The sequence below is a fragment of the Myotis daubentonii genome, chromosome 9, assembly GCF_963259705.1.
Source record: "Myotis daubentonii chromosome 9, mMyoDau2.1, whole genome shotgun sequence".
Taxonomy (NCBI): domain Eukaryota; kingdom Metazoa; phylum Chordata; class Mammalia; order Chiroptera; family Vespertilionidae; genus Myotis; species Myotis daubentonii.
Window position 1 is genome coordinate 44,450,480 of NC_081848.1, and position 63,851 is coordinate 44,514,330.

Consider the following 63,851-nt stretch of genomic DNA (forward strand, 5'->3'; position numbering starts at 1 on the left):
ATATTCAACTGATTCATTTATTATGTTAACTTAAAAATAATTGCTGCAATGTTTAAAAGTTTTTACAAATATAGAATATAGTCAAGAGCTCATATTCATTCATTCCACAGTTTTTAAAAAATTGAGTTCTTTTAAAATAAGGACTGGTAGAAAACATGGCATTTGGAGTCAGAAAGGAGAAAATTCAGTTCCTAAATCTGCTATTGACTCGGGTGAATGTGAGCACATGATTCCTTTGAGCCTCAGTTTTCTAATCTTAGCCTTAGTTCTTCCACCTTAAAAAAGAACTGAGATCCAATGCATGTTGTTGTGATAGCCACGGTTATGAGACTTAATACTGGGAGCTGTCTATTTATATGTTCCTGGTGATCTGGTTACAGAAAAGAATTCCCAGAGGGAGGAAAGAGGCATTTAAATAAATATATCTTTCCAAAAATAGTTATTTACATTGGCTCAGGAGTTTCGTGCAAGAAGTTCCAGGGTGGTTTAAGAGTCAGAATTTAAGAAAAGGGATCTCTTAGGTGACCTGTGGTCTTTGGGTGATAATGATGTGTCCATATAGGTTAATTAGTTGTAACAAATGTACCATCTAGTTGGGGGATGGTTCTATTGGGGAAAGCTATGTATGTGTGGGGGCAAGGTGTATTTGGGCATTCCTTGTATTTTCTTTTAAATTTTGCTGTGAACTTAAAACTGCTCTAAAAAATAGTCTTAAACAACAATAAAAATTAAGTAGGGGGATATTTACACATTTTCATTATGATTATTTCTGTATCTAAACTTGATACTGCCTATTAGTTTTAATGTACTTTAAAGTTTTTCAATTTTTTAAAAATAATTCTCTACATGAAGATTTTTTGCCAATCAAAAAAGAAAATCTTAAGCAGCATTCTCAGGCAATATGTGAAGATGTACATACACATACAAACACACACACACACACACACACACGCGGCAAAAGAAAGAGAATGGGATACTGTGAACAGGAAAAGAAAAACATAAAAGGAAAGCTACCCTTGCTCCCAAGCTTTGCTAATAGAGATCCCTGCATTAGAATAGTTCTACTATTTCCCAGGAGTTTTCTGATTAAGAGATTTCAGGCAGCCTGGGTCACGGTGCTTATATATACCACCCATCCCTGAAGAAAACACTTCGCCAGCTCCTGAGGCACTTCTTGGCAAACAGGGCAGGAGCTGTTTTGGTCAGTTCAAATTAATGTGGACTTGATAAATGAACCAATGGAGCAAATAATGAGTCTTGGATTTAAACTGTATCAAAAAGTATCTATTATCTTCTCACACTGCATAATACAGTGCAAAGGCACTGGGAATAAATGATAAATAAGCAATTATCTACTTGCCAGTACTTTATGTTAGTGTAAGAGGAATATTTTAAAAAAACTATGATCATACAATGGAACAATTTCTATTCCAGATGAATAAATAAAAAAGAATGTGACTCCAGTGGAAGGAGCATTTCCTTCTGACTTGACATAGAGAAGGTGATGTCACAAAGTGCTTCCAGAAGTAAATAAATTAATGCTGAATCGATAAATGGACCAAAGGAGAAAATAATTAATCTTTAGAATTTAGGCTCATTCAAAGAAGAGTGGGAAATACCTGAATAAAGCAAATGACAGCATTGTGAAAGAACTTGCTACATTTGGTAGCTTGCTGAAGTAGGAAAAAAATCCCAGGTTGACTTTATGGGTTTGGGAAGAGGTTAGGTAGCAGTAATAGTAGGTTTTGGTGAGATTGGAAAGATCCTTGGCTGCTGTAGTGAAGCGATAAAGAATTTTAACCTTTTGCTGAAGGTAGTGAAGAGCTCTGTATAAGGAGTGATGTGAAGATTATTTTCATGCAATATGGAAAATTTGGAAACACTTGCAATTTATGACAGAGAAATTATTTGTGAGAATATTGCTGTAGTTCCTGCAAAAACTAATGAGAGTTTTATATAAAATGGAGGTGATGGAACTGGAGGATAAGGATGGTCAATCAAAGGCTATGTAAGATCTGAATCTATAGAAGGTTGGAGATTGAATGACCTAGAGAGTTGTGTAGGCAGAATTCTAAGAGGGCCCTCAAGCTTCCTGCCCGCTATGTCCTTTCTAGTATAAAACCCACAACTTGACTGTGAGTGAACCTTTAAATGTGATGGGGTATCACGTCTGTGATTATGTTATATTGTATAGCAAGGGGAGTTTACAGATGTAAATAAGGTCCCTGATTATTTGACTTAGTGCAAATCAAAAAGGAGATTATACTGGATTAGACTGACCTAATCATTTGAGCCTTTTAAAGAGTCAAGAAACAGCAGAGAGATTCCTCTACTGGAGTAGAAGATGCAAATATCATGTTGTGACAGAACAACATGGCTGGGAGCTAAGAGCTACCCCCAGCCCACAGCAGCAAGAAAACGGAGACCCCAGTCCTACACCACAAGGAGCTCAATGTGAGATCCTGAGCAGAGATCCTAGTCATGTTGTGTCAGATGTCTGACTTACTGAAATGTGAGATAAGGGAGGTGTCTTATTTTAAGTCATGCATTTGTGCTAGTTTTCATGCAGCAACAGAGAACTAATGCGACAGAGTATGTTTCAGTCTAAAAAGAAGCCAGATTTCAACTATAGGTGTGAACCATCAGGGAAATGAGGATAAACAAATGTTCAATAAACTGTTGGTTAAACAAAGGATATCAGTCCATGCTACAGGGAAGCAGGGTTAATAAGAGAGGATTTTTTTTTTAATTGTGTGTTTGTGTTTGTTTTTTGTTTTACATTGTGTTTAGCTTGAAAATGAAGTTGGCATACTTACAAACTATGCTAATGTTACACATGAAAAGGAATATAAATCAAAGAAAAAACAAAAAATGTTGGAGTTACTTCCTGGAGCAGAAAGAGATCTTATATTCATTCTTTTTTCAGTGTTTAAATAATTTCCACATTCCTTACTATCTTAAAGATAATTCCATATTAGATCCTGGTTACCTTCAAACACAACCTTTCAACACGCTGTATCTCATGCTATAGTGGCATTGTAGAATACCGAAATCCACTTACCTTGACGTGCTTAGAATTTCTTCATGGTGATTTTTATCTATCATCTTCTGCACAAGTTGTCTTCATGTCTTCAAGACCGCCTTTCTTGACCTTTCCCCACACAAGTTTTTCATATATACAACCTCTGTATTTTAAACACAAACACTTTAGTGTGTATATCATACTGCATTTTACTTGTTTGTTTACACATTCATTTTCTTCACTATCTACTAATATCCTTGAGGGCAGGTGCCATGTCTAATTTGCTTCTGTATCCCTATTGTATGGATTATAACATGTACCCAATAATTTAATGTTAAACTAAAATTCCAAAAGTGATTGAGAAGCTGGGTGGTAGTGTTGTCTTTGAAAAGAAGCATAGAGTTATTCTCATTAAAGAAGGAATTAAGAAAGGTTGAGAAAGTCATAGATGTGGAGGAAGAAGGGACCACATAAAGAAAATATTAATCAGGGGACATTGTCTAAGTCAGATGGATAATATATCTATATTTTCTCTCTGCTATCAGATCATAAGGCATGTGGATAAGTATAAGGGACATGCAAATAAAAGTGGAAAATGAAGTGAAAGAAATTATGGTACAATGTTAGCTTTAATTTTTAAAAGTGACAATACCTAATATTTGGTGATTTTTTACATTACAGTGAGATAGTCAAGTTTTTCACACACATTAAGTAATTTAATCCTCACAATAATTCTATGCAGTATATATATTATCATTACTTAGAAATAGAGAATTCCATCGCTTCTCGGCCTTTTGGCTACGATCAAGTGTAGAAATAGAGAATTCCAGACACACACTGTTTAGTAACACATCCTGTGGGTTGTTCAGTTGATATGTATATCAGTCCATGCTTGAATCCATCAGTTTAGAATATGCAATCCTAAAAAATTAATTTGGGATGCCAATTAAAAGTTCATAACATCAAAATATTTATAATACTGACCTTGGAGACTCTCTATACTCAAATAGTCCTGATTATCATTGTCTTGATTTGTTTATACTTGTTATGTGGTATGAAAATTAATTAGGTACAGTTCAAGTTATGAGATTGCAAATAGGGTGTATGTTCATAAAGGATATTATCACAACATCTAACAGATAGTAGGGGCTCAACAAATGTTAGCTCTTCATTATGATTAGATATTATCAACCTGATTGACAGAAAGTACTCAGGTGATAAAGAGAAGATTTCTCTTTGGGTCACTGGAAGTTAACTTACTTTATTGACTAAATTGAATCACTGCATATATTGTTTGCTGTTCATCTAAAATTTTGTACAACTCTATAGACATATTTCAACAAATACTTATTGACTGTTGACCAAGTGAAATCAGGAAGTGAATGGGTATAAACCTCCCTGAACAGACATGTGAATTCAAATAAAGTAGGCCTCTATTAGATTTGTTTGTGTACAAGGTCTGTATCCTCACATAATTGTTTGTTTCCTATTTTATGCTTCTTGATTAGATGTAATCTTAGTTTTCTTTTTTGAAACCAATCTTTTGAGCTTTTAATATAATATAGAGATTATCTTTTATAAATGTTTATGTGGTGAAGTAATTAATTTCAAGTTGACTGCATTTTAGAGAAATATGATTTATCATTGCAGGATACTCAGATTAAGATTCTGCAGTTTGAGTTCAACATGTCAATGTTCTAGAATGCCACATCCTCCTCCATCATTTTCCTGCTAACTGGTGTTCCTGGGCTGGAAGCCTTCCACATCTGGATCTCCATTCCCTTCTGCCTTCTCTATATAACTGCCCTCTCGGGAAACAGCCTGATTCTCTTTGCCGTTGTCACTCAGCCCGGCCTCCACGAACCCATGTATTATTCCCTCTCCCTGCTGTCCACCACTGACCTCGGCCTGTCCATATCCACCCTAGTCACCATGTTGGGTATATTGTGGTTCAGTGCCCGGAAGATCAGCTTGATGCTTGCTTGTCACAGATGTTCTTTATTAAACTCTTCACTGTTATGGAATCTTCAGTGTTGTTGGCCACGGCTTTTGATCGTTTTGTGGCCATTTCTAATCCTCTTAGATATGCCTCTATCTTAACTGATCTTAAAATAGCACAGATTGGAGTAGCAATCATCACCAGAGGGACACTAATACAGACTCCTTTGGTGTTGCTTCTGAAAAGACTATCCTACTGTTGCAACCATGTGCTCCACCACTCCTATTGTTTCCACCCCGATGTGATGAAGCTCTCATGCACAGACACCAGGATTAATAGTGCAGTTGGATTGACTGCCCTGATCACCACTGCTGGAGTAGACTCGGTCTTTATCATCCTTTCTTATGTTTTGATCATTAAAACTGTCCTCAGCATTGCATCCTCAGAAGAAAGGAAGAAAGCCTTCAACACATGCATCTCCCATATTGGGGCCGTTACTGTATTCTATATCCCATTGATCAGTTTGTCCTTTGTTCACAGATTTGGGAAACAGGCCCCACCATATGTACATACTATGATCGCCAATGCCTATCTGCTGATCCCCCCTGTGATGAACCCCATTATCTACAGTGTGAAGACCAAACAGATACGCAGGGCTGTGCTGAAAGTTCTCCATCCCAGTGCAGCAAAGAACTAGCTGGGTTTTTTAATTTCCTATTTCTGGTCATTAAATAGATGAGTAAAATGCCACTTACAGGAGTTAAAATGTTGAGTCTTATGCTTGGATTAAAGCATCCCTAAAGATCTCTCTAACTTTAAGTAAGAAGGCTAAGGGCTAGAAATAAATTTAAGATCAAAATTCTCTATCACTATTTTTTTTTCCAGATAGGCATGTTTCTCTGTGACCTAAAATATGGCACAAATAGAGCTAAGTTAGGTTTGAGGAAGAGAAGTAAAATGACTTGAGATTTCGCTAGAATTCTCTAACCCAACACTCAGAATTTAGAGCATGTCTTCGAGTAGCCTCCTCTTCCCCTTCAATATTCTCCTGTACTTATTTGGGCTACAGTTTCATCTGTCAATGTTATTTTATCTTTGTTCTACATTTCACAGATTCCCAAAATTTATAGATTGGTGGTGATTATATTTTTATTTATATTCTTATGTTACTACTAATTTATCTTTCTCCCAAACATATTTTCTTTTTAAAAAATATATATTTTATTGATTTTTTTACAGAGAGGAAGGGAGAGGGATAGAGAGTTAAAAACATCAATGAGAGAGAAACATCGATCAGCTGCCTCCTGCACACTCCCCACTGGGGATGTGCCCGCAAAAAAGGTACATGCCCTTGACCGGAATCGAACCTGGGACCCTTGAGTCCGCAGGCCGACGCTCTATCCGCTGAGCCAAACCGGTTAGGGCTCCCAAACATATTTTCTTCTTTTTTTTTTTAAAAAAATTGGGCACATGTGCTCACCCCACCTTCCTTATGTAATGTCCAGTCATTTTTTTTTTAATGTGACAGTTTTATTATTATTTAATTCCCAGATAGTATAATTTACCCATTTAATATGTAAAAGTTTAATGTTTTTACTATTTACAGAGTTGTGCAACTACTGCTACAATAAATTTTAGATTATTTAAAAAATATTTTTATTGATTTCAGAGAGAAGGTAGAGGGAGAGAGATAGAAACATCAATGATAAGAGAGATGATTGATAGACTGCCTCCTGCACGGCCCCTATTGAGGATTGAGCCTGCAACCATGGCATGTGTCCTTACTGGGAATCAAACAGATTCATGGTTCCTCTCTTAAATAAATAAAATTTTTTAAAAAAAAACTCAACAAGAAATGTGAAAGTTTATTTTTGTATTCTCAATTCTATTGCATTGGTCTCTATATCTATCCTATGCAGAACCATACTGTCTGGATCACTGTAGCTTTGTAGTAAAATTTGAAATCGTTAAATGTGAATCCTCCAACTTTGCACTCTCCCCGCCCTCTCCCCAAGATGATTTTGGCTATTCTGGGTTGCGGGGAAGCATGGGAGTTGGTTGGAAAGTCTGCATGAAGGATTCTTCGAAAGGTTGAGGGCCTGGACTTTTCCAAAGAAGTCTGAACCCCCGGGTGTTTATTTCTATGTTTAGTCTTTAGACATGCCCTTGTTTAAAGAACACTGCAGATGCGTATGTTTTCTCAAGGATACTCTACCCTAATGATAGTATCTAGAGGTTAATTTAGTTCAAGCTGTTGCTACAATAAAAGCCTTAGGAGGCAGGCAAAGAGGGTTGTCTGGTTTCTTTAGCCAGGCAGTCCTTTAGCCCTCTCATTCACAGGAACATGTGTCAGAGTAATTATTCATCCGTCACTCAGGGTCTGCTGGTCAGTCCCAGCACTAGGTGTCTTAAAATTCAATATGTATTTTAAAACCAGCTGTCAATTTATCCAAGGAAACAAACTTTTGGTTTTCTTGATCATATTTATTGTTTTTTTTCTCAATTCTCTATTTCATTAATTTCCACCAATATAATCATTATTATTTTTTTCTTTTTCTTGATTTTAGTTTTTCCCCTCCCCTCAGAATATTAAAGTGGAGGTTTAGGTAATTAATTTTAGATATTTCTTTATTCAATATAGGCATTTAGCTATAAATTTTCCTATAAGCACTCTTTCATTTCACCTCACATTTTCATTCATCTATCTCAAAAATTTTTCTGATTTCCTTTGTGATTTCTTTTTTGGACTATTGATTATGAGTGTATTGTTTAATTTTCAAATTTCTAATTTTTTGTTATTAATTTATAATTTAATTTCACCATGGCTTACTTCTCTTGGAGCTAAACCCCTGCTTTATGTGCATGGCACTAGACAAGAGAGCATACAGTCTTTTCAACTTTTCAGCTTGCAGCTCTGCCTTATGATAGAAGCTGGGAGGATGGTGATTGGGGTCCCCAGTATTCTCTGACTGTCATGCCTGGAATTGAGTCTCTGCCATATGATTAGGGCTGGAGATTAGCCACTGATTTCTTGACTGCACTCACCTGAATTTAACTCCCACAATTAGAGCTGGGGTATGGGGAATGAGAAATACTATAGTCTGACCTTCCTGGGAGATACTATAGCCTAACACTAAGGAGCTGGTGGGAATGGAGGTGGGGTGAAGACATGGGGAAGGAAGCCCTGTGTCCTTGACTACACCTACTAGGAGTGGAGCTATCAGTGTGCTGAGCTGGGGTGGGGCAGGGCGGGGGGTGGGGGGAGAGTGAGGGTGAAAGCTGGCTGCAATTCAAGTGAACAATGACTGTTCTTACAGTGATTTAACAGATTTTCTTAAATAAATGGTTTTTCATTTGCTATATAACTTTAGGGCAATTTCCAGAGGATTTAAATGTATATACCTGTATCTACATATGATTTTTGCTATTATAGTACTTTCCCTGGGGAGCATGTTCACAGATCTCCTCTTGCTGCCATTTTGAAATTGAGCTCTTCACTTCTTAATTTTGTAGTTCAAACAACACATTGCAATTGTTTCCTGATCATTCCAGGTTGGATTATACATTCTTCTTATATGTTCTTATTACTCCTTCTGCTTATATCGTATACTAGGGGCCCAGTGCATGAAATTCGTGCATGGGGGGTGGGTCCCTCAGCCCGACCTGTACCCTCTCCAATCTGGGAGCCCTCCGAGGAGACTGCTCCAATCTGGGAGTTTCTGTCTGTCTTTGCAATCATATGATTTGCAAGCAAATTGTCTGAGACCCCAACCCAGTTTGGTTTGGTGCTCACAGAATAATAGAGGTCTTTTTTGTCTTTGCTCCATTGGTGGAGATTCCTAGAAGTTGCTGGATATCTTCCTTTTAATTTTTTTTGACACTCTGACTTTACTTATGTCTCTAACATTTGCTTTCCCTCCATCCCCCACCCGCAACAGTAATTTGCTCCAGGCTCACTTTGCTCTACTGTCCAGGACAGTGGTTCTCAACCTTCCTAATGCCGCGACCCTTTAATACAGTTCCTCATGTTGTGGCAACCCACAATTTCATTTTTAAAAATTGAACATAATTAAAGCATAGTGATTAATCACAAAAACAATATACGATTATATATGTGTTTTCTGATGGTTTTAGGAGACCTCTGTGAAAGGGTCATTCAACCCCGAAAGGGGTCGCGACTCACAGGTTGAGAATCTCTGGTCTAGGAGATCCCACAATGTGTCTGCCACCAGAACTATGATTCCCATTATTCCTGGTGCTCCCCGTGCTCTTGGTTTCTGCTTCCAGTCCAGGGGCTACAGAAACCAAAAGGACCAGGAACTTCAGCTGCCCCCAGGCTGGGCTGACAGGACTGGAACTCCAGTGGTGTCCTTGGGACCCAAGCCACTCTGCTAAGACCCCCAAGCCACCCGTTCTCTGCCCGCTCTCCTCCTCTGCTCTCCATCCTGCCCCGCCCCCAGCCACTCAGCGCCTGTGTGTGTGCATGCTGCCTACAGGCCCGCCATCTTTGTTGGGTTAATTTGCATACTCACTCCTGATTGCCTGTGGGCGTATCAGAAAGATGGTCAATTTACATATTTGTCTATTATTAGTATAGATATTGTAATACATCACACAAATACTTCAGATTTTGATTGCTTACTCTCTTATCTACATATTTTATTTCACTAATCATGACAATATCCTATTTGTCTCTGCCACACTACCATATTGTGCAATGTCCGGCGAAAATAGACACTCAATAAATGAAAGAATGAATCAGTGGTAATTAAATTATCCTATATAATAAGAGTGTAGTATGCAACTTGTCCCCTCTACCGGGAGTTCGTCCATGAGTTTAACCAGGGGCAGGGCCAGCCGGGGTAAGGGAGGGAGGCCTTGGCTGGTGGTGGTGGCTGGCGACTGGGAGAAGGGCGGGAGTACCCAGCTGGCAGCTGGCAGCTGGCAGCTGCTAGGGACCCAGTGCACGGATTTCATGTATTGAGCCTCTAGTATGTAAGAATCCTAGATAACAACATCTAATTTATTCTAAGACTAAACAAAACTTAATTTTTTATTATGTATACTTTAAGAAAACAAATCAGGACAGAGAGATACCAGTTCTTGGAAGTATATATTTGGAAGCTTGGTCTAATGGGCAAAGTGTTCATTTTAGCCATTGTCATTCATGCTTTCAAAATGTTACTAACATTTCCATAATATTAGGATATTTCATTGGGCAGAGTAGATTAGTAAATTAGTGAGTATTTATAATTCAAAATTTTCAATGTATGTGTCCTTTATTGAGTTTTCTTGAAAGAGGGCATATCTATACTAAAAATTTTAATGACATTACATTTTTTCAAGTTATATTCCTCATTAAGCTAACTTAAAGCAAGAAGCTAATCTTGTTGATTCTTATGGTCTTAATATCTGTCCTAATAATACCTGGCTTATCATAGATGCCCAATATGTGTTGTATTGGAAGATGAATAAGAATATAATTTGGGAGTATGTGCTTGGTTTTATTAGTTCTACTTTAATGGCCACAAAACTCTGAGCTGGTGATGCCTCATGTGGTAAAGTGTTACACAGTCTTATCATTCTTTGTAAAGAAGTGAGTGAGATATGTAGGAGTTTTGAGTAATGAGCAAGTTTCTCTTGTTGGTTTTAATGTTGTTTTTGAAATAATAGGCAAAGTATCCCTAAGGAATTTTGTTACTGTCTGAAATACTATTGATAAATTTTGCTTTAAATTTTATATTTCCCATTCCTATTGATATAAATGCATAAAAAGGTGAGATAAATGTCAAACTTATGAAGTGATTTGCTATGGAGAAATTAGAAAGATTGGACTTGAGGGAATATATCAAGGAAGACTTTGGTCTTTTCTATAAAATCTCTCAATGATGAAAATATATTTATTATTTCTCATATAACTAAAAGTAAAATTGAAAACCTTTTTTTTCCTGATTGTTTTTATGAAAAAATGGGAGGAAAAGGAACGAGATTGGAGACCAAGAAACCTATAAGAAAACTGATTTAGTTGAAAGATTTTAGTGTCCTAGCTTAGGTGTAAGAATGGAGAGGAGGAGGTATTTTGTTCTTATAATAGAAAGAAAATACAGATTTATAGGATGCAGGAGCAAAGAGTGAGTAAGCATTAGTTTTTATCTTTGGTACCTGAAAATATTTTAAAAGTTACTTAATAGTTCTGAAAAACATTTATTCATGAAAAGAATGAGTTGAATTATTCCTAGTCATATTGGGCTTTATGCAAACAGGGGTAAGTTCCTGAGATTGAGATCTCAGGCCCCAAAATTGGACTTTGCCTATATGGTTTGGGAAGTCAGAGCTATGACCAATTGCTAGATAATATAGACAGAAAAGCTGAAATCAGTTATAAGAAAAATTTCTTATGTTACACATGCCAAACATTGAATTGAATGACTTATCACTGAAATTATTCAGATGGCTGACTATTTGATAGTCTCTTATGTTTCGTTCAATTTAACAGCTATCATTGACTATCTGCTATGTGGAAGATATACTTCAGGTATTGTAGCAGCATCAGAGGAAACACAGACATTTTTTAATTTAGGGAATTTATTGCTTTATGGAAGTAATACCAGAACTACTACTAGTATGTATACACAACATATGGTCAAAAACACAAAAAGGAAAAAGAAATAGATACAGAGAAATCACCATAACAGGCAAATTATGAGAAGGAAAGAACAGATATACTTGAACCAGTCATGAAAATTTAATGGAGAAGATATTTAAAAGATGAGCCTTGGCACGTGTAGTATTTCAAGGTGAAGGAGTGGGTGTCAAGGTTGAGGTCAAGAGTAAAGCCCACTATTAGGAAAGCTGCATGATGAAGCAGTTAGCATACTGGTTTTCTTAGACTGCAGAGTAGGTGAAAAAAGAAAGAGGTAGATCAAACTTTAAAGGAAAGTTGAACTTAAATTGTGGAGGACTTTATCACAAACAAGAGTTAATGCTTTATTTAGTTGTAGGATGAGAAATAAACATGGAAGAGATGCTTATTGGCTTGTTTTTAAATTTTATTTGAGCTGGATATTTGGAAAGTTAATTCAAAATGAATGACAGGCAGTTTTTGGCAGAAACAGCATAGAGATGGGAGGTCAGTTAGTCATTTATGGGAATAGGGCAACTGAGAGGCAGTGAGAATCTAAATTAGTATTTTGGTCTAGAAAATGATTACTTTAACTAGGATTAGCTACACTGTAGATATGTTTAATTTGGATAATTTCTAGTTCCATACAACTCTAAAATTGCATAGGTTTATAACTCTGATTTGTGATAAATTTTCATTGACTTTGAGATGGGTTTTTAAGGGAGCAATGACTGTTAAATATGTGTTCTCTTGGAACAGAGAAGTTTGAGCATAACTTTTTGAATCTGCTTTGTTTTCACACTATAGATGATGGGATTCATCACAGGGGGAATAAGCAAGTACAAATTAGCAATGAGTGTGGGCACAAAGGGTGGAGCATGTTTTCCAAATCTGTGAACAAAAGATAGGCTGATCAAAGGGATGTAGAATATGGCCACAGCAGTGATATGAGAAATGCAGGTGCTGAAGGCCTTTTCCTCTCCTCTGGGGATGCAATGTTGAGAACTGAGCAAATGATCAAGACATAGGAAAGCAGAATAAAGATAGAGTCCACTCCAGCAGTAGAGATAATTGCAAATAGTTCAAGTGCACTATTGATTTTTGTATCTGAACACGAGAGCTTCATCACATCAGGGTGGAAGCAGTAGGAGTGATGGAGCACGTGGCTGTGACAGAATGATAGACGCTTAAGAAGTAAGACTAGTGGTGTCAGAATGACAGTCCCCTGGTAATGACTGCCATGCCAGTTTGTGCAATGCTTGCATGAGTTAGAATGGTAGCATATCTCAGGGGGTTAGAAATGGCCAGAAAACGATCAAAGGCCATAGCCAGGAGCACTGAGGATTCCATTTAGTTCACAGAACTTTAGAGTACAGCTCAATGAAGTTTGACATCTGTATACACTCCTGTAACCCCTTCCAAGATCAACTGATAAAATATTACCACCAACCCAGGAGACTTCATAACACTTCATCCTCATCAATGTCCTCTTCTATAGTAACCATTCTTCTGACTTCTATTAGCATAAATACCTTCCTCTGTACCTCATCTGGAAATATATATATATATATATATATATATATATATATATATATATATATATATATATATATATTTATATATGTCTACACTAATAAAAGACAAAGATGCTAATTGACCATACCTTCACTTCACCCAAGCCACGCCCACCAGCCAATCAGAGCGACTATATGCAGATTAACCCAACCAAGATGGTGGCTGCCCGCCATGGAGCAGGAGTAAGCAGGAGGCTTGCTTGTCCCGGCAATGGAGGAAGCCAAGCTTCCCCCTGCCCTGGCTGGCTGTGGCCTCCGCAAAAGGCAACAAAGTTTCAATTATAGAAGCTAAATAAATCCCAGATACCTGCTTCTAGCCAGCCTCCACTGGGAGCTTGGGTGGCTGGGGGCCATGGCCAGCCTGCAAACAGCCATCAGCCCCTCACTCGTTCTGGCCAGGCACCCCAGGGGGGACCCCCACACTGAAAGGGCTGTGGTCAACCTGCAAACAGCCATCAGCCCCTCACCCAGGCTGGCCAGGCACCCCAGCGGGGACTCCCACCCTGAAGGGGCTGTGGCCAGCCTGCAAACAGCCATCAGCCCCTCACATAGGATGGCCACACCCTCATGGGTTGAGGGTCCCCACTGGGGGCCTTGGCCAGCCTCCAAATAGCCATCAGCCCTTCACCCAGGCTGGCCAGGCACCCCAGCAGGGACCCCCACCCTGAAGGGGCTGTGGCCAGACTTCAAATGTCCCTCAGCCCCTCACCCAGGCTGGCCAGGCACCCCAGCGGGACCCCCACCCTGATCCAGGATACCTTTCAGGGCAAACCAGCTGGCCCCCACCCATGCACCAGGATTCTATCCTATATAATAAAATGGTAATATGCAAATTGACCCTAACAGCAGAGCAACTGGGAATCACTGGTCACTATGACACACACTGACCACCAGGGGGCAGACGCTCAATGAAGGAGCTACCCCCTGGTGGTCAGTGTGCTCCCATAGTGGGAGCTCTGCTCAGCCAGATGCCAGGGTGCCGGCTTCCTGTACAGCGGTGGTGGTGGGATCCTCTCCTGCCTCCTCAGCAGGGCTAAGGATGTCAGACTGCAGCTAGGCCTGCTCCCCGCTGGCAAGTGGACATCACCTGAGGGCTCATGGGCTGCCAGAGGGATGTCTGACTGCCAGCTTAGGCCCAATACCCTGGGGAGCGGGCCTAAGCCAGCAGGTGGTCATCCCCCGAGGTGTCCCAGACTGCGAGAGGGCACAGGCCAGGCTGAGGGACTCCCCCGAGTGCACAAATTTTTGTGCACCGGGCCTCTACTATATATATAATTTGTATCTGCTTCTTTCATTCAATATTATATCTGTGAGATTCATCACTGAAATAAGATATTTAATTAAGTTCAAATTACTTAGCTACATTTATTTGGTGCTTGCCACTTAATATCTTGTATTCATCAATATTTTGTTATATTTTTATACCTCAACTGGATTATAAGTTTGTACTTATTAATATGGTCTCATGAGAAGAAGAGGTTATTTTTAGCTAATTCCTTACTAGAACTTTTTGCTTTTCATAGATATTGAATATGTTCTTGCTAATTGACTTACATTTTATTTGCTTTTCCTGAAATATTCTATTTAACCAGGAGAGTATGACTTGGTCTAAACAAATAATTCACTAATTTTGCCTTGGATTTTAGAACAATTAAGCTCAGATTTGAAGTGGAAATTCATTTTAACGTAGCAGGGAACCATCTATTCTCAGAGACTACATACATAAGAATTCACTCCCAATAGAATTACAAGAATTTAGTACCTCTTTGGAAACAAATGCAACCCCGGGACAGAGTTAAAAGCACAGGGAGAGGCCTACATGAACACGTAGTGAAATGTGAAGGAAGCTCCACAAACCAGCAGTAATAGAATAAGTTATTGAGTAAATGGAGTTGGGTAAATTCCATTTGGAAAAATATGATAAAGCATACACCACAATATATATTTATATTATTTCCTGATGGTTAAATATTTACTCATGTATAGACCACACGTAATTTAAATTAAAATCAGGTAAATTGTGGCTGGGTAGCTCAGTAGCTTGAAGCATTGTCCCTATACCAAAAGGTTTGATTCCAGCCAGGGCACATACCTAGGTTGTGGATTTGATTCCTGGTCGCACACATATGGGAGGCAAGCAATAGGTTTCTCTCTCACATCGATGTTTGTTTTTCTCTCTCCCTTCCTTCCTCTCTAAAATCAGTGAAGACATATCCTTCAGGTGAGAAGTTTTTAAAAATCAGGAAAATATTTATAAAATCCTTGAGTGAGAAAGAATTTTCTAATGATAACATGAAAGATATAAATCATAGAGGCACAGATTGATATATTTGATTCGATAAAATACAAGGAATTATTTTATTGTTTAAAATAACCCTTTAATTCCACAGAATAAAAAGGATAATTATGAACTGGGAGACACAGTTAAAACACATACAACACTCATTTGAATAAAGTCTTACTGTAAAATCGAAAAAAAAGATAATAAAACATGTGTAAAATGCATTAAAATGGAATTCCCCAAAGAAGAACTGCTAGTAATACAGGAAGAATATTTGATTTTACCATCAGCAAAGGAATATTAATTAAAACAACTGTTTTTAATCAATTAAATAACAAAGATTAGTAAGGATTGTTGAACTAAAAGAAAACTGCACTCTTACATGGTGGAGAGTGATTAGGTAAAAGGTTCATTTGCCATTATTTATTCAAACACAAAATACTTCCTTTCCTTTAAATTAAATTAAATTGACAATTTAATTTCTCAGAAATTACTAATAGTGATAGCCACTACTGCTAGTGTGCATATGATATATATATATATCTCATTAATTCCTTCAATAATTTCTTATTTCAATAGTTAGGTAATAAGTGTTAATTTTATGTACATAACCCTCAAAATAACATTTTATTTTCAAGGTAATAGACATTTATAGACAGATTAATATAGTACATATGAGATATTGTGCAAAATTCCTTAAATTTAAAATTGACCTTATTTCTTATTGAACTAAAAAATCCCTAGAGCATATTGCTATATGCTGTATATTGTTTTTTTTATTTTGCATCTCCCTAATGACATATAATGTGGAGCATGTTTTTATATGCTTGCCATTTCCTATGCCTGTGCAGAAGTTAGTAACAACCCCCAAGATATTCATAATGCACAGAAAAGGTCTTGGACTCTGAAACACATAGTATTGCACTTGTGTCAGTGAATATGAGTTACTCAGCAACTCCTTGCTACACAGGTTGTCTTATGATTGCTGTGCCCTGGCAAATGAATGGGGAGTGAACTCATGGGAGATTAATTAACAACATTTATCTCTTACTTTTACACTATGCAAAGCTTTGATTTATAGCTGTTCAGATGGCACTATGCAAAGCTTTGATTTATAGCTGCTCTTGAATGAGAACTGAAATCATAGTGCATCTCCAGGAGTCTCCTTTGGGGAAATACGAGTGAAGCTAGACTGAAAAGAAGTTGCCCTTTATAGTCTGTTGTTCTGGGCACAAAGAATTATCAGGGCACAGTGGTATAGAGAACTCTCCTAGGAATTTGTGTTTCTGCTGGGTAAAGGCCTCTCACCAGACAGCTCTGGGCTCTTTATAAAGGCTCTCTTTCTCAAATCCGATCGCTCTCCTTTCCTGAGAAGTCCCTGGGTTCTTCTGCAGAAGAGATATATTTGGAGATGGGGCAGGGCTGATGAGAGACTGTTTCCCAGACTTAGCCCCTTTCTATCTGGCTTTAAAAAGATGCTCTGTTACTGTCTGAGGTGACTCTTCAAAGAGCAGGGGGTAGGACCAAGTGAACTCCCTTTCCAGACCCAAGAATTCTTCTTAGCATGAGGTCAGTATTTTAGTTTATCCGAGTCTTTTCTGAATACATCAGGTACTGTATTATTTTTGGATAGTTTATAAAACCAACAGTTTAGAGGAAATTGGTAACCTCAGTAGAATATATTCAACACATTTACATATTATATGTATTCATGTATTATAGCATTTAAAATACAATTTCTATATTGTTCAAAATAGAAATTAAAATATAGATAGCAGTTTTGAAGTTGTGAACATATATTCATTCCATTTTTTTTTTTTTAAAGTTGAAGTTCTTTTAAAATAAAGAGTGGCAAAACATGTGGTTTGAAGTCAGAGAGAAGAAAGTAACATGAGTCTTCTGAGCCTTGGTTTTCTAATCTGAGCCTCAGTTTTCTCATCTGTAAAAAGTAGCCAACAATACCCAATGCATGTTGCTGTGATAGTGATTGATATGGAGCTTTGTAGTTGGGGCAATCTGTTTATACATTCTTGGTGATCTGGCTGTAAGGATGTTTAAGTCACAGCCCTGGAAGAATTCTCCTCAGGAGAGAACAAAGCATTAAAATATATCTTTCCAAGAAGAGTTATTTAATATTTGCTCATTAGTTTTAATGAAAAAACATACTCAAGGGTGGTTTCAAAATCATAGAATTAAAAATAAACAAATAAAAAACAAACAAAAAACAGAAGTTTTTCCTGCCCAGAAGCCTAGCTAATAGAGTTTCCTGCATTGGAATAGTCCTTCTATGTTGCTTTGATTATATAAGTGGAACTGAAAAGAGATTCCAGGAGGATCCCGCAGAGTTGTGGAAAGGATTCTGAGAAAGAGATATAATAAAGAAAATTGTTGTGTACTTAGGGAGTATTTAATGCATTATTAGGATTTTTTTCCAAAAGAAGGCTAGATATGCCCTAGCTTTTTTGGCTCAATGGATAGAGCGTCGAACTGTGGACTAGAAGGTCCTGGGTTGGATTCCAGTGAAGGACACATGGGTTGCGGGCCAGCAGGGGTGCGCAGGAGGAAGGTGATCAATGTTTCTCTCTCATCATTGATGTTTCTATCTCTCTCTCCCTTCTTCTCGGAAAAAAATAAAATAAAATTAAGGCTAACTTGGACACTTAGCTAATCCACTGGGGTCTATAAGTTTATTTGCTATAATAAAAAGAGCCTTAACTTGAAAACCTGCTTCCTCATCTTTAAAATAAAGAAGATAGGTTTTAAAGGTCCTTAATACTTTATCTAGAAAAAAACTGTTTTTATCACCATGTCTAAGCAAAGTCCTAGCATCAAGGATAAATACCAGATTAATAAGAATACTGTTAGTTTGTTGTCTCCTCTTTTAATATATGTCAATTTGTTTACATGACTTTTACACCTAATTTGAGAAAGCCACATATCAGGAATCACAATATGTGCCTGATAGTAAGTGTCTGGGGTCTATAACTATGATTAGATGCAATTCCTTTTTTTATTCAGCCCATACTCTTAGATGCTATTGTGCTAGGTGTTTTTTTCTGGCTCTGAAGTCACAGGTCTGGGAGAAACTAATGAAGTCCTTGTGTGTTGCTGGGGGTCATTTTCACCTTAGAGGCTATGCCTCTGCAAACTTTTTTAAAAGTTATTATTTTGATTTTTATTAATTTCAGAGAGGACGGGAGAGGGAGAGAGAGATAGAAACATCAGTGATGAGAGAGAATCATAGATGGGCTGCTTCCTGCATGCCCCTTACTGGGGATCAAGTCTGAAATCTGGGCATATGCCCTTGAGTGGAATCGAACCCTGGACCCATCAGTCCACAGACTGATGCTCTATCCACTGAGCCAAACAGGCTAGGGCATATGCCTCTGCAGCCTTAACAGTAGATACTTATTTTGTCTTTTCCTTAAATACTGCTATTGCCCAGGGATGTTTCCTCAGACCTCCTTTCCCTTAGATTTTATTACTCCCAGGTATTTTTGCCACTCCTGTGACTTCAATCCAGACACCACTTTGACAACTCTCAAGACGTTATCAGGGGGCCATCAGTGAGGTTCTTGCATGTATGTCGCAGGTGAAAAAGGGAGGCTTGTCTTACAACTGATGTCCAAGTGCTCACCCTAAACCTGTGAATTATATATACTTTTTGCATTGTCTCAGGCCAAGCTTTCCAGCCATTAAATTTTTAGTGAGTTCTCAAGAGGCTTTCTATATTGAACATTTCTTCAGATACCCAGAGAAATACCTTCTTGGTCACATCTCCTGTAACCAGTTATTTTCACTCAAGTTGAAGCCACTGCCTGCTCATTGAGGGGGAGGAGGGGTTGAAATGAGACTCTCCAAGTTAACTTACACTCAGATATTTTCTTTTCAGAGTCATGTATGAACCTTCTTGAAGTATCATGTCAAATTCTAGTTCTGTCCATTGTACACAGTACCACTTGGTAGATATATACATATTTGTTGAGAGACAGCATGCATCAGTGATTGGAAGAGGAACACAGGCTTTAAAAACTAAGCATTCTTTCTGTAGATAAAAATAGGGTGGCTGAAAAGCTAGTACAAGAATGAATATAAGGAACTTCTTTCATCCTATCAATTTCTTGATCTGGCTGAATACATGCTCCTATCCTCAAGCAGTGATGGCTTCTTAGGGAACTCCCTGCCCCAATATATTTTCAATGCCCTTTGGCAAAAATGGAACAAAAAGAAACCTTTGAGATATCTTCTCCAATTGATATTTGAGAGCTTCCAATGAGTTTCATTGTTCTTGTTGAGCTTACCTTTAGGCCATCTGTCTTCAGTGAGAATTTTCCTTAAATAATACCAGGTTCACAGCTTAAACATTAAACACTTTAATATCATATCTATCACTCACTGTGGTCTATTTGAATAATTTAAAAAATATATCCTTATTGACTTCAGAGGGGAAGGGAGAGGGAAAGAAAGATAACAATATCAACGATGAGAGAGAATCATTGATTCTGCCTCCTGCACATCCCCATGTGCCCTTGGCTGGAATTGAACTGGGGACCCTTCATTTGGCAGGCTGATGCTCTATCCATTGAGCCAAACCAGCTAGGGCTATTTGAATAATTTTAATTCTTTCTTTCCCAATATTTACCAGTAGTTTTTTTTAAACCAATAGTTGTTTTGTATTTGTTCAATTAGAAGTATTTTTCTGATTGAATTTTCTGATGAATATTGAATATTATCTTTATTATCTTATTTTCATTGGGTTCCGAAGGACTTATACATCTTAATATCCTCTTAAGAGTTTTTGTCTTGGAAACTGATAAGTAAACAAAAGCAGGATGAATTGCCTTTTGTGTTGTTGTATGATTGCCCAGAACTAGCCTATTTGCCCATGAACATAGACGGTAAAACTAGAAAATGTTACCATCATCTATGTAGCCCCCTGTTTCATACATAGATGGAAATATGTTGAAGCCTAGATATAACATGTGGGAATCTTCTAAAGCCCAGGTGTTGTCATACAGTTTAGTGGTCTGTCTCTTTCCCTAGATTAACTCTAAATCTAAGAAAAAAATATCTGGGTATGCATTTCACTTCCGCTGAAGAACAGGACAAGGTTCATAGTGAACGTACTTTATGCAATATATAGAAGAGAATGAAAATGATTTTCTTCCCTATTTTTACAGGATATGCGTTTCTTTCCCTAGGGAAAGCTACTTCCTTCACTCATCATGCCATCCTCCAATCAGAGCATCTCCCACCCTGCAGTTTTCCTCCTTACGGGCATCCCTGGTTTTGAAACTTACCATGCCTGGATCTCTATCCCATTCTGTTGTCTCTATGCCGTTGCCATCTCTGGGAATGGAATGATCTTGTTTGTCATCATCACTGAGTCCAGCCTTCATGAACCCATGTACTATTTCCTCTCTATGCTATCCTGCACGGACCTAGGACTGTGCCTTTCCACACTGGTCACCATACTGGGTATTTTCTGGTTTAATGCTCGAGAAATCAGCTTTGACGCCTGCGTTGGCCAAATGTTCTTTATCCACGGTTTCACCTTCATGGAGTCCTCAGTACTCCTGGCGATGGCCTTTGACCGCTTCATCGCCATCTGTAACCCGCTGAGATACGCCACGATCTTAACCAATGCACGGATCATCAAAGTGGGCTTTGCAGTAGTTATTAGGGGAACAACAGCTCTAGTGCCTTTACTTCTGCTCCTTAAACGTCTGTCCTTCTGCCGTAGTCATGTTCTGCACCATTCCTATTGTTTCTACCCAGATGTGATGAAGCTTTCATGCACGGACACCAAGATCAACAGCGCATTTGGCCTGTCCATTGTTATCTCTAATGCTGGCGTGGACTCTGTCTTGATCCTCCTCTCGTATGTTCTGATCATCCACTCTGTGCTCAGCATTGCCTCCCCAGAGGAAAGGAAAAAGGCCTTTGGAACCTGTGTCTCACACATAAGTGCTGTTGCCATTTTCTACATCCCCATGATCAGCTTGTCACTGGTGCATAGATTTGGGAAGCACACCCCTCCCCTTGTGCACACTCTCATTGCCAATGTCTATCTACTTATCCCTCCTGTAATGAATCCCATAATCTACAGTGTAAAGACCAAGCAAATTCGTAAGGCTGTGCTCAAAACATTTCTTTCTAAGCTAATTTAGGTAATTTTTAGATTACCATATCTTTACAAAGTCCTCTCTAACTTATATTTTATCATCTACCAATATGAGTTACAACCATACCTTGAAAAAGCATGTTTCTATATGCTTCCAGTCTATTGTGAGGAACTGGTAATTTACTAATGACTTTACCTTCTTTCATCCAGCCACTCAACCCACCTCTGACAGCTCTCAGTCTGTTCCATGTATCCATGCCTCTGTTTCTACTTTGTTCATTAGTTTATTTTGTTCATTAAATTAGATTCCTCATATTTTGTTCATTGTATTCCACATATTTTCAAATGGAGTTCTATTTCAACACTTGGAATATCCCTTTCAATACCTTCCACTTTCCCTTCAGTATGTTCCTGTATAAAATTTCAGCTGTAGTTTCATCTATCAATGTTATTTCATCATTTGTTCTATTTTTAATGAATTTTCCAAAATTTATAGATGACTAATTATGCTGTTATCCAGTGATACTACTAATTTAATCTTTATTTCAACTCAAATTCTCCCCATTCTTGGGTGAAAGTAGTTTGGGCATGTGTGCTCTCTCCACTTGCCTTATAATCTTGAATTCATCTTTGTTTTTGTTGTAACAGTATTGTTATTGTGATAGAATTCACACACAACACAATTCATCAATAAAATGTGCAAAATTGAATGGTTTTTTTATTATATTCACAGAGTTGTGCAACTGTCACCACAAAAAGTTTTAGAACATATTCATAATCATAAAAGAAAAGCTGAGCAAATCCGTTCCTACCTGGTTCTATGTCTTATGATTGCGGTGATACTGGCAAACCACTGGTGAGCAAACACATGGGAAATTCATTAACACCATTTGTCCCTTACTTTTGCCCTATTAAAGCTTTGACTTGCAGCTGTTCAGGATCGAATTGCTATTGAATAAGAATTGGAATTGAAAGTAATCTCTAGGACTATCCTTTGGGGAAGTAGACTGAGTTAGACTGAAAAAAAATTGCCCTTCATACTCTGTCATTTGGGGCACAAAGGTTAGCAGGACACAGCTATTTAGAGTTCTCTCCTAGGAATTTGTGTTCCTGCTGGGTAAATGTCTCTCACCAGGCAGCTTCTGGATTCTTCATAAAGGTTTTCTTTCTTAAATCTGGTTGCTCTGTCTTCCTGAGAACTCCTCATGAATACTCCTGCAAAAGAGAACATCTTTGGAGATGGTTTAAGAGGACAAGATTGGGCAGGGCTTGTTTCCCTGACCTTAGAACAGAAAGACTTTTTATTTTTATTTTTTAAGGTTGTGAGATTGAGATAATCTTTCTCTCTTCTCTCTCAATTTAAAAGACTATCTGCTCAAGTATCTTCTGGCAAGGATGTGGTGAAAAGGAAACCCTTATATATTGATGGTGGGATTATAAATTGGTCCAACTACTATAGAAAACAATGAGTTTCCTCAAAAATTTAAAAATAAACCTACTATATAATCCAGTAATTCCACTTATACCCTATAATCCAGCCTTTCCACCCAAAGGAAATGAAAACAGGATTTCAAAGAGATATATACACTCTCATGTTTATTGCAGCATTATTCACAATAACCAAGATATGAAGATGACCCAAATATTCATCAATGGTTGAATGGATAAGAAAAACGTGGTACATATACACAATAGAATATTGTTCACACATGAAAAAGGAATATATTCTCCCATTTGTGACCACATGAGTGGATCTTAACACTATGCTAAGTAAGATAAATGAGAGAGAGAAAGGCAAGACTGTATGATTTCACTTATATGTAGAATCTAAAAAAGCTAAACGTTTAAAAAACAGCATAAAATGGTGATTACTGGGGAGTAGGAGGTGGAAAAGAGTGATGGTGTTTAAGGGAACAAACGTATAATGAGTTGTAAAAAAGTAATAGAGATCTACTACCCAGTATAATGGATATAGACAATAATATTATGCTATAATTATTAATGTAATAAATATTGGTACATTAGAAATCATATTATAATATATAAATGTAGCAAAGCAACACACACTACATCTTAAATATACACAGTATTATACATCAAATTTATTTTTAAAAAATGAGTAAGTAAGTAAGTAAATAAATAAAGACTGCTGCTTCCTGGGATGGCTTTTCAAAAAGCACAGGATAGGGTTGAATAACTTCCCCTTCCACACCGAATAATTTTTCTTTGCATGATGTCAGTGTTTAGTGCATTGAAATATTTTCTGAATGCATCAGGGACTGTATGATATTCAGATAGTTTATAAAACCAACAGCTCAGAAATTGGTTAACTCAGTAGTAGATATTCAACTGATTCATTTATTATGTTAACTTAAAAATACTTGCTGCAATGTTTAAAAGTTTTTACAAATATAGAATACAGTCATGAGCTCATATTCATTCATTCCACAGTTTTTAAAAAATTGAGTTCTTTTAAAGTAAGGACTGGTAGAAAACATGGCATTTGGAGTCAGAAAGGGGAAAATTCAGTTCCTAAATCTGCTATTGACTCGTTGGGTGAATGTGAGAACATGATTCCTCTGAGCCTCAGTTTTCTAATTTTAGCCTTAATTCTTCCACCTTAAAAAAGAACTGCGATCCAATGCATGTTGTGATAGCAATAGATATGAGACTTAATACTGGGAGCTGTCTATTCATATGTTCCTGGTTGGTCTGGTTATAGAAAAGAATTCCCAGAGGGAGGATAGAGGCATTTAAATAAATATATATTTCCAAAAATAGTTATTTACATTGGCTCAGTAGTTTCAGTGCAAGAAACTCAGGGGTGGTTTAAGAGTCAGAATTTAAGAAAAGGGAGCTCTCAGGTGACCTGTGGACTTTGAGTGATAATGATGTATCCAAATAGGTTAATTAGTTGTAACAAATGTACCATATGGTGGGCGGGATGGTTCTATTGGGGAAAGCTATGTATGTGTGGGGGCAAGGTGTATTTGGGCATTCCTTGTATTTTCTTTTTAATTTTGCTGTGAACTTAAAACTGCTCTAAAAAGTAAAGTCTTAAACAACAATAAAAATTAAGTAGGGGGATATTTACACATTTTCATTATGATTATTTCTATATCTAAACTTGATACTGCCTATTAATTTTAATGTACTTTTAAAGTTTTTCAATTTTTTAAAAATAATCCTCTACATGAAGATTTTTGCCAATCAAAAAAGAAAATCTTAAGCAGCATTCTCAGGCAATATGTGAAGATGTACACAAATACATACAAACACACACACACACACACACACACACACGGCAAAAGAAAGAGAATGGGATACTGTGAACAGGAAAAGAAAAACATAAAAGGAAAGCTACCCTTGCTCCCAAGCTTTGCCGATAGAGATTCCTGCATTAGAATAGTTCTACTATTTCCTAGGGGTTTTCTGATTAAGAGATTTCAGGCAGTCTGGGTTACGGTGCTTATATATACCACCTATCCCTGAAGAAAACACTTCCCCCGCTCCTGAGGCCCTTTCTGGAAAACAGGGCAGGAAAGATCACATCTTCATACTTTGTAAGTAAAACTACTGCATTCAGGGAAAACATCAGACTTTACACATACTGGTTTCCTTTAAGAATGGGAAAGATGCATTAACTGCGATGAGCTCTCATGAGTGCCTAGAGAAAACTGTAGGAAGCTTTTCCCTGAAATCTGTATTTGGGGACACTATAGTCTAACTGATTGGGTTTCTTTGATCTGTGTGCCATATGTCTTGATGTTTAGAAAGTCCTCCGCCTGCCCTTGCATTTGTGAGTTTTCTGGTTGGTTGTGCCACATTTCAAAATCATCACCTAAGAGCAGCTGGCTTTACTGCCCCCGTCTACCACCCACATCATTCTCATCCACACTTACTACTATTAAATGCCTCCCATGTACTAGTTAGCAGGCTAAATGCTTTATAAATGCTATCTCATTTAATACTTAAACATTAATGCTTTTGGTAAACTTCCAGTTTCACAGAACTAGATTCTAATGTGCTTATTTGGAAAACCAAGCTAATTGGTGGCAGAGCCACCATTTAAACCTAGGTTAGCCTACCCTATAAACATATTAATGGCTTTCTAGTTCAGGGGAGAGAGACAACTCAAAGTATTCCTGCACAGAACCTGCAGCATGCTCCTAGAGTGGGACTGAAATATTATCTTCATAGAAGGAGAGAATAATGATAAAAAAGGAGGCACATCAAAATTTACCTTAAAATGCTAAGGCATATTTGGCAGTCAAAAAAATCAACACAGCCAGGCTGTTGAGGCTTGGTGGTTGAATGTTGACCTATGAACCAGGAGGTCATGGTTTGATGCTTGGTCAGGGTACATGCCCAGGTTGCCAGCTTGATCTCCAGTAGGGGGTGTGCAGAAAGCAGCCAATTGGTGATGATTCTCTCATTGATGCTTCTATCTCTCTCTCCTTCCTTCTTCTTTGAAATAAATTAAAAAATATATTTAAAAAAAACAAAGAAAAACCAAACCAACACACACAGTATTCATTCTGTGAGAATGAGAGTTCAGTGAGATTCTTCCAATAGTCACATGTGTAACTTTAGGCTTCATGACATGAATTAGATGATCAAATCAGAAATGTGTTGAGATCCTGATATATTTCTAGAGTTTTTGGTCAATTCAAATTAATGTTGACTTGATAAATGTACCAATGGAGCAAATAACAAGTCTTGGATTTAAATTGTATCAAAAACTATCTATCATCTTCTCACACTGCACAATACATTGCAACGGTACTGGGAATAAATCATAAATAAGCAATTATCTACCTGCTAGTTCCTTATGTTAGTGGAAGAGGCATATTTTTAAAAAACTATGATCATACAATGGAACAACTTCTATGCCAGATGAATAAACAAAAAAGAATGTGACTCCAGTGGAAGGAGCATTTCCTTCTGACTTGACATAGAGAAGGAGATGCCACAAAATGCTTCCAGATGTAAACAAATTAATGTTGAATCGATAAAAGGACCAAAGGAGAAAATAATGAGTCTTTAGAATTTAGAACTTAGGCTCATTCAAAGAGTGGGAAATACGTGAATAAAGCAGAGGACAGCATTGTGAAAGAACTTGCTACATTTGGTAGTTTGATGAAGTAGGAAAATACCATGTTGTCTATATTTATTTGGGAAGAGGTTAGGTAGCAGTAATAGTAGGTTTTGGTGAGATTGGGAAGATCCTTGACTGCTGTTGTAAAGAGATAAAGAATTTTAATTTTTTGCTGAAGGCAGTGAAGAGCTCTGTATAAGGAGGGATGTGAAGATGTGCTTTTGAGATGCTCATGTCAATATGGAAAATTTGTAAACACTTGCAACTCAGGACAGGGACATTACTTAAGAGAATATTGCTGCAGTTCCTGCAAAAACTAATGAGAGTTTTATATAAAATGGAGGTGATGGAATTGGATGATAGGGATGGTCAATCAAAGGCTAGGTAAGATCTGAATCTACAGAGGGACATAGATAGTTGTGTAGGCACAATTCTAAAAGGGCCCTCAGGTTCTTGCCCCCTAAGTCCTTGTCCAGTATAAAATCCACAACTTGAGTGTGAGTGAACCTATGAATGTGATGGGGTATCACGTCTGTGATTATGTTATATTGTATAGCAAGGGGAGTTTACAGATGTAAATAAGGTCCCTAATTATTTGACTTTGAGTTAATCAAAAGGAAATTATGCTGGATTAGACTGACCTAATCATTTGAGCCTTTTAAAGAGTCAAGAAACAGCAGAGAGATTCCTCTACTGGAGTAGAAGATGCAAATATCATGTTGTGACAGAACAACATGGCTGGGAGCTAAGAGCTACCCCCAGCCCACAACAGCAAGAAAACGGAGACCTCAGTCCTACACCACAAGGAGCTCAATGTGAGATCCTGAGCAGAGATCCTATTCATGTTGTGTCAGATGTCTGACTTACTGAAATGTGAGATAAGGGAGGTGTCTTATTTTAAGTCATGCATTTGTGCTAGTTTTCATGCAGCAACAGAGAACTAATGCGACAGAGTATGTTTCAGTCTAAAAAGAAGCCAGATTTCAACTATAGGTGTGAACCATCAGGGAAATGAGGATAAACAAATGTTCAATAAATTGTTGGTTAAACAAAGGATATTCATGCTACAGGGAAGCAGGGTTAATAAGAGAGGATTGTTTTGTTTTTTTATTGTGTGTTTGTGTTTGTTTTTTGTTTTACATTGTGTTTAGCTTGAAAATGAAGTTGGCATATTTACAAACTATGCTAATGTTACAAATGAAAAGAAATATAAATCAAAGAAAAAACAAAAAATGTTGGAGTTACTTCCTGGAGCCGAAAGAGATCTTATATTCATTCTTTTTTCAGTGTTTAAATAATTTCCACATTCTTTACTATCTTAAAGATAATTCCATATTGGATCCCTGTTACCTTCAAACACTACCTTTTAACACACTGTATCTCACGCTATAGTGGCATTGTAGAATACCGAAATCCACTTACCGTGGACATGCTTAGAATTTCTTCATGGAGATTTTTACCTATCATCTCCTGCACAAGTTGTCTTCATGTCCTTAAGATAGCCTTTATTGATCTTCTCCACACAAGTTTTTCATATATACAACCTCTGTATTTTAAACACAAAGCCTTTGTGTGTATATCATACTGCATTTTACTTGTCTGTTTACGCATTCATTTTCTTCACTATCTACTAATATCCTTGAGGGCAGGTGCCATGTCTAATTTGCTTCTGTATCCCTATTGTATGGATTATAACATGTACCCAATAATTTAATGTTAAACTAAAATTCCAAAAGTGATTGAGAAGCCGGGTGGTAGTGTTGTCTTTGAAAAGAAGCATAGAGTTATTCTCATTAAAGAAGGAATTAAGAAAGGTTGAGAAAGTCATAGATGTGGAGGAAGAAGGGACCACATAAAGAAAATATTAATCAGGGGACATTGTCTAAGTCAGATGGATAATATATCTATATTTTCTCTCTGCTATCAGATCATAAGGCATGTGGATAAGTATAAGGGACATGCAAATAAAAGTGGAAAATGAAGTGAAAGAAATTATGGTGTAATGTTAACTTTAATTTTTAAAAGTGACAATACCAAATATTTGGTGATTTTTTACATTACAGTGAGATAGCCAAGTTTTTCACACACATTAAGTAATTTAATCCTCACAATAATTCTATGCAGTATATATATTATCATTACTTCAGAGATAGAGAATTCCACACACACACTGTTTAGTAACACATCCTGTGGGTTGTTCAGTTGATATGTATATCAGTCCATGCTTGAACCCATCAGTTTAGGATATGTAATCCTAAAAAATTAATTTGGGGTGTCAATTAAAAGTTCATAACATCAAAATATTTATAATACTGACCTTGGAGACTCTCTATACTCAAATAGTCCTGATTGTCATTGTCTTGATTGTTTATACTGGTTATGTGGATGAAAATTAATTAGGTACAGTTCAAGTTATGAGATTGTAAATATAATGTATGTTCATACAGGATATTATCACAACATCTAATAGATAGTAGGGGCTCAACAAATGTTAGCTCTTCATTATGATTAGATATAATCAACCTGATTGACAGAAAGTACTCAGGTGATAAAGAGAAGATTTCTCTTTGGTCACTGGAAGTTAACTTACTTTATTGACTAAATTGAATCACTGCATATATTGTTTGCTGTTCATCTAAAATTTTGTACAACTCTATAGACATATTTCAACAAATACTTATTGACTGTTGACCAAGTGAAATCAGGAAGTGAATGGGTATAAACCTCCTTGAACAGACATGTGAATTCAAATAAAGTAGGCCTCTATTAGATTTGTTTGTGTACAAGGTCTGTATCCTCACATAATTGTTCGTTTCCTATTTTATGCTCCTTGATTAGATGTAATCTTTGTTTTCTTTTTTAAAACCAATCTTTATGAGCTTTTTATATAATATAGAGATTATCTTTTATAAATGTGTATGTGGTGAAATAATTAATTTAAAGTTGACTGCATTTTAGAGAAATATGATTTATCATTGCAGGATACTCAGATTAAGATTCTGCAGTTTGAGTTCAACATGTCAATGTTCCAGAATGTCACATCCCCCTCCATCATTTTCCTGCTAACTGGTGCTCCTGGGCTGGAAGCCGTCCACATCTGGATCTCCATTCCCTTCTGCCTTCTCTATATAACTGCCCTCTCGGGAAACAGCCTGATTCTCTTTGCCGTTGTCACTCAGCCCGGCCTCCACAAACCCATGTATTATTCCCTCTCCCTGCTGTCCACCACTGACCTCGGCCTGTCCATATCCACCCTAGTCACCATGTTGGGTATATTCTGGCTCAATGCCCGGAAGATCAGCTTTAATGCCTGCTTGTCACAGATGTTCTTTATTAAACTCTTCACTGTCATGGAATCCTCAGTGCTGTTGGCCATGGCTTTTGATCATTTTGTGGCCATTTCTAATCCTCTTAGATATGCCTCTATCTTAACTGATCTTAAAATAGCACAGAGTGGAGTAGCAATTATCACCAGAGGGACACTAATACAGACTCCTTTGGTGTTGCTTCTGAAAAGACTATCCTATTGTCACAACCATGTGCTTCACCACTCCTATTGTTTCCACCCCGATGTGATGAAGCTCTCATGCACAGACACCAGGATTAATAGTGCAGTTGGATTGACTGCCCTGATCACCACTGCTGGAGTAGACTTGGTCTTTATCATCCTTTCTTATGCTTTGATCATTAAAACTGTCCTCAGCATTGCATCCTCAGAAGAAAGGAAGAAAGCCTTCAACACATGCATCTCCCATATTGGGGCCGTTGCTCTATTCTATATCCCATTGATCAGTTTGTCCTTTGTTCACAGATTTGGGAAACAGGCCCCACCATATGTACATACTATGATCGCCAATGCCTATCTGCTGATCCCCCCCGTGATGAACCCCATTATCTACAGTGTGAAGACCAAACAGATACGCAGGACTGTGCTGAAAGTTCTCCATCCCAGTGCAGCAAAGAACTAGCTGGGTTTTTTAATTTCCTATTTCTGGTCATTAAATGATGAGTAAAATGCCACTTATAGGAGTTAAAATGTTGAGTCTTATACTTGGATTGAAGCATCCCTAAAGATCTCTCTAACTTTAAGTAAGAAGGCTGGGGGCTACAGAAATAAATTTAAGGTCAAAATTCTCTATCACTATTTTTTTTTTCAGATAGGCATGTTTCTCTGTGACCTAAAATATGGCACAAATAGAGCTAAGTTAGGTTTGAGGAAGAGAAGTAAAATGACTTGAGATTTCGCTAGAATTCTCTAACCCAACACTCAGAATTTAGAGCATGTCTTCGAGTAGCCTCCTCTTCCCCTTCAATATTCTCCTGTACTTATTTTGGGCTACAGTTTCATCTATCAATGTTTTTTTTTTAATCTTTGTTCTACATTTCACAGATTCCCCAAATTTATAGATTGCTGATTATATTTTTATTTATATTCTGGTGTTACTACTAATTTATCTTTCTCCCAAACATATTTTCTTCTTTTTTTAAAGGTACGAGTAATTTGGGCATATGTGCTCGCCCCACCTTCCTTATGTAATGTCCAGTCATTTTTGTTTATTTTTAATGTGACAGTTTTATTATAATTTAATTCACAGATAGTATAATTTACCCATTTAATATGTAAAAGTTTAATGTTTTCACTATTTACAGAGTTGTGCAACTATTGCTATTGTAAATTTTAGATTATTTAAAAAATATTTTTATTTATTTCAGAGAGGAGGGATAGGGAGAGAAATAGAAACATCAATGATAAGAGAGATGATTAATAGGCTGCCTCTTGCATGGCCCCTACTGAGGATTGAGCTTGCAGCCATGGCATGTGTCCTGACTGGGAATCAAACAGATTCATGGTTCCTCTCTGAAATAAATTTAAAAAATATTTTTTTTAAAAAACTCAACAAGAAATGTGAAAGTTTATTTTTGCATTCTCAATTCTATTGCATTGGTGTCTATATCTATCCTATGCAGAACCACACTGTCTGGATGACTATAGCTTTGTAGTCAAATTTGAAATTGTTAAATGTGAATCCTCCAACTTTGCTTTCCCCCCTTCCCCCAAGATGATTTTGGCTATTCTGGGTTGTGGGGAAGCATGGGATTTGGTTTTAAAGTCTGCACGTAGGATTCTCCGAAAGGTCGGGGACCTTGACTTTTCCAAACAAGTCTGAAACCCCGGATGTTTTACTGGAATCTCTATGTTTAGTCTTTAGACATGCCCTTGTCTAAAGAACACTACAGATGCATATGTTTTCTCAAGAATACTTTACCCTGCTGAGAGTATCTAGAGCAGGGGCCCTCAAACTACGGCCCGCGGGCCACATGCAAATACAAATATTGTATTTGTTCCCTTTTTTTTTTTTTTTTTTTTTTTTTTACTTCAAAATAAGATATGTGCAGTGTGCATAGGAATTTGTTCATGGTTTTTTTTTTTTTTTAAACTATAGTCTGGCCCTCTAACGGTCTTAGGGACAGTGAACTGGCACCCTGTTTAAAAAGTTTGAGGACCCCTGATCTAGAGGTTAATTTTAGTTCAAGCTTTTGCTACAGTAAATTCCTAAGGAGGCAGGTGAATAGGGCTGTCTGGTTTCTTTAGCCAGGCAGTCCCTTAGCCCTCTCTTTCACAGAAGCATGTGTCAGAGTAATTATTCATCCATTGCTCAGGGTCTGCTGGTCAGTCCCAGCACTAGGTGTCTTAAAATTCAATATGTATTTTAAAACCAGCTGTCAATTTATGCAAAGAAACAAACTTTTGGTTTTCTTGATCATATTTATTGTTTTTTTTCCAATTCTCTATTTCATTAATTTCCACCAATACAATCATTATTATTTTTTTCTTTTTCTTGATTTTAGTTTTTCCCCCTCCCCTCAGAATATTAAAGTGGAGGTTTAGGTAATTGATTTTAGATATTTCTTTATTCAATATAAGCATTTAAGGCTATAAATTTTCCTATAAGCACTCTTTCATTTGACCTCACATTTTCATTCATCTATCTCAAAAATTTCTGATTTCCTTTGTGATTTCTTTTTTGGACAATTGATTATGAATGTGTTGTTTAATTTTCAAATTTCCAAATTTTTGTTATTAATTTATAATTTAATTTCACCATGGCTTACTTTTCTTGGAGCTAAACCCCTGCTTTATATGCATGGCACTAGAAAAGAGAGCATACAGTCCTTTCAACTTTTCAGCTTGCAGCTCTGCCTTATGATAGAAGCTGGGAGGATGGTGATTGGGGTCCCCAGTATTCTCTGACTGTCATGCCTGGAATTGAGTCTCTGCCATATGAGTAGGGCTGGTTGGATGAAGCCACTGATTTCTTGACTGCACTCACCTGAATTTAACTTCCACAATTAGAGCTGGGTATGGGGAATGAGAAATACTATAGTCTGACCTTCCTGGGAGATACTATAGCCTAACACTAAGGAGCTGGTGGGAATGGAGGTGGGGTAAGATAGTGGGGAAGGAAGCCCTGTGTCCTTGACTATACCTACTAGGAGTGGAGCTATCAATGTGTTGAGCTGGGGTGGGGCGGGGCAGGGGTGGGGGAGAGTGAGGGTGAAAGCTGGCTGCAATTCAAGTGAACAATGACTGTTCTTACAGTGATTTAACAGATTTTCTTAAATAAATGGTTTTTCATTTGCTATATGACTTTAGGGCAATTTCCAGAGGCTTTAAATGTATATACCTGTATCTACATATGATTTTTGCTATTATAGTACTTTCCCTGGGGAGCATGTTCACAGATCTCCTCTTGCTGCCATTTTGAAATTGATCTCTTCACTTCTTGATTTTGTACTTCAAACAACACATTGCAATTGTTTCCTGATCATTCCAGGTTGGATTATACATTCTTCTTATATGTTCTTATTACTCCTTCTGCTTATATTGTATACTAGGGGCCCAGTGCATGAAATTCGTGCATGGGGGGTGGGTCCCTCAGGCTGACCTGCACCCTCTCCAATCTGGGAGCCCTCCAGGGAGACTGCTCCAATCTGGGAGTTTCTGTCTGTCTTTGCAATCATATGATTTGCAAGCGAATTGTCTGAGACCCCAACCCAGTAGTTTGGTTTGGTGCTCACAGAATAATAGAGGTCTTTTTTTTTTCTTTGCTCCATTGGTAGAGATTCCTAGAAGTTGCTGGATATTTTCCTTTTAATTTTTTTTCGACACTCTGACTTTACTTATGTCTCTAACCTTTGCTTTCCCTCCATCCCCCACCCACAACAGTAACTTGCTCTAGGCTCACTTTGCTCTAGTGTCTAGGACAGTAGTTCTCAATCTTCCTAATGCTGTGCCCCTTTAATACAGTTCCTCATGTTGTGGCAACCCACAATTTCATTTTTACAAATTGAACATAGTTAAAGTATAGTGATTAATCACAAAAACAATATGTAATTATATATGTGTTTTCCGATGGTTTTAGGAGACCTCTTTGATAGGGTCGTTCGACCGTTTAATGGGTTGCAACCAACAGATTGAGAACCTCTGGTCTAGGAGATACCGAAACATGTCTGCCACCAGAACTACGATACCCAGCATTCTTGGTGCTCCCTGTGCTCTTGGTTTCCGCTTCCAATTCAGGGGCTGCAGAAACCAAAAGGACCAGGAACTTCAGCTGTCTCCAGGCTGGGGTGACAGGACTGGACACTCCAGTGGTGTCCTTGGGACCCCAGCCAGTCTGCCAAGCCCCCCAAGCCGCCTGCTCTCCGCCTGCTCTCCTGCTCTGCTCTCTGTCCTGCCCCACCCCCAGCCACTTTGCGCGTGCGTGCGTGCTACCCACAGGCCCTCCATCTTTGTTGGCTTAATTTGCATACTCACTCCTGTTTGGCTCTGGGTGTATCAGAGGGATGGTCAATTTACATGTTTGTCTATTTTTAGTATAGATATTGTAATACATCACACAAATACTTCAGATTTTGATTGCTTACTTTCTTTTTTTTTTTATTATTATTAGTTAAGGTATTACAAATGTGTCCTCAATGCTTACTTTCTTATCTACATATTTTATTTCACTAATCATGACAATATCTTATTTGTCTCTGCCACACTACCATATTGTGCAATTTTCAGCAAAAGTAGACACTCAATAAATGAATGAATGAATCAATGGTAATTAAATTATCCTATATAATAAGAGCATAGTATGCAACTTGTCCCCTCTACTGGGAGTTCATCCAAGAGTTTAACCAGGGGCAGGGACAACTGGGGGAAGGGAGGGAGGCCCTGGCTGGTGGTGGTGGCAGACGACTGGGTGAAGGGAGGGAGTACTCAGCTGGCAGCCGGCAGCTGCTAGGGACCCTACCAGTGCATGGATTTCATGTATTGGGCCTCTAGTATGTAAGAATCCTAGATCACAACATCTAATTTAGTCTAAGATTAAACAAAACTTAATTCTTTATTATGTATACTTTAAGAAAACAAATCAGGTCAGAGAGATAGCAGTTCTTTGAAGTATATATTTGGAAGCTTGGTCTAATGGGCAAAGTGTTCATTTTAGCCATTGTCATTCATGCTTTCAAAATGTTACTAACATTTCCATAATATTAGGATATTTCATTGGGCATTCCTAAAGAGTAGATTAATAGATTAGTAAGTTTTTATAATTTAAATTTTTCAATGTATGTGTCCTTTATTGGGTTTTCTTGAAAGAGGGCATATCCTATCTAATAAAAGAGAAAAATGGTAATTGGCGTACGACGATACCCTTTTCATTGGCTAATCAGGGCTATATGCAAATTAACTGCCAACTAAGATTGGCAGTTAACTGCCAACAAGATGGCGGTTAATTTGCATATGTAGGCACAATGCAGGGAGGCGAAAGGGAAAGCAGGAAGAAGCCCCCTGCCACTGACAGTGATCGGAAACCCAGGGGGGAGCTAAGAGCTGGGGGGTGATCGGAGAATCAGGCGCCTTTGCCGCCCTGGCCAGTGATAGCAGGAAGTAGGGGTGGAGCCAGCGATGGGAGCTGGGCACGGTCGAAGCTGGCAGTCCCAGGAGCTAGGGGTCCCTTGCCTGGGCCTAAAGCGAAGCCCATGATCGCGGGGCCGCTGCAGCTGCGGGTCCCCGCTGCCTGAGCCGGACGCCTAGGCCAGAGGTGTTAGGCCTGGGCAGGGGCAGAGCCTGCAACTGCAGGGAGCTGGGGGTCCCCTGCCCAGGCCTGACGCCTCTGCCAGAGGCCTCAGGCCTGGTCAAGGGGCCGATCCGGTGATTGGTGATCGGAGGGTGATGAGGGTCAACTCCTCTGGCTGAGGCATCAGGCCTGGGTGGGGGGCGGAGCCGGGGATTGGGGGGATATGATGGTCCCCTTGCCCAGGCCTGAAGCCTGGGTCAGAGGCGTCAGGCTTGGGCGGGGGGTGGAGCAAGCGATCAGAGGGAGATGGGGGTCCCCTGCCCAGGCATGATTCCTGGGCCAGAGGCCTCAGGCCTGGGCGGGGGCCAGAGTCAGTGATCAGGGGGAGATGGGGGTCCCCTGTCCAAGCCTGACACCTCTGGCTGAGGCGTCAGGCCTGGGCAAGGGGCCGATCAGGCGATCGGAGGGTGTTGGGCGTCGACGCCTCTGGCCGAGGCATCAGGCCTGGGCTGGGGGCAGAACCAGTGATGGGGGGAAATGAGGGTCCCCTGCCCAGGCCTGATGCCTCTATCAGAGGCGTCAGGCCTGGGCAAGGGGCCGATCCTGCGATTGGAGGGTGATGGGGGTCAACGCCTGAGGGCTCCCAGTATGTGAGAGGGGGCAGGCTTGGCTGAGGGACACTCCCCCCGCCCACACACACCCAGTGCACGAATTTCGTGCACCGGGCCCCTAGTCTATAATAAAAATTTTTAATGACATTACATTTTTTCAAGTTATATTCCTCATTAAGCTAACTTAAAGCAAGAAGCTAATCTTATTCATTCCTATGATCTTAATATCTGTCCTAATAATACCTGGCTTATCATAGATGCTCAATATGTGTTGTATTGGAAGATGAATAAGAATATAATTTGGGAGTATGTGCTTGGTTTTATTAGTTCTACTTTAATGGCCACAAAACTTTGAGCTGGTGATGCCTCATGTGGTAAAGTGTTACACAGTCTTATCATTCTTTGTAAAGAAGTGAGTGAGATATGTAGGAGTTTTGAGTAATGAGAGCAAGTTTCTCTTGTTGGTTTTAATGTAGTTTTTGAAATAAAGGCAAAGTATCCCTGAGGAATTTTGTTGCTGTCTGAAATACAATTGATAAATTTTGCTTTAAATTTTATATTTCCCATTCCTATTGATATAAATGCATAAAAAGGTGAGATAAATGTCAAACTTATGAAGTGATTTGCTATGGAGAAATTAGAAAGATTGGACTTGAGGGAATATATCAAGGAGGACTTTGGTCTTTTCTATAAAATCTCTCATTAATGAAATTATATTTATTATTTCTCATATAACTAAAATTAAATTTGAAAACCTTTTTTTCCCTGATTGTTTTTATGAAAAAATAGGAGGAAAAGGGACGAGATTGGAGAGCAAGAAACCTATAAGAAAATTGATTTAGTTAAAAGATTTTAGTGTCCTAGACTAGGTCTAAGAATGAAGAAGAAGAGATATATTGTTGTTATAATAGAAAGAAAATACAGATTTATATGATGCAGGAGCAAAGACTGAGTAAGCATTAGTATTTATCTTTGACACCTGAAAAATTTTTAAAAATTACTTAATAGTTCTGAAAAACATTTATTCATGAAAAAAAAGAGTTGAATTATTCTTAGTCAAATTAGGCTTTATGCAAACAGGGGTAAGTTCCTGAGATTGAGACCTCAGGCCCCAAAATTGGCCTTTGCCTATATGGTTTGGGAAGTCAGAGCTATGATCAATTGCTAGATAATATAGACAGAAAAGCTGAAATCAGTTATAAGAAAAATTTCTTATGTTACACATGCCAAACATTGAATTGAATGACTTATCACTGAAATTATTCAGATGGCTGACTATTTGATAGTCTCTTATGTTCCGTTCAATTTAACAGCTATCATTGACTATCTGCTATGTGGAAGATATACTTCAGGTATTGTAGCAGCATCAGAGAAAACACAGACATTTTTTAATTTAGGGAATTTATTGCTTTATGGAAGTAATACCAGAACTACTACTAGTATGTATATACAAAATATGGTCAAAAACACATAAAGGAAAAAGAAATAGATACAGAGAAATCACCATAACAGGCAAATTATGAGAAGGAAAGATCAGATATAATTGAAGCAGTCATGAAAATTTAATGAGAAGATATTTAAAAGATGAGCCTTTGCACGTGTAGTATTTCAAGGTGAAGGAGTGGGTGTCAAGGTTGAGGTCAAGAGTAAAGCCCACTATTAGGAAAGCTGCATGATGAAGCAGTTAGCAGACTCGTTTTCTTAGACTGCAGAGTAGGTGAAAAAAGAAATAGGTAGATCAAATTTTAAAGGAAAGTTGAACTTAAATTGTGGAGGACTTTATCACAAACAAGAGTTAATGCTTTATTTAGTTGTAGGATGAGAAATAAACATGGAAGAGATGCTTATTGGCTTGTTTTTAAATTTTATTTGAGCTGGATATTTGGAAAGTTAATTCAAAATGAATGACAGGCAGTTTTTGGCAGAAACAGCATAGAGATGGGAGGTCAGTTAGTCATTTATGGGAATAGGGCAACTGAGAGGCAGTGAGAATCTAAATTAGTATTTTGGTCTAGAAAATGATTACTTTAACTAGGATTAGCTACATTGTAGATATGTTTAATTTGGATAATTTCTAGTTCCATACAACTCTAAAATTGCATAGGTTTATAACTCTGATTTGTGATAAATTTTCATTGACTTTGAGATGGGTTTTTAAGGGAGCAATGACTGTTAAATATGAGTTCTCTTGGAACAGAGAAGTTTGAGCATAACTTTTTGAATCTGCTTTGTTTTCACACTATAGATGATGGGATTCATCACAGGGGGAATAAGCAAGTACAAATTAGCAATGAGTGTGGGCACAAAGGGTGGAGCATGTTTTCCAAATCTGTGAACAAAAGATAGGCTGATCAAAGGGATGTAGAATATGGCCACAGCAGTGATATGAGAAATGCAGGTGCTGAAGGCCTTTTCCTCTCCTCTGGGGATGCAATGTTGAGAACTGAGCGAATGATCAAGACTTAGGAAAGCAGACTAAAGATAGAGTCCACTCCAGCAGTAGAGATAATTGCAAATAGTTCAAGTGCACTATTGATTTTTGTATCTGAACACGAGAGCTTCATCACATCAGGGTGGAAGCAGTAGGAGTGATGGAGCACGTGGCTGTGGCAGAATGATAGATGCTTAAGAAGTAAGACTAGTGGTGTCAGAATGACAGTCCCCTGGTAATGACTGCCATGCCAGTTTGTGCAATGCTTGCATGAGTTAGAATGGTAGCATATCTCAGGGGGTTAGAAATGGCCACAAAACGATCAAAGGCCATAGCCAGGAGCACTGAGGATTCCATGAAAGTGAAGAGGTGAATGAAGAACATCTGTGATAAGCAAGCATTCAAGCTGATTTCCCGTGCATTGACCCAGAATATTCCCAGTACTGTTACCAGTGTAGAGATGCACAAGCCAATGTCAGTGGTGGACAACATGGAGAGGAAATAGTACATAGGCTCATGGAGGCTGGGCTCAGTGAGGACTATAAATAGGATCAAGGTATTCCCAGAGAGGGCAGTTAAATAGAGGCAGCAGAAGGGGATGGAGATCCAGGCATGGGCCCATTCAAGTCCAGGGACTCCAGTCAAGAGGAAGGTAGGGAGAGTAGAGTTATGGTAGAATGACATTACGGTCTGAAGAGGCAGAATTCTCTTGTAAGATCTTGACTTTCTAAATTTAGAATTTCAAAATTATTTTTAGTTGATATACATTTAGTTCACAGAACTTTAGAGTCCAGCTCAATGAAATTTGACATTTGTATACACTCCTGTAACACCTTCCAAGATCAACTGATAAAACATTACCACCAACCCAGGAGACTTCATAACACTTCATCCTCATCAATGTCATCAATGTCCTCTTCTATAGTAACCATTCTCATGACTTCTATTAGCATAAATACTTTTCTCCATTCTTCATCTTGATATCTATCTATCTATCTATCTATCTATCTATCTATCTATCTATCTATCTATCATCTATCTATCTACCTGTCTGTCTGTCTGTCTGTCTATCTATCTATATAATTTGTATCTGCTTCTTTCATTCAATATTATATCTGTGAGATTCATCACTGAAATAAGATATTTAATTAAGTTCAAATTACTTAGCTACATTTATTTGGTGCTTGCCACTTAATATCTTGTACTCATCAATAATTTGTTATATTTTTATACCTCAACTGGATTATAAGTTTGTACTTATTAATATGGTCTCATGAGAAGAAGGGGTTATTTTTAGCTAGTTGCTTAGTAGAGTTTTTTGCTTTTCATAGATATTGAATATGTTCTTGCTAATTGACTTACATTTTATTTGCTTTTCCTGAAATATTCTATTTAACCAGGAGAGTATGACTTGGTCTAAACAAATAATTCACTAATTTTGCCTTGGAATTTTAGAACAATTAAGCTCAGATTTGAAGTGGAAATTCATTTTAACGTAGCAGGGAACCATCTATTCTCAGAGACTACATACATAAGAATTCACTCCCAATAGAATTACAAGAATTTAGTACCTCTTTGGAAACAAATGCAACCCCGGGACAGAGTTAAAAGCACAGGGAGAGGCCTCCATGAACACGTAGTGAAATGTGAAGGAAGCTCCACAAACCAGCAGTAATAGAATAAGTTATTGAGTAAATGGAGTTGGGTAAATTCCATTTGGAAAAATATGAGAAAGCATACACCACAATATATATTTATATTATTTCCTGATGGTTAAATGTTTACTCATGTATAAACCACACGTAATTTAAATTAAAATCAGGTAAGTTGTGGCTGGGTAGCTCAGTAGCTTGAAGCATTGTCCCTATACCAAAAGGTTTGATTCCAGCCAGGGCACCTACCTAGGTTGTGGATTTGATTCCTGGTCGCACACATATGGGAGGCAAGCAATAGGTTTCTCTTTCACATCGATGTTTGTTTTTCTCTCTCCCTTCCTTCCTCTTTAAAATCAGTGAAGACATATCCTTCAGGTGAGAAGTTTTTAAAAATCAGGAAAATATTTATATAATCCTTGAGTGAGAAAGAATTTTCTAATGATAACATGAAAAATATAAATCATAGATTTACAGATTGATATATTTGATTTGATAAAATACAAGGAATTATTTTATTGTTTAAAATAACCCTTTAGTTACACAGAATAAAAAGGATAATTATGAACTGGGAGACACAATTAAAGCACATACAACACTCAGTTGAATAAAATGCTTAATGTAAAACAGAAAAAAAAGATAATAAAAAATGAGTAAAATATATTAAAATGGAATTTCCCAAAGAAGAACTGCTAGTAATACAGGAAGAATATTTGATTTTACCATCAGCAAAGGAATATTAATTAAAACAATTGTTTTTAATCAATAAAATAACAAAGATTAGTAAGGATTGTTGAACTAAAAGAAAACTGCACTCTTACATGGTGGAGAGTGGTTAGGTAAAAGGTTCATTTGCCATTATTTATTTAAACACAAAATACTTCCTTTCCTTTAAATTAACAATTTAATTTCTCAGAAATTACTAATAGTGATAACAGCCACTACTGCTAGTGTGCATAATATATATATATATCAATAATTCCTTCAATAACTTCTTATTTCAATAATTAGGTAATAAGTGTTAATTTTATGTACTTAACCCTCAAAATAACATTTTATTTTCAAGGTAATAGATATTTATAAACAGATTAATATAGTACATATGAGATATTGTGCTTAATTACTTAAATTTGAAATTGACCTTATTTCTTATTGTACTAAAAAAAACCTAGAGCATATTGCTATATCCTATGGTTATTAGAGATAAATAACTTATTAGTTCCTTTGACAAGAAGCACAGTTTTTGCTATGATTAACTAAATAGATGAAAACAAAACATTTATATGGGATTTGGAATTTCTTTTCTTTAATTTTATTTTTAATTACAGTTTACATTCAATATTTTTGTATTAGTTTCAGTTGTACAACATAGTGGTTAGAGCATCAGATACTTTACAAAGTGTCCTCCCAATATTTCCAGTACCCACCTGATACCATACATAGTTATTATAATATTATTGACTATATTCCCTATGCTGTACTTTACATTTCCAGGACTATTTTGTGACTGACAAATTGTAGTATTTTTGGGATTTGGAATTTCTTAATAGGTACCAGGCTCATGGAAGTGAACCAAACAGTGGAGAGTAAGTATAATCAGAAGCATGGAGGGTTTAGAGATCAGAGACCAGTGATAAGAGGGGAGGGTCTTACCTTTCAAGATGTAGATAATTAGAAGGGATAAAAATATAGATGCTGAAAGAACAATGCCAGACAACAAGGTGAATTATTGTCATTAACTTCACTTCCAAAATTTTTTTTCTCTTGTTTACCTAAGCTAAATTACCCATGGTGCAGCTTCAAGTCACCAGACACATCTTATTCTAGACACAAACAAGTACCATTTCTGATCTGAGAGCAGCTACTTGCCTTGGCCTTTAGACTTCTCTTACCCTTATTAGAGTGAGTTAAGGGAAGGTCATCAATTTACCACTATGAATGGAAAATTTTTATAAGGGACCAGGATGATGTTGCTGTTTACATAATTGAAATGAAAATACCCGTGGGGGATTTATGCACCATTCTGTTGTGCTTCACCTGTCTGCCCCCCTGGGTGAGTTAGTTGGCACCAGGAAATGTGGATGCTCAGAGAAGTGGGGGGGAAAACAAGCAAAGAAAAAAACCATAATGACACTCTGACTCTGTGTTTACATGTTTTAATTAAAAATAAAACTGAACCATTATTTTAAACATTGGATACACAACATTTAAAAGAAGTCCCAGAATCCAGTTCTGAATTTTATTCTACTATGTGTTTCTTATAAATAATCTATTAAATAGTGTGTGTGTGTGTGTGTGTGTGTGTGTGTGTGTGTGTGTGTGTGTGTAACTATGTGGAATGGCAGATGCTTTGAAAGTATATCCAGTTAGTAGCATAATTTCAGGTATACAGTACATATATATTAAATGTTTGTTAACATGAGCAAATGGATTTAACAATCAGGAACAAGCAGTAAAATAGAAATGAAAAATCAGGGGGCTGCATGGGGGTTCCCTTTTTAATAAAAGAAGGAAAATCAGACAGAATGGGGGGGTCAAGTGGAAGCAACTTCCAGGTAGGTTCTCAAGGAGTACATTAATTAACATCTGTATAGTGATTAATGTTTACCAAGTAATTTCATGTACATTATCTTATTTTGTCTTGCTGTTCAGGTGAAAGCAAACATGTTTTATTTACCTGCCATTTATTCATGAACACAGTGCTTAACACATAGTCAGTGGTTGAGTTAATTTATTCCTTACTCTTGAATATCTATTTCATGCTTTAGAAAAGAGAATTATATAAACAAGCAAAACAGAAGTCATTTATTCAACTCTATTTGGTTGATGGTTAGGTTAGCTAGTTAATAAAGTTGGTTTCATATACAAGTCATAAAAATAATTTTAACCTACACAGAACATTTTCTTTCAACCTAAAACTTATATATGTGATTTATTAATAATCATTTGATGTAGAGTTAGGGCCTTTTAATGTAGTTCTGCAAATTGGAATTCCATATTATCCTCCTTTCATAAACCATATTTGATATTCTGTATAAATTTCCATTACAATAATTATGATTGGAAAAAAAACAACAAGTAGCCTATAGTGCACTTACTGGGGGCACTGAGGACACAGACAATGAGCTATGAGTATTAAACTAGCTACTAAAACATCAGTCAGTATGTTTTACAGGGGGAATAAATATTGCTGGTGAGTTTGGAAAACTTATTTTGTAGAACTTGCATAGAAATCTTATGTTAACTATTTTATTGCAGTATGACTGACCTTTCACAATCTGGGACCCCTCAGGACATGTCAGAGAGCCAGTGTCAGCCAAATCCTGAAGGCTAGGCCTAGGGATCCCCCTGGTGCATGAGTTCATGCACTGGGCCTCTAGTATTATTATGTTGTGGTAAGAACACAACATAATACCTACCCTCTTATCAAATTTAAGTATATACTCTAGTATTGTTAACTGTAGGCCAACAGATACATGTAAAGGTGCTCACTATCAGATAAATGGAGATCAAAATCACAATATCACCTCATGCTTGTTAAACTGCCTATTATCAAAAAGAAAAGGTAACAAATGTTGCTGAGCATGCGGAGATTGGGGAATTCTGGTATACTGTTGGTGAGAATTTAAATTGGTACAGCCATTACAATAAACAGTATGAAGGTTTCTTGAAAATTAAAAATAGAATTACCATACCATGTGATCCAGTATTTCACCTCTGGGTATTTATCCAAAGAAATTGAAATCAGGATCTCTAAGAGATAACTGCATCCCCAGGTGTACTGCAAAGAAATCTTTATACTTATAATTTTGGTATACATTTTACATAAGTGGAACAAGAGCGGGGAGAAGAGACTCAACAAAGATGGCAGCATGTAGTTTAAGCATTTCCATCGTTGAGAGGTGCATAGTAGAGTTCTAAGAATCCTCCATTATACACCCAGAGAACCAGAAAACTGCTCTGACAACTGTGTGGCTCAAAGAAAAGACACTACAGCTAAGGGCATAAATTTCTTTATCTGAAAAATAGAATGATGAACCAGATAATTTCTTAAAATGTTAAGGAAAATGCTGGGCTGGCATAGGTCAGAGGTTGAGCATTGACCTATCAACCAGGAGGTCACGGTTTGATTACCGGTTGGTCAGGGCATATGCCTGGGTTTCCGGCTGGCTCAGTCCCCAGTGTGGGGTGTGCAGGAGGCAGGTGATCAAGGATTCTCTTTCATTGATCTGTCTCTCTCTCTCTTTCTCTCTCTCTCTCCTTTCTCTTCTTTGAAATCAATAAAAAAATATTTTAAAATGTTAAGGAAAATACACAAGATTAGGATTTAGTGTTTTCTTGGCTGATGGAATTTGTTTATAATTTGGACAGCATGAGAAGCTATTAAAGGTTATTTTAAGCAATGTTGTGATTCCATTATAAGATTAACCTGACAATTGCATAGAAGATAAATTGCAAGGAGGAGAGCCTGGAGTAGGGCCCCTGGTAGGATGTGCCCATAGCAAAGAGAGATTCTAAAGGCACAGAATTGTGGAGTTGGAAATGAGAAAGTTCAGTAAGTGCAGCATCAAAGAAGTGATACTTAATTTATATGGTAATAGTTCTGATGTTAAAGATAGAAAGGCCAAAGGTGACATCAATAAATTAGGCTTGGTTGACTGAAAAGAAGGTGGCATCACAAAGGGAGATAAAAAATTTTTAATTTTGATCACCATCCTAGACATTTAAGCAGAAAGACATGTTGCTGGGGGTCAGAGGAGCACTTGGTCGTTGTTTCAGATAAGTATATCTTTTAATCACCTACATCTTTCATTGTCAGAAATAATTTCACTCATCAACAGACGGATTCGATTGTTTATAAATGAAACAAAATAAATTTGGTTTTGGACTTGCTGACTTTGAGGTACTGATGGGGCATGTGGGTTATTTTGATAGGAAGACACAGTTAGAAATACTTCGTGAGAGTACATGTCCTTTGAGAGCATGTTTTATTTATTTTTACACAGAGTAGGTGTTGGCAAATATTCACTGAATGAATAAATAATGAAAAATAAATGCATAATTTTGTAAAATTAGTTTTCAACAATGGATTTCTTTTCTGACTAACACAAAATAGGGCAATGAGTATAGAAACATAGATTTAAGTTACCACAGACATTATGCAATTATTTTTGTATATTTTGTTTAATTCTCATAAATTGCCTCAGATTGAGATTTATTAGTTTTTTAAACTTTTAATGATATATAGCACTATTCGTCCTTAGTAGCAAAGTAACATTATTAAATTAAATTTATAAAACAGTAATTGTCAGAATAAGTAATTATTTAATATAATAAACAGGAAAGTTTTATGAAGAATCTAAATTATACATGAGGGACAGTTTATCATTTCTATGCCTAACAGAGTAAGATTTTTAAATCTTGATTATTTTTTAATCTTTGCTTCAAAATTATCTGAATCTATCTCTGCTGGCCTGCAGGAAAGATAGGACATGTTAACAAAGTCTTTACACTTTGCAATTTCATATGACTGTTCTGTTACTCATCTAATCACTGATTTTGTAATTCTCAGTACTTCTGCCTTGAGCTGTTGTGCTAAAAGGGAAACTTAAAGTTGAAAATATTCTTCTGTTTAGCCATTTATTTAATCCCCAGGATCATGACTACTGACTTGAAGACATTTGTCACTAATCACATGTTCTTAATGCACTCTGTTGGTGAATAAAGAGTGGTACTAGAATGGTGTTGGATGGTTCTATGGCAAAAATATTTCCCCTTTCTTTTCTTTAAAAACATTTTTTAATTTTTCAATTACGGTCAACATTCACTATTATATTAGTTTCAGGTATACAGGGTAGCAGTTAGACATAAGCCACAAGCTAAAAGGGGCGGCCCAATGCACCACCCTGCACACGTGAACCTGATTGATCAATACTGGAGGCTTAGACACCAGATCCAAGCAGGGCCAATCAGATGCTCTCTCATGAGAATTTTTAACACGATATTTCAAGATAGTTTCTGAGTTACAGAAAAGCTGCAACAGGAATACTCATGTATCCTTCACCCTGCTACTTCATTTCCTAAGCATCAGAAACTTCAAGGGAGATGCATGAAGACTTGGGAAATGACGTACTCTTAAACTTCTCCTGAGCAGCCTAGCTGCTCTGGCTTCTCTATCTCAAGACTCAGTTGTTTTGCTTCTCTGTGTATTGCCCTAAATATTTTTCTTTTAATTTGAGATGCGGTGGTTATTAAAACGAGCCCTTCACACCGCAGACTACGGAGAAAAACAGTCTTAGCGACTGAGCTCTTAAATCCATGATCACATTCCAAGGAGGCCATATTTCCCATGAGTTTCTCCAGACAATGACTGAGTGTGGCAGGGAAACTAAGGCAGGCCCATTCCTGGAGAGCACAGGACTTGTCTGACAGGTGACTTTGACTTGAGGATACCCAATGGCTTTTACTAACCTGTTAAGAATTACGCTACAGAATAAGATACTTTCTACCAAAACTATTTTTTTTTTTTTGCTGTCTTTACTTAACACAAAGTTTACATCAAGGTATGATAGTTCTTCCAGTCTCCTTCTTTTTGTTCATTTGTCTTCTTTTTGTATTAAATGTTACCTAGCGCCTGTTGGCTATTTGTCTATTTTGCCCCAATGATGTCTGCTCTATTAATCACCTTCACAACTGTTTGCACTTTAAGCTCTCCTGTCTGCCTTTTGGACCTTGTAGGTCTTATGATAAGGGCAGCCCCTTTGATTTTTGGTGATTAACCACTGCTATCTGGTTTCTGTTATGTCAAGGCCTCATCATATACATCCATATTAATGAGCTGGTTCTGGGATTGCATCTCTTACTGTCATTCCTGGTCAATAGAAAAGAGCCACTTCTCAACTTCTTAGTGATGCTGGTATCACTTTCACAGCTCATTCCTAATGGCTTTGATGAATGGTGTGTCCTCTGGGCCTCTCATGGAACACACCTTAAGTGGGTTCTTGCCTTATATAATTTACCCATCCCAGCATTCTCATTTTCCTCAGACATTTTATTCAATGGGTAAAGAATGGTTCATAAAAGGAGTGGAACTACAAATACAAAGTAGACTAAAAGCAAAAGGGGAAAGCATGGGTATCTTAGAGTGGAAAACAACATGAGTCAACTTGAAGTTAAGCTCTGGTATGAAAGAAATAGTGAGAATACAAGCCTGGTTGGAAACGAGGGTAATGAAGGAAATAAAAAAATAATTGACTTCAAGGCTGTGAGATTTCAGTAGGTCCATCCTTTTGAGGAAAACATTTAAATTCATTTTTTCCACAAACTGATCAGATGGCAGGGTACTAGATGGATCAATTGAAGAGAGAGAACAGGCAGAGAATACAACAGATATATAAATCAAAGAATCAAGACTTACATAGTATATGGAAAAATATAGGGAAAAGAATGTTATGCCTTCACATTCACACAGCTGTTTTTTTCTTTCTTGTCACTTTTTTTTATTTCTACCTGTGACCTATGGAATGAGCTACTCTGATCCTCAAGACTCTACTATGATTATCTTTTTAATGGTGTCTCCTTGAGCTACTGAAATTTATTAGAATATGAATTAAATAATTTTTACCTCAAGCCTACTCTACATACTAAGCTAAGCACTAGTTTATTCTCATTGAGAATTGTACCAAGTAACATGTCTATATAGTATCCTGGACATTTTGTAAACCATCAGTACAATTCACATGAAATGAAGTTATCCAAGATTTGGCTTGCACTTTATGAGTCCCCAAATATATCAAGCAGATTTCTCCTTTGCCATCATGTTCTCTTGCTCATTTCTAGCTAGTGTTCTCCATAGATATCTAGAGTTTTTTCTTGTGTGTGTGTGTGTGTGTGTGTGTGTGTGTGTGTGATTCATCTAGGAACACGCTTTGCAATTATAGCTCTTTAAGCATCTGAAAGTAAAAGTCCCGCAACTTTAATATTCTGTGTTTTATCTTTCTGAAGCTCCAAACAGCTAACATGCATGTAGAATTATCAGAACCAAAGTCCCTCACATAAAAATTCAGGAAGCACAGCTACATTTCTAAAACAAATCTAAAATACCACATGATCTCACTCATTTGTGGATTATAGAGAACAACATAGGCTGATGAAAAGGGACAGACCCAAAGACTGAGAAACAGCGATCAGGCTATCAATCCCCAGAAGGAAAGTAGGGGAGGGCGGGGGTAAGGGGAAGAGATCAACCGAAGGACTTGTATACATGTATATAAGCCAAACCAATGGACATGGACAACAGGGGGATGGGAGCATGAGTGTGCGGAGCTGGGGGCGGGAGTTTGGGGGTTAATGGGGGGGATGAGGACACATTTGTAATACCTTAACTAATAATAATAATAAATAAATAAATAAATAAATTGCATGCTAGGAATAAATAAATAAATAAATAAATAAATAAATAAAACAAATCTAATCACTTCCTTTATAAAATAGTATTGTTCAAGCAAAATATGTTTTTTAAGCAAGTAATACAAATATTGTCATCTGATTCATTTGGAAAAATCTGATGGATAAAGAAAACAAAAGAAAAAAATAACAAGATTTGGTTTTCATATTTTTCAATGCTAGATTCAGTTAAGACTGTAAAATTTAAAACTCAGGAGAGTATTTTTCCATGAAAAGTAAAATGGTGACATAATACTTATATTCTTCCACAGAATTGCCAGAATGCTATTCTCCATTTACCTTTGGAATCACTTAAACTCAGATGGCAATGCAAACCAGGGGTATAATTTTGTATTATAAACTATCACAACATTTAATGCATTATTTTAGAACTTGTCTATGTCACTATTTCACACATTAGACTTTAAGATCTTTGAGTGCAGAGGAATACATTTTTTACTTTTATTTTCTATTGCTTTTCACAAGGCCAAACATAAGGTAGATCCCCAGACACTGGTGTGCTGGTAAACTGTATCTCTGAAAACAAACAAAGAAACAAATTCCCTCTACATTTGCAGAGTTTACTGATTCCCATGGTATATGTAAGATGCTGATTTCAGCTGCCTGTAAAGCATCACTGAACACAGAGTGGAGATGAGATACATACTACGGGTTCTCACAAGCTGGTGAGCACCAGCACACTGCTGTCCCAGTGTTTGTGGGATATATGAAGCATCCCTCTTATTGATTAACTTCCCAACTACAACAAAATTGATGTGACTCCCATCAGGTTTCTACCTCTATTTTTCTCTGAGTTGTTCTACCAATTTATTCAGTTGAGTTTTAAGCTGCCTGCCTCTTAAAATCGATATAGTTACAGTGAGTCTCTTTCCAGGAGCCAAATGGCTTAGGTCTAGCTATGAATAACTGTTTGTATGCTGAAAGCAATGAATTCTTTACTTTGGCTGGTTAAGAGAGCCATGTAGGTCTTCATGGCATTTGTGAAATCTCTAATTTTCATAGAAAATAGTATGAGTGTGTTTATATATGATTTTTCTGTGGAGAAGGGCTAATGGGTTTCATTAGATTCTAATTTGTGCAGAAAATGGTTAAGAGCCTATGCCCCTAACTTCCTTACATTTTCCTACTACACTATCTTTTCAGTTCTCCAAAGTTCCCATTTCCTGTGATGAATTACCAAATGTCCCTAATCCTTGAAGCTTTAACTATTGACTATCAAGTACTAGATACTGATTCTATGGCTTACTTTTTGAGCATATCTGTGCCTACTTTTTGTACTATTGTAATTAATGAAGAAAAGCTAAAGTATACACTAAGGAAGCCATTATGACTTTTTAAACCATGATATATAGAAATGAAGATCTAGTGTTTACTTTTGATCTCATAACATGTTTCCTAGATGCTTTTGGCAGAGTATGCAAGACACGAGTGAGGGGCATGGTGTCTAAGACACAGAAAGCCTGGATTCAAATTAAACACTGCTCTGTGGATGTCTGGCCTTTGATCAATAAATAAATGTTTCCAGCCATGTCTTTTTCAAATGAATGACTATAAACTTATTTTTGCCCACCCCTGTATATCTCAAAATCAGCTAACAGGGCACCGAATATAACAAAATAAATGTTAATTACTATAGGATGTTATTTTTATTATTTTATCATTAAATTTTCCTGTTTCCATTATTGGACTATAAAATTTCTGAGGTATAGCATATGTATATTTGATAACTGAAAATACAAAAATGCTTATTAAATGTTGAATAAATGAATGAAATGAGAAAAGATATCTAACAGGCAGTTACCTACCAAGGTTGCTTTCTACAGTGAAGGTAAATTTTTATCAGGTTTTTCTCAAAATTATTCATCTCTGTTTATTTTGTAAGAAGAAGACTAAGTATAGCCTTGCGAATCTGTTTTGTTTTCACACTATAGATGACAGGGTTGAGCACAGGGGGCAAAAGCAGATATATATTGGCCATCATCGAATGGACCACTTTGGGGGCTGATCGGCCATAGCGATGCACCAAGGACAAGCTAATCATGGGAATGTAGAAAATAGCAACCGCCCCAATGTGAGAGACACAAGTACTAAAGACCTTGTGCCGTTCTTTGGGGGAGGCCATACTGAGCACAGAGCGAATGATCAAGATGTAAGACAAGACAATACATGGTGTATCCACTCCTGTGGTCAGAAGGAGATCAAATAATCCGCAGATGCTGTTGGCCCGAGTATCTGAACATGCTAATTTAATCACATCTGGATGGTAACAGTAAGAATGGGAAAGGACATTTGCTCTACAGAAAGAGAGGGGCTTAAGGAGCAAGAGTAGTGGCACTATTAATATTACAGTGCGCAAAATCATTAAGAGACCCATCTGAATAATTCTGGAATGAGTGAGAATAGTAGTGTACCTTAGAGGATCACAGATTGCCACAAAGCGGTCAAAGGCCATGGCCACCAGTACTCCAGATTCTATGAAAGTAAATCCATGAAGAAAAAACATCTGGATAATGCAGCTATCTAGACTGATTTCTCTTGCATTAAACCAGAGGATAGCTAATGTTGTTGACATTGTAGAAATAGTCAAGCCCAAGTCCGCAGCTGACAGCATGGAGAGGAGATAGTACATGGGCTCATGGAGACTGTGCTGGGTGAAGATGACAAGCAGGATCATGCTGTTCCCAGAGAGGGCGATGGCATAAAGACAGCAGAAGGGAATGGAGATCCAGGCATGGGCAGACTCTAGGCCAGGAATGCCAGTCAACAAGAAAGTTGGAAATGTAGAAGTCAAGTTACTTAAGATCTCCATGTTTTATAGATTTATAGCATTTGTCCTCACAATGCTCATATCCTATAGAAATAAGAAATTATATAGTTATGTAAAATATTTAGATACATTTTCTTTTGATTAAGAAAATTTTCTCAAGACATTGGTAAGTATTCTATTATTGAGAATACTCTAAATCAAACTCTATTATATATATATATATATACATATATATATATATATATACATATATATATACACACATATGTGTGTGTTTACTCTTAAATCCAAGATAAATATGTTAATATAGTTTTATACACATTGAAATTTAATTATTTTCTATATTGACAGAATTTATAGTTTCATTAAATCATAATATTAAATGATTAGTGACTTAGTTAAAAAAAATCAGTGCATTCATTTTTAATAACTTTTGTATGAAATAACTAATAGAAGTCCACTTAAAAATATCTATGGGTTGGAAGTGCTCATGTGGATATAAATCTCCAGATTTTTGCTGGTAATATACATTTGGAAGTTATCATTGTATAAGTGCCATTTTAATCAAAACAGTGTAGGTCAACAATCTCAGAAATTAGATTTATAAGAGATAGCTGGTGAAGATGAAACTCTGTAAAAGTTATTGGAAAGGTCTATATACTCTAAATCAAGATGAAACTAGGCAGCTCTACAGGAACATTAAAATCAAGAGGACATGGTGTCATGACTGGGTTTGCATACACATCTGTATTAAATTGCTTTATTGTTCAAGTCTTCTAAGGATTAAAATCTTCAAATGCATCTGAGAATACATTAGTGATCCTAGAAAACATAGTTGAAGCCCAGCACTGAAATCTGAGAACCTGCCTTAGCTGGTTTGGCTCAGTGGATAGAGCATAGGCCTGCTGACTAAAGGGTTCTTGATTCCAGTCAAGAGCACATGCCTGGGTTGTGGGCTCGATCCCCAGTTGGGCGCGTGCAGGAGGCAGCCAATCAAAGATTCTCTGTCATCATTGATATTTCTATCTCTCTCTTCTTCTCCTTTCCTCTCTGAAATTGAATATATATATATATATATTAAAACCTGCTACAGTGACCTGAAGAATGAGTAGAAAAACAAGTAGTGGAGGCACAGCGTCTAGTATTTTTGAAACTTATCAGTGAAGGCAGGGAGAAAAATAAGCAATGACCAAGGAAGACTATAAGGGGAATGTAAGATTTTTGTAAGAATGGAAAGACCTAGGCAAATGTATATTTATAAACTAATGTCAAAGATACATACATACATAGTGAGAGACTGAAAATATGGAATGCTAGGGATTAATTGATGTAGGAAATTACTTAAGACAGAAGTGGGTGATTGAATATACAACATGATGATAATTAGCTCTGAAAAAGATGAGGATCCTCGTTTCTGCTGATACTGGTAAGTGCTAAATGAGTAGGATAGTGGAGGGTTAGAGGAGAGAAATATCACCCATTGCAATTTTTCCCCCCACAATTTTTTTTTTATTGTGGTCAAATACACCGAACAAAATTTACCATCAACCATTTTTAGGTGTGTAGTTCAGTGATATTAAACACAGTCTTTTTTTAAAATATATTTTATTGATTTCTTACAGAGAGGAAGGGAGAGGGATAGAGAATTAGAAACATCCATGAGAGAGAAACATCGATCAGCTGCCTCCTGCACACCCCCTATTGGGGATGTGCCCACAACTAAGGTACATGCCTTTGACCGGAATCGAACCCGGGACCCCTCAGTCCACAGGCCGACACTCCATCCACTGAGCCAAACCGGTCAGGGCATAAACACAGTCCTAATGTTGTGCAAACATTGCCACCATTCATCTCCATACATCTTTTCATCTTATAAAACTAAAACTCTATACCAATTAAACAATAACTTTTCCCCATTCCAAGCCCTTGGCAACCACAATTAACACCTTTCTTGTCTCCTTACCAGCTTCATATGAAAAGAGGAGCCTTTTCTGTCTTCACTAGCAGAGCAAGAACAAGTTATAGTTCTGGAGCCATGAACTTTATAGTAAATTGGTATTAAGCTCTGGGGCCTTTGGCAAATTTAAATTTCCCTGGAGCCATAAAAAGAGAAAAACTTTTCATTTATAATGCAGGACAATGCTGTGTAATCTCAGAAGGGGTTTAGCTACTGGCTCAAGTGACAAGTGGCCCTTAGAGACCTTTAATGCAAAACAAATAAACCAAATTATCCATATAAATGAATGTTTGGATCTTGCTCTGTCACTGGGGAATAGAGAAGTGCATGTCATTGTCTCTAGATTATCACTATTCTGGGAAGATAAGAAAGCAAACCAATATTAACTAGAATAACTATGGTGACAATGACGATGGAAGAAATATGTACCCCAGTCTGCATTACTACACTGACCCATAGGAAGGATGACATCTACTCCTGAATCCATCTCTTTTCAGTGACTCACTAGCTTTTCTCCAAGAAATGAGTTAGTCCCTAATCAGTTAAATGGGACCCATTTTTCTCATGGCTGAGGTCATTGTAGGTGAATAATGAGTTCTCTCATGCCTGTGTTCTTGCTCTCATACTTAATGTTTTTCCTGTGGTAATATATTTAACATCCTGGACTCATGGGGGATTTTGGCCAACCTTGGCCAAAAAGTTGGGTGTGTAACTTGGGTAGTTGAGTAAGAGATGGAGATTACTTTATAGACCTAGCAATTCTAGATTCACATGAAAAGACAAGATGCATACCCAAATATTATGTTTTCCTTTATAGGGAAGTCTCACATTGGCAAAGAGTCTTGCATTTGTCCAGATATCAATTAAACAGTAAAGTGTTCTCTATTTGGCTATTTTTTCTTGATTTATATTTGGCTTTTTTTCTCCATATGCTTCCTTACATGAGAATGCTTAATAGCAGAGTGGAGTGTTCAATTCAAGCTTTATAACTCCATCAGAAACCCCTATCAAGTGTCTGGACTGATAGTTCAACAACAAAAATGAACGATGAAAAAATCATTGTGTAAAATGGCATATTTTAGGGTATTGCAGATAGCAGCAAATCAGTTGAAAGCCATGGCCAAAAGCAAAGAGGATTCCATAAGGGTAAATTTATTCAGAAAAAACAATTGTATAATGCTGGCATCCAGGCTGATGGTCCTGGCATTAAACCAGTGGACATCTAGTGTTGTGAGAAGAAAAGAAATAGTGATGCACATGCCAGTGGTAGAGAGTATAAATAGGAAATAGCAAATGGGCTTGTGGAAGCTGGAGTCAATGATCATAACATAGAGTTTGTGCTGTTCTCCAAAAGGGGAACCATATAAGGCAGCAAAGAGGGATAGGAGACCAGATGTGAAAAGCTTCTAGTCCTGGAACTCCAGCCAAAAAAAGTGAGGGGATTGGAGTTACCAATGGGTAGCACAGTGGCCTGCATGAAACAGCACTCCCCTTCAGTAAGTTCCTATAATAAAACATTTCATTGAGTCAAAAGTACTCTCTGTCAGGTATTTTGATAATTGTTTTATTTAAATATGTTTTTTGTCATTGTGAATTCTTACCAAGGATACTTTTACATTGATTTTTAGAGAGAGTGGAAGGAAGGGGGGGGAGAGAGAGATAAACATCAATGTGAGAGAGACACATTGAGTGGTTGCCTACTGCATGTGCCCGACCAGGGCCGGGATCAAGCCTGCAACCGAGATATGTGCCCTTGGCAGGAATCAAACCCAGGACCCTTCTCTCTGCTGGCTGATGCTCTAGCCACTGAGCCAAAACAACTAGGTTTAAATAGGTTTTATTGATCTTTTTGTTTGTATTACTTCTCACAAGGCCTACACAGGTAGACTCCCAGTCACTGGTGTTCCGTTAAACCAAATCTCTGAAGAAAAAAAGTACCTTTGCACTGTTTGCCTATTTTTATGGTATCAATGCGGATTTTGAGCTGCCAATATACATAATTGAACACACAGTTAAAAGATATACACATAATGGTCTTTTGAAAGATGGCATATTACTTCTCCCAGTGTTTGTGGGGAACTTGAAATATCTTTTATGTTTTTAATCACTTTTCCAACAATAAAATTCAGATTTCCATTCCAGTTTTTATAGCACTTCACAAACCAAATTTTAGTCTTCATTTAGTTGCTGTGAATCCATTTTTTAGGGATCAAATAATTTAGTTCTAGCTATATAGAGCTGTTTGTAGCTGAACACCATGAATTATTTACCTTGATTCTTTGGTTGGTTAAGAGAATAGCATCATCACATTTGTGAAGCCTCTGAAATTTTATGAAAAATAATGTATGTATTTATATGTGATGTTTCTTTGGAGAAGGCTTCAGATTCCAAAGCGGCCATTGACCCAAATGTCCTTACATTCTACTTCATGATTTTTTCTAGTTCTCCAAAATTTCCATTTTCTCCAATGAATTAGCAAATGCACCAAACCAGTACTGGATACTGAATATGGCTTACACATACTATTGCCATGACACATACTACTCCTATCTTTTGTACTATTAATTATGAATGAGGAAAACCAGCTAAAATATACACTAGGAAGGATCAGGTTCTTACAAATGATCTTAAAATAGTTTTCCTAGATGCTCTTGGCAGAGTATGCAATATACTAGTGAAGAGAATGGTGTCCAAGATACAAAAGGCCTGGGTTAAAATCTCAGTCCTTCTCTGTTAGATGTCTGGCCTTCGGTGAACTAAATGTCTCTAGGCCTCAGCATCTTCATCTCTAAAATACAGGGATTGGCAAAAGTAGGCTTATAGTTGTGAGCATGTGAAACACAGAGTTTATTCTTGTATTGTTATTTATTTATTATTGTACTATCTATTTGTATTATTTATCTTATTATTATTTTTGTTATTATTTCATATCTTTACTTAGGATTTATCTTTTAGGAAATGATAGCTGCTAATTTAACCTACTTTTGCCCACCCCTGTATAATTAATAATTTTATATATCTCATTGAATTACAGTAGGATAAAATAGAATATATCTTAAAAAGCTATTAGTGGAGCCTGGCCGGCGTGGCTCAGTGGTTGAGCATTGACCTATGAACCAGGAAGTCACAGTTCGATTCTGGGTCAGGGCACATGCCTAGGTTACGGGATCATGCAGGAGGTAGCTGATCAATGATTCTCTGTAATCATTGATGTTTCTCTCTCTCTCTCTCTCTCTCTCTCTCTCTCTCCTTTTCTCTCCGAAATAAATAAAAGTAGTATATTTTTAAAAAGCTGTTAGTAGACCACACAGTATAAAGTAAATACTCAGTAAATGTTAATTACTATGTATATTATTTTTATTATTATTTTCCTGCTTCCCTTATTTGATGAACCATAAATACTTGAGGTATATCATATTTTATCTAATGAATTAGCAAATATAAAAATGTTTACTAAATACTTGCTGAATAAATGAATTAAATGAGAAAAAATATCTAACAAAGAGTCACCTAACAGTGAAAGTAAGTTTTATCAGGTTTTTCTCAAAATTGATCATCTGTTTATTTTGTAAGAAGTAGACTAAGTAAAGCCTTGCGAATCTGTTTTGTTTTCACACTATAGATGACAGGGTTGAGCACAGGGGGCAAAAGCAGATATATATTGGCCATCATCGAATGGACCACTTTGGGGGCTGATCGGCCATAGCGATGCACCAAGGACAAGCTAATCATGGGAATGTAGAAAATAGCAACTGCCCCAATGTGAGAGACACAAGTACTAAAGACCTTGTGCTGTTCTTTGGGGGAGGCCATACTGAGCACAGAGCGAATGATCAAGATGTAAGACAGGACAATGCATGGTGTATCCACTCCTGTGGTCAGAAGGAGACAGATTAATCCATAGATGTTGTTGGCCCGAGTATCTGAACATGCTAATTTAATCACATCTGGATGGTAACAGTAAGAATGGGAAAGGACATTTGCTCTACAGAAAGAGAGGGGCTTAAGGAGCAAGAGTAGTGGCACTATTAATATTACAGTGCGCAAAATCATTAAGAGACCCATCTGAATAATTCTGGAATGAGTGAGAATAGTAGTGTACCTTAGAGGATCACAGATTGCCACAAAGCTGTCAAAGGCCATGGCCACCAGCACCCCAGATTCTATGACAGTAAATCCATGAAGAAAAAACATCTGGATAATGCAACTATCTAGACTGATTTCTCTTGCATCAAACCAGAGGATAGCTAGTGTTGTTGACATTGTAGAAATAGTCAAGCCCAAGTCCGCAGCTGACAGCATGGAGAGGAGATAGTACATGGGCTCATGGAGACTGTGCTGGGTGAAGATGACAAGCAGGATCATGCTGTTCCCAGAGAGGGCAATGGCATAAAGACAGCAGAAGGGAATGGAGATCCAGACATGGGCAGACTCTAGGCCAGGAATGCCAGTCAACAAGAAAGTTGGAAATGTAGAAGTCAAGTTACTTAAGATCTCTATGTTTTGTAAATTTGTAGCATTTGTCCTCACAATGCTCATATCCTATAGAAATAAGAAAGTACATCGTTACACAAAAATATCTAGATTAATTTTCTTTGTGTTAGGAGAGGTATCTAAGTTCATAAATAAGTGCTCTACCATTGTGAAAACTCTGAATTGAACTCTGACATTTATCTGCATTCATATTTAGCAAAATATATAAACATTTTAGGTCTTAAATTCAAAGAAAATATGTCGGTATAATTTTATTCATTTTATTGATTATTATTTTATATATCGACATAGTTTTAAGCTCCATTAGGTCATTAGATTCTGTGAATAGAGACTTAGCTAAGAAAAATAATTACATTCAATTTTAGGTATATAATTTATGAAATGATTAAGAGAAATCCACTTAAAGGTATCCTTAAATCTGAAGAGTCCATGAGATGTGAATCTCCAGGCAAAAAGTTCCAGATTTGAACTAGAGACAAAAACTCGGATTTTTGCTCCTTATAGATTTAGAAGTTGTGAATCATTTTAATCCAACATTGTGGGTGAACAATCTCAGAGAGTGGACTTATAAGTGAAAACTAGTGACAATGAAACTCTGCAGATTTACTGTAAAGGTTTATATCCTAAAGTGAGATGAGTTTAGACAATTTATAGGAACCATAAAAACCAAGAGAGCATGGTGTCATGACTCTGTGTTATATAAACAATAGTGTAGAATCTCTTATGCAGTCAAGTCTACTAAGGGTCAAAATTTTTAAATGAGATCCCATGTAATGGTTATATTAGTGAACCTAAAAAAGTAATTGAATTTCCCCAATGGAAGCTGAGAACCTGCTACGGTAGCATGAGGAATAAATGGGAGAATAAGCAGTGGAGGCACAGTGTATATTATTTCTGGAAACTTGTTAGTGGAATCAAGGGGAAAGGCCATGACTAAGGTAGATGGAGAATTCTTGCAAAATTGTAAAGATTGAGCATCGTCCCATGCACCAAGAGGTCATCGGTTCATTCCCCATCAGGGCAGGAGACAGCCAATCAATGTTTCATTGATGTTTCTATCTCTCTCTCCCACTCCCTTCTTCTCTCTCTAGAAATCAATTAAAATATATTTTTAAAAAAGATATAGTAAATAACGAGAGCTTGAAAAAATACAATGGTATAGAAAATTCTTTAAGAAAGTACCAGGTGATTGATTTAGAACATGATGGTAATTAGCCCTCAAAAAATCGACATGATGCAATATACAGATCATGTGTCATAGAAATGTACACTTGAAATCTATATAATCTTATTAACCAATGTCACCCCAATAAAATTTAATTTTAAAAAGGTGATGATCATCATTTCCACTGACATTAAAGAGTAAGTGGCAAAAAAGTAGATTAGTGGAGGGTTATATGAGGGCATTACGTGCCAGTGCTTTAAAATAAATTTTTTTATGATAGTCAAATACACTGGACATAAAATTTACCATCATAACCACTTTAGGTATACAATTAAATGATATTTCATACATTCATAGTGTTGTGTGACATTACTATGAACTACCTCAATTCTTCTCATCTTGTAAAACTGAAATTCTATAGCCATTTAAACAATTCCCGCCCCCCCCCCCCATTTCCAGATTCCCTCTAGTCTCTGAAAACCACAATTCTACGGTCTCTTCTTATGTTTTAATTATTCTAAATATCTCATATAAATAGAATAACGCAGTATTTGTTATTTTGTGATAGCTTATTTTACCTAGCATAATGTTCTCAAGGTTCATACATGCTGTAGCCTGTGTCAGCATTTCCTTCCTTTTTAACTAGTGCTTACTTTTTGCCCCACATGAGTTTTGAGTGATATTTACTGCTGTTCTAGGAGTATGAAGTGATGGATGCCAGTTTGAAGATAAGTTAGAGGTTTTCAGTAGACATTGCAGAAAAGAGGAAAGGCAGTTGAATCAATCCACACAGAAATGTTATAAATGTTATAAAGTCTCATTCAATTAACATTTTAAAAATCTTTAAATGAATACATTTACATTGTTAAAATCAATTCTGGGAAGACAAAATCAAATAATAGCAATATTAATTATTATGATATTAATATGTTTTTAATTAAACATTTAAAAATAATAGGTAAAGTTTACTTCCTGAGAGCAAATACCCTGCAACAAGTATACATGTTACTATTCCCTTTTTGCTTGTTTCTACAAATGCTTTTTCATTTCAAGTTCCTAGGGTTTTCGGTCAATCTGAGAAAAATCATTACAATAGTTAACTATAATTTCATAGGGTTCAGAAATCTGTGTGTTATATGGATCCCTGAGGACAGGGGTGACTGTAAGTTATCTGACTTTTCTACAAGCTCACATGAATATTTGTGAGTAGGCACCCATCAAAGTGCAATGTTAGCACAATAAAACACCTTTCTCTACCTTCTTACCAGCTTCATGTGGAAAGAGGAGCCCTTTTTGTCTTCACTAGCAGGGAGAGAACAAGTTACAGTTCCGGATCCAAGGCCTTTATAGCAAAGTGGGATTGAGCTGTGGGACCATTGGCAAGATGCAAATCTCCCTGGGGTCACAGACAGAGAAAAACTGAAAAATTTCTCTCTCTCCATCTGTTAATACAGGACAATGTGTTCCATGGGATCCTTAAATGCAAATAAACCAAATCATCCATGTAAATGGATGTTGCTCTGTCACTGGGGAATAGAGAAGGGCAGGTTGTTGTGTCTGTATTATCCATATGCTGTGAAGATAAGAAAGCAAACCAGTGTTTCCTGGGACAATCATGGTGACAATAAAGAGTGAAGAAATTTGCAAACTACTCTCTAGGCCCCTGTTTCTTTATTACTGCATTGTCCCATAGGGAGGATGATACATCTGCTCGTGAATTCATCTTTGCCTAGCCACTCACTAGCTTTTCCCCCTCAAATGGGTCAGCTCCTGATGTATGAATTGGACCCTATTTTGCTATTGGCTGGCATCACTGTGTAAGAGTAATATGTTCTCATGTGTGCTTACTCTGGTAAATGCTGTTTTCCTGTGGTAATAAGTGGAAGGGTCCAGATTCTTGGGATAATTTGTCCAGTCTTGTCAATGTGAGCAGTTAAGTATGGATGCTGATTACTTCATAGGCCTAGCAATTCTAGATTCATAGGAGAAGGAAAGACCAACACCCAAACATTATGTTTCTCTTTAGTAGAGAAGTCCCACATTGACAGAGTGAGTCTTGGGTTTGCCTAGATGTCAATAAGACAAGTAATATGGTTCTCATTTAGCTATTTTTTTAAAATTTCTATTTTGCTATTATTCCTATGCTTTCTTGTTTGAGAACGCTTAACAGTAGAAAGTGTGAGTGGTTAAATTCAAACACCATGTCTACCTGCAACCCCTATCAAGTGTCTGAAATGATACTTCTGTTATTTACATAGCAGACTTACCTTATTTGACTAAAAATATCCTTCAAATTTCCATGGGAATAATAAAAGTAGACCTTAGAACTGAGGTCTCATTTGTAGAAATGAGGCAAAAATAAACCTGCAAGTACCATCTTGTGGTCAGTAGTGGAATTGTTGGGATAATAATATCAGGCACATGTGATTCAATCATTCATTCATGTTAACTAGTGTTTATTTCCAGTAAGCTAGGTTTGGGAATAGAATAGTGAGCAAGTATACTGTGCTTTTAAGGAATTTATATTCAAGTCAGAAGAACAGATGATAAATAAATAATTTAAATAATTACATATCATACTAAGATAGGGAGGAAATAAAGTATTTATGTTAAAAGAAAATTATAGGGAGCAGGATCTAGTCAAAATACAAGGTTAAGAGACATCTTGCTGAAAAGGTGGTTTTAGTTGAGACCTAAAGGATGATTAGAGGGAGATAGAATGTCCTAGAAAGGAGCAATGGGACAACCTGAGATGATTAAGAGCAAAGCCCTAAGACAGATAAGTGGTTGATGTGCTTGGAAATAAAGAAGACTAGAAGGGCTGAAGCAAAGGAGAAAGGTAACAATATACTAATTGAGGTATGTTGAATAAAATACAATACACTACTCATCTCCAATAGGAAATGAACTACTCATACATGTAACAGTAAGGATCTGTAAAACTTTACGCAGAGAATAAAGTGCCACACTCCACTCAAAAACGTATCATTTATTTTTATATACATATATAAAGTTCTAGTGAGAAAAAAATTAATCCACAGTGAAGAAATCATATCAGTGTCTACCTGTTTGGGTAGGAAGAAGTGATTGGCTACAAAGAGGTATAAGAAATCTTTATGAAGTAGTGAAAATGTTCTATATCTTAATTGGGCTGGTAGTTACATAGGCATTAAATGTTTCTGAACTCATCAAACTATGTATTAAAATGTTTTCATTTTATTATCTCAAGTTATTCAATTTTAGAAAGAAAAAAGGGGGAGACTCACAATCATTAATTGATTTGCTGATAAGGGAGTAAAGATCCCTTACAACTCTAAATTTTGGAATTATGAAAATGATCCTGCAGAATACTCATTAATTTTTTTGCGGGGGAGGGGAGCACTTTAGGCTCCAATAGCTTTTTCTTTTGGGAGAAGCAAACATATTACCGATTCCTTTATCTGATGTTGGTTTTAGTAATATAAAAGCCTGAAATTTAGAATCTTCTTTACTATTGACTTTGACAGGAGAGTGGTAAATGAAGATAAAAACACAAATGTAAGGATTGTAACCAATATGTAACCTTTTTTGAGGTGATGGTATTATAGGTATATGAAATTGTCAAAACATATCAAAATGTATGTACGTATTAAATATATGCAACTTTTTGCATGTCAAGTATACTTCAATAAAGTTGGAAAAAAATAAGAAAAAATAAAAGAACATAGTTTTCTAAAATAGCTTAAAGTTTTAATTTTAAAAGAAATTGAATATTTATAAATATCATTATAATTTCTAGTGACTTTTTCACTATTTTTAACCACATGAGAGAATCTCCTTCCTCAGTCTTCATTCTGATAACCATTGTCATCAGGAAATCAGCAAATTTTGTAAAGAGACCAACTCAGAATACCTAATCCTAATTGTTAGCAGTCTCAAGAACTTATGATTTTGGAAAATTTGCATCTAGATTTTCAAGTTTTACTGAAACGTAATCTATTCCAGAGTCCTTCATCCTTGCAGATTGCCCACTCCACTCCCCTAGACTTTGGCACTTAATTAATCTCTTTTGTACACTTATGTTGTTTCAATTACTTTTTCATACTAAAATTAAAGTTCCTCAATTGAGGATAATTTGTAAAAAATACATAAACGAGCCAAAATAATTAAAATACCACAAATCTTATTACTCTGAGTAGCTGTTATTAGCATTTGGATGTATTTCCAGAATCTTTTTCTTTGCACATGTATTCCTTTTTTTAGTATTGGTATCAGCCTTATGGACATTTGTTCATTTTCCCCCCTTTAATATTATACTCTGACCATTTTTCACACACTTAGACACTCTTTGCAAATATAATAGTTAAATGACACATGATATCCAATTGCTCATTGCATTACCTGGTTCCTTATAGATTAATATTGGAATGTTTTCTGGTTTTGTTTTTATAAATAATAAATATATACATATCTTTGTACTGTTTTCTAACATTCTATTTCTATAAAGAGATTCCAATATAGGGAAAATATATGTACTTTTAACTGTTTTGATGGAAACTTTATACTCTTTTTTAAACAAGGTATACCAACTTAGTGTT

The 63,851-nt window shown here is 36.9% G+C and overlaps 4 protein-coding genes and 3 pseudogenes across 4 annotated transcripts; 3 read left to right on the plus strand and 4 right to left on the minus strand.

Moving 5' to 3' along the window:
* The first annotated feature begins 4,708 nt into the window (after positions 1 to 4,708).
* On the plus strand, positions 4,709 to 5,658 carry LOC132242099 (olfactory receptor 51F2-like; annotated as a pseudogene).
* Positions 5,659 to 12,317: 6,659 nt separating this feature from the next.
* On the minus strand, positions 12,318 to 12,933 carry LOC132241859 (olfactory receptor 51F2-like; annotated as a pseudogene).
* Positions 12,934 to 20,654: 7,721 nt separating this feature from the next.
* Positions 20,655 to 21,608, plus strand: LOC132242101 (olfactory receptor 51F2-like). Its single transcript, XM_059711016.1, has one exon. It carries the CDS (start codon positions 20,664 to 20,666, stop codon positions 21,606 to 21,608), a length of 945 nt encoding a protein of 314 aa, XP_059566999.1. The 5' UTR covers positions 20,655 to 20,663.
* Positions 21,609 to 29,677: 8,069 nt separating this feature from the next.
* On the plus strand, positions 29,678 to 30,628 carry LOC132242100 (olfactory receptor 51F2-like). The gene has a single exon (XM_059711015.1). The coding sequence runs from the start codon at positions 29,678 to 29,680 to the stop codon at positions 30,626 to 30,628; it is 951 nt and encodes a 316-aa protein (XP_059566998.1).
* Positions 30,629 to 38,514: 7,886 nt separating this feature from the next.
* LOC132242102 (olfactory receptor 51F2-like) lies at positions 38,515 to 39,457 on the minus strand (annotated as a pseudogene).
* Positions 39,458 to 50,761: 11,304 nt separating this feature from the next.
* LOC132242103 (olfactory receptor 51F1-like) lies at positions 50,762 to 51,700 on the minus strand. Its single transcript, XM_059711017.1, has one exon. It carries the CDS (start codon positions 51,698 to 51,700, stop codon positions 50,762 to 50,764), a length of 939 nt encoding a protein of 312 aa, XP_059567000.1.
* A 5,476-nt stretch (positions 51,701 to 57,176) lies between these two features.
* Positions 57,177 to 58,154, minus strand: LOC132241860 (olfactory receptor 51F1-like). Its single transcript, XM_059710824.1, has one exon. The coding sequence runs from the start codon at positions 58,152 to 58,154 to the stop codon at positions 57,177 to 57,179; it is 978 nt and encodes a 325-aa protein (XP_059566807.1).
* Positions 58,155 to 63,851: the final 5,697 nt, after the last annotated feature.

Excerpts from the sequence above, each read along its gene's own strand:
- LOC132242103 (XM_059711017.1), bottom strand. The coding sequence starts at position 51,700 with ATGGAGATCTTAAGTAACTTGACTTCTACATTTCCAACTTTCTTGTTG.
- LOC132242100 (XM_059711015.1), top strand. The coding sequence starts at position 29,678 with ATGTCAATGTTCCAGAATGTCACATCCCCCTCCATCATTTTCCTGCTA.
- LOC132241860 (XM_059710824.1), bottom strand. The coding sequence starts at position 58,154 with ATGAGCATTGTGAGGACAAATGCTACAAATTTACAAAACATAGAGATC.
- LOC132242101 (XM_059711016.1), top strand. The coding sequence starts at position 20,664 with ATGCCATCCTCCAATCAGAGCATCTCCCACCCTGCAGTTTTCCTCCTT.